We start from the raw sequence: 60,948 nt of genomic DNA, 5'->3' as shown, positions 1-60,948 counted from the left end.
AGTTGGTCGTTTGACATTGTAAGCTCCTAGCGAGCAGAGACCTGGCTTTGTCTACGTTTGCCTCTGCAACCCCTCTCCCCGGTGAGGAGGACAGCATCCTAACCGATGGTGCGCAGGGCGAGCATCTAAGAGCAGAGCCGGCATCCTTGTGAAGCTATTTTCAAATAAAATGTCCTCACCCGGTATTTGAAATGAAATAACGCAACTTCTCCCCCCCCCCTCCACACCCCAGCATCCTGGTTTTTCCAGTCCCCTTGTCCTGCTCTTATCCCATGCTTTTGGAGAAGATTCTCTGCACGTCTTAGGAAAAGACACGCTTTAACCTTTGGGGCCATGGGGGAAATTTGACACCCCCCGTCTTGGGGGTGGGGCGGGGCTGGTTGAAAGCCTGCCTCCTCACAGAGTCAACTTACACCTTTACCGCACCCTACCTCCCTTTCCTACCCCCCAAAAAATGCTGGAAGGAGGGAGGGAGCGATCCACCTAGCACAGTCACAGACCTCTTTTGCTTCCACCCCACAAAAGCAGACGCTTCAGAATCTATGTAAATGTGACGGGGGGTGGAGAAGCAGCGAGCCAGAGGCAATTTTTACAAAAATTGCAAAGAAGAGGGGGAGGAAACAACTTCTGTGAAAGAAAACAACTTCTTGAAAAGTGACAGATCCAGGAGCATAGCTGTTTTTTTAAAATCTCTCTCTCTCCATCTCTCTCTCTCTCCCCACTTTCCGCATTCCCTCTCCAAAGGATTGCTGAGCTGAAGACAGGGACAGAGCCCAGCAGAGCATTATGCACACCAGACACAGCCGCGCCGAGAGACTCCAGATGTGTTTTGCAGTGGCTGAGTGAGTTGCCTTCGAGAAGGCATCTGGGTGACCCTTTTGAGGACCTTTTTTGGGGAGGGGGCAGGGGTTGTCCCCCTTGAAGGGAAGGGTGCAAGCAGGGAAGGCCGAAGGAAGGAGAACCAGCTGAAGGGAAAGCAACTTGTCTGGATTGCCAAAGGGGAAGCGCCGCTTCCGAGGATCCCCACCTGGCCCCAGTGAGTGGCGAGTGGCCGGCTCCAACAGTCCACGGAGAGGAGTCCACCTGCTCGGCTGTCCAAAGGTGGGAGGACCTCCAGGGCTTTGGGAGGAAGCGAGAGGAGAGAGAGAGGAGGGAGGAAGCCTCCTCGGAGGCTCCGGGAAGCACAAAGACTTTTGGGATCTGCATCTGGGTGCCATCTCCAGGCTGCGTCCGATGCCCCTCGAAGCCCCGAGGGCACTCCAAGATGGGCCTTGGTAGCAGAGCTGCCTTGGATTGGCAGAGGCGAATTGGCACAGCTGGAATGAGTTTCCCCTGGGGTGGCAGTCTGGAAGAGGATTGACCCCAGCCAGGGTGCTCTGGGACGCCTGCTGCATTTTGTGGTGTTTTTTTCAAGTTATTATTATTTTGCTTTCCAGAAAAGATGGGCCCTTCGAGGTGATCTGTCTTCACGCACCCCTCTTTGTGTTTCTGGGTTGTTGCTTTCTTCCTTTCTTGTCCGTTCTGGCTTGGTTTTGGTTTTGCAAGCGTGTGTGGCATTATGGGTTTGGTTTCCTTTGGCTGTGGACTTTTTGGAGAGCTGTACTTTTATGGGAAGATTTTTTGACGGATGTGACTTCTGGAGACACTGGGACAGCGGAAGGTAAGAGTGGGGTCTCTCCTCCTTCTTTGGGGGGCAGGGGGTGATATTTGGAAGGGAGATGTGCAAAGTGAGAGGAAAGAGAAGGAGGCATGTACATCCGTGCAACCCCTTTGGCCAGCTTTCGGACACAGGTTGTTGAGATCGCTTTGGGGGGCAAGAAGAAGCCAGACTTCTTGGGGAGATAATTTATAACGGCTGGAGAAAAGACTGGTAGATTTCACCCCTCCCTTTCCAGTGTGCCATCCCAAAATGGATCTATCCATGCCGCAGAATGAGGCAGTCAAATGCTGAGGAAGAAGCATGAATCGGGCTGGAAGGCTGGGCAGGCGCTGGAGGGGGAGACATAGGAGCATAGGGCCATAGCCTGGTGGCAGAGCCCCTGGTTTGCATGCCGGAGGTCCCCGGTTCAATCCCCAATGGCGGCATCTCCAAGGAGGGCTGGGAGAGACTCTCCTGCCTGAAATCCTGGATAGCAGCTGCCAGTCAGTGTGGACAATACTGAGCATGATGGAGCCAATGGTCTGACTCGGTAGAAGGCAGCTTTCGACGACCCGCATTGTAGGGCACTCACCTCCCCAGCCCTTGAGAATTCATGGGGTTTGGTGAAAGCGGCCTGGAAGGCCTTCTGACTTCCTGTGACAAATGCAAAGTTCTCTTCTCATCAGCAACGTGGGCTCAGCTACTTTTGCCTCCGTGGGTGGGAGGCAGTTGGCTTCCGAATGCCAGATGCTGGAAACAGCAGGCGGGGAGAGTTGCTCTTGCGCTCAGGGCCTACCTGGGGGCTTCCATTAATGGGCAGCTGGTTGGCCACAGTGAGGACAGGATATGCTGGACTAGAGGGGGCCCCTTTGGCCGGATCCTGCCTTTGTATTGAGTAAGGCCATCGGCTCATCCAGCTCAATACTGTTTACACTGACTGGCAGTGGCTGTCCAGGATTGGAGCTGGCACAGATTGCAGCAGCTTCTGTGACTCAGGATTGCTCTCTTAATTAATGAAGCAAGTGAAATAGCAGAAGTACCTGTGTACTTGATATTTTCCTGAATCCTTTAAGGGGGAGATAAGTGGAGAAATCCTGTGTCCCAGTAAGCCGAGTACACACTGTGCTTACCCCTCATCTATCCAGGATCAGAGGTTAGTCCAAATTTGTAAAGTTTTGATAGATAGATAGATAGGTATGCCGCTGCACAGTGCATTAATCTACCGAGAAATCAAATCCCCAACTTCAGTTCTGTGTTCAGAAAGCAGGAAGTCTACACTGTCCAAACGTGTGGCATATAGTGGTAGACTCCAGAGGTGGCAGAGAGTACTGCATCAGATTGCCGGTGAGGGCAAACGTGTTGAATGCTTTCGGCCGTGTAAAAGAAAAATAAACTCCCTGCCGGAAGATAACTAGCACCACAAGGAGAAAAGCCATAGCCCTGCCCTCTGTGTGCTGTTGTGATAGATTTCTGCTTGCAGAGCATCTTGTTTGGCTTTTTTTTTCATGTAGGGGAGCATTCATTGAGGACGGGCATCTTCAAAGCCTCTGCAGGCCTCCCTCCATAGGGTTCTTTGAACTAGACTTGGGCTGGACAGAGGCTTTGAATAGAGGACCGTCTTTTCCTAAATTAGGACGTACCACCGCCGGGGTTGAAAAGGAATCCTTTTGTGGTTCTCACCCACCCACCCCAAATCTGGTGAAGACAAGTCAGGTGCTGAAGGAGATTTTCAGTAGGTTAACGGGGAGCAACTGAGGTGCCCAAATCTGCCCCAGTAATGGAGTGCTGGCTGCCGATCAAGACGCAAGGGTCGCTTTTTGCTCTCGGGTGTGGAGAGAGTCCAGTTTTCCTCCCTCGCGCATAGCGCATAGTGAAGCTGAATGTTGCAAGATTCAGGGCAGACAAAGGGAAGTCCTTCTTCATGCAGCGATTGAATTTGCTCCCACCAGAAGCAGTGACGGCCACTGATTTGGATGGCTTTAGAAGAAGATTAGACAAACTCATGGAGGAGAATAAGACTATCGGTGGCTATTAGCCACAATGGCTATGTTCTCCCTCCACTGTTGGAGGCAGTGTGCTTCTGAATACCAGTTCCTGGAAACCACAGGAAGGGAGATTGTCCTTGGGCTCAGATTCTGCTTTGCGGGCTTCCCACAATGGGAATCTGGTTGGCCACTGTGAGAGCAGGATGCTGGGCTAGCATGGGCCCTCTTTAGCCTAATGGAGCAGCCAGGCTCTGCTTATGTAAGGAGCATATGTTAGGAATTGTTTGTGGCATTTATAAGGCATGAGGGTTGGGGCCTGTGGCTGTCCAATGCCTTCTCAAACTGGAGAAGGCGGAACAGCCAGGCCATGCTTGCTGGGATTGATGGGAGTTGTCGTTCGGCAACATCTGAGGAAGCTTAGCAGTCATGGAATAAGAGAAGAGGTCCTCTTGTAGATAAGGAATTGGTTAAGAAGCAGAAAGCAAAGAGTAGGAATAAACGGACAGTTCTCCCAATGGAGGGCTGTAGAAAGTGGAGTCCCTCAAGGATCGGTATTGGGACCTGTACTTTTCAACTTGTTCATTAATGACCTAGAATTAGGAGTGAGCAGTGAAGTGGCCAAGTTTGCTGACGACACTAAATTGTTCAGGGTTGTTAAAACAAAAAGGGATTGCGAAGAGCTCCAAAAAGACCTCTCCAAACTGAGTGAATGGGCGGAAAAATGGCAAATGCAATTCAATATAAACAAGTGTAAAATTATGCATATTGGAGCAAAAAATCTGAATTTCACATATACGCTCATGAGGTCTGAACTGGCGGTGACCGACCAGGAGAGAGACCTCGGGGTTGTAGTGGACAGCACGATGAAAATGTCGACCCAGTGTGCGGCAGCTGTGAAAAAGGCAAATTCCATGCTAGCGATAATTAGGAAAGGTATTGAAAATAAAACAGCCGATATCATAATGCCGTTGTATAAATCTATGGTGCGGCCGCATTTGGAATACTGTGTACAGTTCTGGTCGCCTCATCTCAAAAAGGATATTATAGAGTTGGAAAAGGTTCAGAAGAGGGCAACCAGAATGATCAAGGGGATGGAGCGACTCCCTTACGAGGAAAGGTTGCAGCATTTGGGGCTTTTTAGTTTAGAGAAAAGGTGGGTCAGAGGAGACATGATAGAAGTGTATAAAATTATGCATGGCATTGAGAAAGTGGATAGAGAAAAGTTCTTCTCCCTCTCTCATAATACTAGAACTCGTGGACATTCAAAGAAGCTGAATGTTGGAAGATTCAGGACAGACAAAAGGAAGTACTTCTTTACTCAGCGCATAGTTAAACTATGGAATTTGCTCCCACAAGATGCAGTAATGGCCACCAGCTTGGATGGCTTTAAAAGAAGATTAGACAAATTCATGGAGGACAGGGCTATCAATGGCTACTAGCCATGATGGCTGTGCTCTGCCACCCTAGTCAGAGGCAGCATGCTTCTGAAAACCAGTTGCCGGAAGCCTCAGGAGGGGAGAGTGTTCTTGCACTCGGGTCCTGCTTGCGGGCTTCCCCCAGGCACCTGGTTGGCCACTGTGAGAACAGGATGCTGGACTAGATGGGCCACTGGCCTGATCCAGCAGGCTCTTCTTATGTTCTTATGTTCTTATCTGGAGGGCCAAAGGTTCCCCACGTCTGCTGTAGGTATTTATATGTATAGATGCAAATTTAGACTTTAAAATGCCACAGGGAGGCAAACCAACTGATTCCTTATCCAAGTCATTCCAGATGAAGAGGATGGAGATCAGTTCCTCTTCAATTTATCTTCTCTGAATTAATTTCCAAACAGAACCTGCCTGAGATCAGTTCAATTCCCCATCAATTCCCCTTCCTCAAATCCTATCTAGATCGCCATGTTGATTGAATTTATCCGCCCCAGTAATCGAGATCCTCCTTCATGCAATTTGAACATTTAAAGCACATCCGACGGACACTGGAAGCACACGACTCCCCAGAGCTTCACATTCCCAGCACCCTTAACGAACTACAGCTCCCACGATTCTTTGGGGCAAGTCTTTAGGGATGGAAAGATCTGTCAGTGGTTCTCTCACTTTCTTGATTTTCCAGTGTTAAAATTTCTGCAGCAATTTGTGTTTGTTTTTAAGAAAATCCTCATGAAAATTATCCAGCGTCAGTGTGAATTTTTGTAGGCAGTTTTAATTCATGCACATATTTTTTTGCAAGCGCGTTCTCATCTTATAATGCATTTTTGTATGTTATTTTTATGCACACTTTCCCCTAACAGATGCATTTTTTGTAAACTTTGTTTGCTTGGTTGCAAAATTCTAATAAGTGCGAATTTTGAAGGATGGCTGTTTCGCTTCTCACATTGTTTCAGAAAGTGCCAGTTTGATAGATTCAGCTTCAATTGCAAACTGGATCGAATTTCTCACCCACCTCTACAAGCCATGTGCTTTAAATGTATGGGGTAGACCAGCCCTCAATTTCGCCTGAATTCATTACCTAGCTAGAAACTTTTGTAGTACTTTGGAAAAGACTTAGGCCTTGAAGCTGGAGCTCACTACTTGCAATATCTCAGCCTACATGCACCAAAACCTGTGTGTGGGAGAAAGGGTGCATCCAGCAATTGCGTCATATCACGTGTGCATAACTCCAGTGCTTCACCACCTTATGATGGTCGTGGTGGTAGATCACTGGTGGCGCAAGTTATTTTCTATGCCTTCTGTTGAAGCTCCATGGTGCGGCCACATTGGGAATATTCTGGCGGCTTCTCCTCAAAAAGAATATTGCGGAGCTGGAAAAGTTTCCAAAATGGGCAACCCAAATGATCGAGGGGGACGGAGCCACTCCCCTACATGGACAGGTTGCAGCATTTGGGGCTTTTTAGTTTAGAGAAAAGAGGTGCCATAGAAGTATATAAAACTACGCATGGCACAGTGACAGTGGACAGAGAAGAGTTCTTCTTCTTCTCTCATAGCCCTAGAACTCGTGGACATCCAAAGAAGCAGCGTTTTGGAAGACTGTGGACAGACCAAATGAAAGCGCCTTCTTCACACAACACATAGCGAAACTATGGGATTTTCTCCCACAGGAGCAGCAACAGCCACCAACGTGGATGGTTTTTAAAAGAGGATTAGACAAATTCAAGGAGGAGGATAAGGCTATCGGTGGCTACTAGCCATAATGGCTGTGTCCTGTCTCCACTGTCGGATGCAGGGTACTTCTGAAAAGCCGCTGCTGGAGACCGGAGGAGGGAAGAGTGCTGGTCTTGCGTTCAGGTCCTGCTTGAGGGCTTCCTGTATTTTATTTTATTTATTTAAATATTTCTGTCCTGCTCTTCTACCCTACAGTAGGGCACTCAGGGCAACTTACAATAAAATTGCACACATACATAATAAAATTATACACAATAAAAACACAAAACATTACAGTAAATTAAAACACATAAGGAAGGCAAACCCCCTCTGAATACCTCTTACCATGAAAAAACCCTATTCATAGGGTCGCCATAAGTTGGGATCGACTTGAAGGCAGTCCATTTTCCATTTCCAAAGTACATAAAGTACAATTAAAATACAATACACACACACACACACATATATTCCCATAAAGGGCGTCTGGATGGCCGCTGTGGGAACAGGATGCTGGTGTGGTTGGACCCCCTCTGGCCTGATCCAGCAGGCTCTATTTATGGTCTACCAAGTTTTAATCAATGCATTGCAAAAAAAAAAAAATTAATGCTGTGGTTCCCCCTGCAAAAGTCAAAGGTTCCCCCCGAATTCTGAGGGTGATGACCCCCTTGCAAGGTCACATCTCTCTCTTGTTTGCGTCCTGCTCCTCCCCCAAATATAAATCTCCCCGGCTGCTTGCTCCTCGGAAGCCGCCTGGCGCCGCGGAGTGTATATGTCATATAAATTTTTACTGTATTGCAATTTCAAGTGCCTTCCGGAAAGGCGACGGCCCACTGCCAAGCTGCTGCATGAGAAAACTGTGTCTGGGGAAACGCATTTTATTTTGCAGACCTGCTCCCCTCCCCGCACGCCAAGCAATGACTGCATTCTCCATCAGTGTGCATGCGGTCCTTGAAGGAGAGCCTTTGCGGCCGGGTTGGTTGTTCCCAAACCATGCACTGTAAGGGGAGTCATGAGAAATAAGCCGAATAAGGGAGTTCTCCGGCGGGCCTAAAGTTTGAGGGGGCTGTTTGCTGTCTCTCTGAGTGATTACATGTTCTGGCTTTGCATTTTTCCGCTTAGCCTCTACTTGGGTTGGATAATTCTGCCAGTTTCTGCAGTAGATGAGACCAGAGTGTCTGATCCTTCCTGATACACAGATGCAGTTAGACTCGCAAAAGAACATAAGAAAATAACAAGAGCCTTGCTGGATGAGGCCAAAAGGGGCCCACCTAGTCCAGCATCTTGTGGTCAACCAGATGCCTCTTCAGGAAAACCCGCAAAGCAGGACCTGAGCGCAAGAGCAACTCTCCCCTCCTGCTGCTTCCAGCCACTGGTATTTAGAAGTATGCTGCCTCTGATTGTGGAGGCAGAGCACAGCCACATGGTTAGTAGCCACTGACAGCCTTATCCTCCTCCATGAATGTGTCTAATCCTCTTTTAAAGCCATCCAAGTTGGTGGCCATTGCTGCCGCCTCCTAGGAGAGCGAATTCCGTAGTCTAGCTGTGCGCTGTGTCAAGAGGCGTCTTTCTTTCGTCTGTCCTTAATCTTCCAACTTTCAGCTTCCAACTTCTGGTGAAGTTCCCCAAGCCCTAGTGGAACGAGAGAGGGAGGAAAGAAGCTTTCTCTATCCACTCCATGCCGTGCATAATTTTATACCCTTCTGTCATGCCACCTTCGACTCGCCCCAAATGCTGCAACCTTTCCTCATAGGGGAGTCGCTCCGTCCCCTTAATCCTTTTGGTTGCCTTTCTCTGCACTTTTCCCAACTCTACGATATCCTGCCCTTTGGGGAGGGCAGTGACTGTTCTGTTCTTGACTGTTTTGACTCCGCAAGAATCATGATTCATTCAAACAGACAAAACCCAGCAACCGACCAACAAACTCTCCAGACTTGGGCTCCCCTGAGGGCAGGTAACGGTGACACCGTCTGGAAGTAAGCTTTTTACAGTGCAATCCAAACCCAAGATCCGCCAGGATGCAAGAGTTTGGATTCAGCGGCTCCTGGGATTTCCTGGCTGATCCGGGGCTCTGCTGGTGTAAATACCTCAGCCCGGATGAGCTGGAGATACGCTGGCCTAAGTCTGTTGAAACTAGTCTACTGTATGAAGGTAAAATTTGCACTTGTTGCTCCTCCCACTTGAATCTCTGGCCCCTCCCATCATTGGCATGTGGGTCCCAGAGGGTTGCCCTGCAGGGAATGCGGCTCTCGGTCTGGTTAGCCTGAGTGACTGACTGGCACAAGGTCACTGGTCCTCAGTAATCTGGGCATAAGGGCTAGAAACTTGCTCTCTTTTTTTTTAAGTAAAGCAAGCTGAGATGCTCAGGAAGTTGAGTTCTGGAGCCAATGACGCTGTCTGTGATTTTGCAATGCTCCGGGAGAATCACAGTTTTTCTAAACGCAGCCTTGAATTGGACCGATTTCCTGCTCTGTTAGGCATGATGGAATTGGGGAGGCTGGTGGTAGGTCCTCTTTCCCTGTTCCTGAAATTCAACCGCTTCCTTTGGATTCTCTCTGGTGCCCCTTTTTTCCCCAGGTGCTTGTAAAGATTTCATGATGCTATCTCTCCCCCGCCCCCCAAGCTGGAAGAGAATTTTGGAGGGGGAAATCGTGCAAGCATAGACTCTGCATTGGCTTTCTATTTTGTTTCTAGGATATAGTCTTTTAATCTCAGCCTCCTCAGCTAAGCACGAGGGAGGATTTCCTTGGTGGCCCGAGCTCTGACAGTGCGGAAGAGACTGCCTCAGGATGCACTCTCCTTCTCGGGGAGGGAAGGATGGGGACAGCATTTGATTCAGTTCATATTTAGAGGCAAGCCTACCTAACTGGCACTTTCCAAAACAGTACACCAAGTGAAACTCAGCCATCCAAACTCAGCCGTTCAAAATTTGCCTTTCTCTGAATTTTGCAATGCGGTTCTCCAGCTCAGGAGTGTCTACAAAAATGCCTATACTGGGATAAAGTCTATTAGTGAAAAGAATATACAAAGTGCACTACATTAGGGGGAATTGCTTTGCAACTATGTATAGATCAGGCAAAATAAATGACAGTTCAAGGAATTCTGGTCTAGACAGGCCCTTTAGGACTCTCTTATGTACTTATTGTCATATGCCTTCAAGTCAATTACGACTTGTGGCGACCCTATGAATCTTACGTATTCATAGGGTTTTCATGGTAAGAGGTCTTCAGAGGTGGTTTACCATTGCCTCCCTCTAAGCCGACGGCAGCGGGTATTCTCCGGCGGTCTCCCATCCAAGAGCTAATCAGGCCTGACCCTGCTGAGCTTCCGAGAGCAGATGGGATCGGGAGTGTTCAGGGCAGTATGGCCGTAGGCATTCCACTATTACTCCACTTTGAATTCATGGCTTCCCTCAGAGAATCCTGGGAAGTGTAGTTTGTGAAGGGTGCTAAGAGTTGTCAGGAGACTCCCTATGCCCCTGGGTCGAGGGGAGGTTATCTGTGCACAGCCTTAGAAAACATCCACAATATAGCACCAGCCTGGGCCCCCCGTCAGTATAACACAACTTCCTATGTTCCTATTTAAATTGGCTCTTTATTCAGCACCATAAGGACTAGCGTCATACTTTATCTTTAGGAGAAGCGATGCAGCTCAATGGCAAAGCACCTGCTTTCCATGCTGAAGGTCCCAGGTTCACTTTGCAAGACCCCCCCCCGAAGCAGGTCTTGGAAAGACCCCAGGCAGCCACTGCCCATGGCGGGCAGGCATTTCTGGAGGAAACAGACCAACAACCTGACTCATAAGAACATCACAACAGCCCTACACAGCTGGATCAGGACAAAAGGGGGCCCATCTAGTCCAGCCTCGTGTTCTCACACTGGCCAACCAGATGCCCATTAAGGGAAGCCCCGACACTGAAATAAATCCAGTTGGTTGCATAGGCTCCACACCGTCCCTTCACCTCTCTCCCATTCTGTGGCAAAGGATCCGTTGGGCCAAACTGGCTTTGTGGCTGTCCTAGGATAACGTGCCTGGGATGGCGCATCTCTGAAGTCTGAGGCCCTGTTGCTTGAACCTGTGTTCCGTTGCGTCTGCAGCTGGAGATTGTCCAGAGCAGTGGAATCTTCCACGGGATAAAGGAAACTATTTGAAGCATCCCTGCTTCGCTTCTCTGAACACCTCCAGCTGGGGCAGTCGGCTGGATTTAAAGTGATCTGGTCCCTTTTGCCACCCATGAAAAGAACGCTTGCACTTTCCGAGCGGCAGGGAGCATGAAAATGTGTTTTGTTTCAACGTTGCGTTTGGAAGTGGGAAGAGCGTTTTTCCTCCTGCGCGTTAAAAATAAATAAATCCCAAGGCTTGTGGCTTTTTGGTAACTTTTTCACTCTGGTCTGTGGGCGGCCCCGTTCCTGCAGAGAGCAAGCCAAAAGGCTTTGGGGGGAGGAGGAGGAGGCAGCCCTGCCTCCATTGTGGGGGTGGGGTGGGGGGGTCCAGCTTGTTAAATGTTGCATGTGTAGCTTTTTGTTCATATATGGTAGCTTGGGAGAAAGAAGAGTCTAAGAACAGAAAGCACTCATTAATTTCGCCTGTCCTCTGCTAAAACTGGGGACTGGGTCACAGATCAAGTGTACGAGACAGGCAGGGGTCGATCACAATAGTGCAATTAAATCATTTTAGACTCTGATTTTACGGGAGCTTCATTCTTTAGATGCTTGTATGCATCAGGCCCCATTTACTGCACTATACATATAAAGTAGCATAATGCCACATTTTTTTAAATTATCATCATCATCATCATCCCTCTCTTCCTCCCAGAAATGACCTACAGCAGCAAACAAAAACACTAAAAACATCTTACAAATCTTAAAAACGAAACAACTTTCAAAACATCTTAAAAGCATCTTTAAAGACATCGTTAAAAATAAATCTTTGAAACATCCTTTGCAAAAAAATCTAAAAACAATTCCAACCCAGATGCAGGCTAGGATACAGTCTCTACTTAAAAGGCTTGTTGAAAGAGGATGGTGCCTGTCTAATATTGAAAGTATTTAATACTTTCGATACTTCCCCCCAAACATCCTGGGAACCATAATTAGTTAGAGACTCAGAAGTAAGCTCCATTGGATTCAATGGGACTTACTCCCAGGTAAGTGTCTATTGGATTGCAGTCTTAGGGCCCATCCATACCTAACCACAGAATCTGTGTTTTCGATATTTGGTTGGTGGCCTCGAGACGCATACATGTCCTATTTGTGATCAGATTATTGCAAAAACCTGATTTTCAAGTATCCATACATGTGGGCTTTTTTTAAAACTCTAAATTGCTATAGCATTGGCCACTCCCCTAAGTCCACCCCTTTTCAGTGATTGGTCCATAACGGTTGTTTGCTTTTTGCACGCTTTTTCAGAACAGCACAGAAATGTATATCTTTTTTTTAATTCCCACGCCTGCACTGATCTGTGAATGTGCTATTGGGTGGGAAGGAGACAGGGGCTTGGCATATGAGGGAGGAACACCCATGGACCACCTATTGCAAGAAGTCCGCAGCATTGCATCTGAGCGCATGGACGTTAATGTGATTGATTATCGATTCAGGAAAGCATATTGATTTTCCGGTGGTATTTCTAATGCGGATTTGTGAACGTGAAAATCCTTACTAGCTTGCAACGTCATATGGACAATGGTGAATTAATGAGGACGGAAAGCTATAAACATTGCAGATTATACAGTCGTATGGACGGGCCCCCAGTTAAGGCAAGATGTTGAACAAAGCAGAGGGAGGAGGAATTTAAAAAAGCTCACAAAAGCACAAACATTAGAGTGCTGTTGGAACCATGAAGTGAGCTTGTAGACTTAGTTTCAAGATGGCAGGTGGAGAGGTGGACCCGGTTCATCCGAGGACTACGGGTAGCAGATTGTATACTTGGAATTCTGGGATAAAGAATCGAGGATATTTTTTCTTTTTACATTGCATACGTTCCCGTAGTTTTATTTTTTGGCCCTGACCGGTTTGAAACCGAGATACGTTTGTTGTGTAGACATGCCTTGGGATGGAGGCAAAGGGAAATCCCCGGAGGGATGAGCTGCTAGCTTGCCGTCTCTCTACCTTTCCGCCTGGGTGAGTCAGCTTGATGTGCCTGACAGCATTTCCTCTCCCTGTCTCTTGAGCAATCCCCCTGGCACGCTCACGACCTGCGGGCATTAATCCGAGAGCTCTTCTCGGCAGCCAGCAATGTCCACCCGCTGCACATTGGGACACAGATCAGTCCCGGGCACTGAGACAGTGACCCACAGGGCGTCATCGCTTGCATGCATCAGGGACAGGGGGCAGCTCAGTGTTTCTGGCAAACCATACCAGAGACAGCAGGAGAATCAACCCTGTCTGTGACTTGTTGGCACTGCTTTCCGTCCGTCTGCACAGGGGACACAATTTGGGCTGCGCAGAAGTCAAGTAGGTAAGTAGGTGAAAAGAGTTTGTGTCCAGCGGGTTCATTAAAAAAGAACAGCCACCCCCGTTCTCGCCAGGGTGACTCGCTCTTAAAAGAGAGAGAGGTCAGGAAGACAAGAAAAGAAACGGAGGGGTGCAAGAACTCTCCTCTCTGTTCTAGAAGCCCCTAAACGTTTGAGGCTGGCTGCTAAGGAAGGAAAGGTCTGTCCATTGGGGTTTCCCGTTTTTCTCCCTCTTCAGTGCAGTTCTCTGCAGCAATGTGCAATTTTTTTAAAAAAGCAATCTTCATGAAAATTCTTCAGCATTTGTAGTGCGAATTTCTCTGAATAAGCACATCTTCGCCTGCCGCTTTGACCAGCGTGCAAGCAACCTCTTCTAACGGAATGCATTTGTGCATGTTGTTTTTCAATAATATATGCACGAATATATTTATTTTCATGAATGTTTCCCCCACCCCTGAATATATACACTTTTGTAAACATTGGTTGGTGGGAGAACTCTATCTTTACCGGATGGTCCGTAGCTCACCGGCAGAGCACCGGCCTTGCATGTAGGAGGTGTCAGGAACAGCATGGAAAGACTCCTGCGAAGCCTTGGCCGGGGGTTGATGATGGTGATGATGATGATTAATTAGATTTATTAGTCGCATGACACCTGAAGCGACTTGCGCCATGCTTCTGAAACCCAGTTGCTGGAAACCTCAGGAGGGGAGAGTTGCTGTTGCACTCGGGTCCTGCTTGTGGGCTTCCCATAATGGGCATCTGGTTGGCCACTGTGAGACCAGGATGCTGGTCGGGATGGGCCAGTGGCTCTTATGTTCTTAATCTCTTGGTAGGTTTGGGAATTCCCCTAGCCTGAAGTGCTGGAGAGTTGTGGCCAATCAGTGTCAGCAGTACTGAGCCACATGCACCAATGGCTGGACTCAGTGTTTTCACAATAAACATCAGAAGAGCCTTGCAGCTGGATCTAGCCCAGTAGCCTGTTCTCACAGTGGCCAAACAGATGCCCATTATGGGAAGCCCACAAGGAGGACCTCGGTGCAAGAGCAAATAAACACCTCATGTCCTTCTGTAAGGTTCCAAGTCCATTGATGGCACCATGCCGATAAGATATCAAGGGACAACTGGGGTTGAGGGAGCCCCAGGCAAAGGCGAGCCCCCATACCCTCTCTCTCTCTCCGATGAGACATTTGCAGGGCCTCCCTTATCCCACCCGGGAAGGCGGCTGCCGTACAAAGCGCAGCGGCTTCCTTGCCTTTTTAACAATGTTGTTCTTGGCTGGGGACTTTATGAGGCCTCTTGGGTTATTTGTTAGAAAACTCTTGTCGACTCCTGACCTGGCCCTATAAATGAGAGAAGTCATTTGAAAAGAGAGGGGGGTCAGGGCAGAGGAATCGCAGCCCATCTGTGCACTCTCGCCTCCATGCCAAAAAGAGAGAGAGAAAACCGCTTTTGGGGAGCCGTGTGTTGGTGTGAGTACGATCTGTGGGGGTTTTCCCCTGAAAGCAGGGCTCATTCCCCCCATCCCCCATTGAGTCCATCTTAAGTTCTACTCTGAGTAGACCCATTGAAATGAATGGGCTCCAGTTGGTCACCTCCATCAGTATTGCGGGTTCTATTCTGAACAGGACTAATATTAGAAGCAGACCCTGATCTTCATTGGAGAGGACCATGGATTCTTACATATAAAGGGTTTTCTTCCCTATTTTTAAGCTGGCCAGGTAGAGCAAAGAAGGACAGTACCCCCCCCTTTAAAAAGCTCAGTGGCAGAGCATCTGCCTTGCATGTAGAAGGCCCCAGATTCGATCCCCGATGGCTTTCTCGGTTCCTCATCAATCAGCCCTTTATTCAGAGCCATGAGGACAGGAGCCTTGCTTAATGCTTTTAGGGGAAGGCCAATAAGCTCAGGGGCAGAGCACTCTCTCTGCGTGCAGAACGTCCCAAATTCAGTCCCCAGTGGCATCTTCAGATAGGGCTGCCGGTCAGTGTAGACACTCCTGAGCTGGATGGACTGTGGGTCTGACTCAGCAGAAGACATGCTCCTAAAAAGGGATGAAAGGATGTCATAATATCATGGAATTATAGAGGTGGAAGGGACCTCAGAAGTCAGCTATCCCAACTTCCTGCACGATGCAGGATCTTGCCGTTGCATTCCTGGCCACAGGGAAGCCACCCAACCTCTGCAAAGGAGAGGTCACCGCCTCCGGCTGTCGAAAGCCTTTAGCCGTTCGGATGCTTGTGCAAATATTCTGCTGAAACCACCCACTTCCACCTACTGGTTCTAGCCTGGCTCTCTGGAGAAACGGAGAATGATTCTGTCCCATCTTCAGTCTTGCAGCCCTTCAGATATTGGATGGCTGCTGTCACGTTTCACCTTAATTTGCTCTTCTCCAGGCTAAAGATACCTAGCATTTTTAAAATGTCCCTCTTAGGAATTGGTTTCTGGACCCTTTCGCCATCCTGGTTGCTCTCCTTGGGACACACTCCTGCGTTTGTCAGTGCCTGCCTGGAGAGAGGGTGTCCAGAACTGGTTGCTCCAGACGCAGCTGATCGCTGGCAGAGTAAAACAGGACGATGAGTTGTCATTTGGGAAGGAAGGATCGGTCCTTTTCAGTTTTCAAGCCTCATGAAAATTCATCAGCAATTTAGTGTGAATTTCTAGTTTTGGTGTCCTGAGCACATTTTGCAAGCAATTTATCCTAGCATGATGCATTGCTATATGATATTTTCACAAATATATTCATTTCTATGGATACTTTCCCATAATATATGCATTTTTTGTAAACACTGGTGGAAGGACTGCATTGCAAAATCCTGAAAAGTGCCAATTTTGGAGAGTGGCTGTGTTTCAGCCCTGATATTATTTTAGAAAGTGCGAATGTGATGGATTTGGTTTTCAGGGCAAACTGAACCTCTATCTCTCAGCCTGGTCTACTTCACCCCTTTGCTGTTAGGGAGATCCCGCACTCTGCCTTGAGCTTCTTGGAGAGAAAGCAGTGATCCAAGTGGAATAAACAAACATTATTTCTAACATTAATTTTGGAATCTGAATGAATTCTGGGTTGAGCTTGGCATAGCTTTCAGTTCCCTGTTCAGAAGCAACATCCCAGGTCCCAAGGACAAATAATAATGGATACCATTTGCTATCATGCCCGGCTGGCGTCTGAGAGTCACCTGGTGGTCTTATGTACGGACAACAACTGTAGCTAAGCGGCAGAGGCATTTGCTTTGCATGCAGGAAGCCCCAAGTTCAAACCCCGGCATCTGCAGGTAAGACGGGGAATGTTCCCTGTCTGAAACTCTGGAGAAGGGCTGTCAGTCAGAATAGGCAATACTGAGCCAGCTGTATAAGGCAGATTCCTATGTTCATGAAACAAATACCTACAGCAGGGCTGAGGAACACCCAAGAGGGTCTGTAGAGAAGGAGGCTGTCTTTTCAGATATTTGGGGTCTGTGTTATTTATTGAGTGACTTAAATTGGGCCCAGGAACAGAGTGGCAAGCAATATAGGGGGGGATGAAAATGGAAATGGGCTGCCTTCAAGCCAATCCCGACTTATGGCTACTCTGTGAATAGGGATTTCATGGTCAGCGGTATTCAGAGGGGGTTTACCATTGCCTCCCTCTGAGGCTAGTCCTCCCCAGCTGGCTAGGGCCTGCTCAGCTTGCCACAGCTGCACAAGCCATCCCCTTCCTTGTCCGCAACTGCCAGCTGGGGGGCAACTGGGCCCCTTGGGAGTATGCAGCTTGCCCACGGCTGTACAGGTGGCAGGGCATGTAACCCCTGAGCCACTCCCTGTGGGGTGATCTTTAGCCTGGCCCTTGACACCCAGGAGATATGAGCGGGGATTTGAACTCACAGGCTCTGGACTCCCAGCCAGGCTCTCCTCCCCACTGTGCTATGCCAGCTGTACATAGAGGGGATATGAGATCTAAATGCCGATAATCTGGCCGCTGTCTTCTGGACCGGTTGATGTTTCTGAGTTGCCTTCAAGGGCAGCCCCACGTCAAACACATTGCAATGCAAGAAGGACCAACAGCTTTTGACGCTCAGCGCGGTTGCTCGATTGGGTTGTATAATCTCCCAAAGGGCACCCAATGGAGGCCCCTGCTTGCAAGCCTCGTCTTGCTCATCGCCCTGGCATATTTTGCGAGTGTGGACTCTTGCCAGAAAGTTAATGGATTGGTGTTAATTAAGATGAACCCTCGCCCTCTCTAACATCTTTGTTAATGTCTCGGGAAGGTGGGGGAAAAACGTGGCACAAGGATGGAATTTGCAAACAATCGAGTCTTGGAAACTGAGCCAGATTAAATATTGTGGAGGGCCCCCAGGCAGGCATCATTTTGAAAGCATTCAGGGCCCTCCCCGTTTGCTTTAGAGGTGGTTCATTCACTCGGGTTAACAGAATGCTTTGATTGTGCCATCTCCTTCCCTGTCAAAGTCCCTAGAGGAATTACTCTTTCCACCATCCACACAGTCATTACTATCTCATTAATGCCCATTTAGTTATACCTTGAGATGAAGGGGAAATGGGATTCAGTTTCTATTAAAAGGCAAACCTACCCAGTTTGCCGTTTCTGAAACAATATGCACACTGAAGCTCCCCCACTCTTCAAAATGTCTCAGAAAGGATGAAAAAGGAGAAGGCTTCAGCAGTTTAGACAGTGATGGCTCTGCCCCCTTAGTTCCAGTTACCATGGAAGAAGCACTGTCTGATGCCTCTCAGTCCTGCCTCATCACCCAAGCCACCACTTGTTCGAGGAGGAGGAATTGGAGGCTCAGTCAGAGGCAGTGTTAGAGAAGGATGCACCGGCAGATGTGCAGGCACTCGCAGACAGCTCCAGCCTTTCAGCCTGTGTGTAGGAGTGCCCACTTGCTCGCGCCGTCCCGTTCAGAGAAGCCTTCCCCACACAAAAAGAAAGTCCACTCCGAGCCTACTTAAAGGGTCTCAAAGGGTGTGTCCAACTGCAGCAACTACCTCACAGCTTGAGTAGTCCTGCCTAGTTACAAAGATGCAGAGTCCTGTTTAATCTGTAAGCTTGTCTATGAAACACTCTAAGCTGAGATTTCACAGTGAATGAAATGGAGACAAACACACCAGAGAGTCTGAGTGTGAATCCAACGGAGTTGGCCTGGACAAGCAAGCAAGCTCTGATAGCTACCAGCCATGTCTAGGTTGGGGCTTCAATGATTCCTGGATAGAAGCCTTCGGTTCCTTGGGGAAGTTGTTGCAACAACTTCTGTACCCCAGAAGGCTTCTTGGCCTACTGTGCTGTGAACCTGGCATGCCTGTTTGGTGTGTGTGTGTCTGTGTAGATGACCTAGACCTGTGACTGGCCTTTGCGTCTCTCTTGTCGATTTCCTCAAACCTGACCTTGGCCTGTGGCCTGGCCTTGATCTTTGGACTTTCCCGCAAACGGACAACAGAGCGGATTGTCAGGAGGTCAAACCGGAAACTGCTGCCTTTCTAGATTGCTGAAAAAGGAGAGAGCTAGAACTGTGTCCCAAATAAACCATGGAAGATCAGAATTTGGAGCAGGAGTTGGTCCGTCAGCTTCATTTGGGTGGTCTGCTGTGTGGATTTGGGGATTTGAGTGTGCATTTTGAAGGATGGCTGTGTTTTGGTACTCACGTTGTTTTGGGAAGTGTGAATTTGACAGATTTGGCTTGAAATGTGAACGGAATCGAATTCCTTGCCCATCCCTGCATCAAGGACAACACACCGGTGGCTGTTTGTCATACCCTCTTGCTGAAGAGTTGTGCTGAGTTTCTCACTTTCTGAAGAAAGGAGGACTTTGCTTCTACATGGGGGAGATATGGTAGCAGAGGCACGAACAGCTCCAACAGCTGCTGAGTGGGGACGGGATGAATCGCTAGTCCCTGGCGCCTGCATATTTTTGCCTCATTAGTGAAATAAAAAACAGTTCTGAACCCCTCCCCGGGGAAGGAGCAGAAAAACAGAGCTGCCAGGCCTCTTCCCAGAGAGCTGTACAACATTTCTGAGCTTTCTTGCCAACTGCACTTTTTGGGAAGGCCTGGAGTGACAGGTTCTCAGCGCCTCTTGCTGTGTGGCTCTGCCAAACGGGACCTTTGACCTCCCTCGTGACGCCGCTCTTTTGGACCACAGGCATTTATCACAATCATCTAGGGTGTTTTTTTTTTAAAGGGGGGGCATAAACCATCTAATGGGTCATTTCCTCTGTTATAGGAGTGGCTGGCAAGATGTCCTGATGGGTGTCCCACCAAGGATCCATCGAAGTCCAATATCCCGTTTTGCACAATGGCTAAACACAATTCAGCAATAAACCCACAAAAATGTAACTAAACTTATAATGTACTTCAGAGAACAAGCACATCAAAGCAGGACAATGAACAATCTTGCTAAGGAGCAGCTGGTGACAGATCTCCCTTCCAGATATGCTCCAATTAATCCTTAAGCCCTTGGGAAAAGTTTTCCAAACAGTCGTCTTGCGGGAGCGTGTCCAAGTGATTCCTCTTGTTCCCCAGTAGCTGGTCAGAACTCTTTCTGGTGATCGGGTGTTGTTGTGCTTGTTGAGAGGCTGTTCTCTGAAATGCAGACAATTTGATGACAAAAAAATTGGCCCATCGCCCTTTGTTCCCGGGAAAAGACGAGAATTCTTGTCACATCTGAAAAAGACTTAATGGTCGAAAAGGATCTCTGATGTGTACAGAAATGCATATCCTGCATCAAAGAGTACTTAACGATGCATCTGTTGGTGAAAGCAACATGCAAAAAAGGCATTGTGTTAGGGGGAAATTGCTTTTGCAAGAAGGCGGGTGTAAGGAGAATTTTGCCCTAAAAAGCTGATGAATTTTCACAAGGACTTTTTTTTTTTAATTGCACACTGATGTTGACATGAAAAGGACTGAAGTGAAGACTGGCAAAACGGGGACCTGAAATGGCCAGAACGACCCATCCCTTGTGCCACCGTGTTGCCTGTTAGTTTCGCTCCCTTCAGAGGCCGTGTTGCGTCTCTGTGTGCACAGTACCCCCCCTTTCCCCTTGCTGGTTATAAGTATAGGCTGAATAAACATGCTTTCAGGAGCGCATAGGGAGCTGCCGTAGACAGAGTCAGACCATGGTCCGTCTAGCTCAGGATTGGGCACACTGACCGACAGCAGCAGCAGCAACTCTCCCGAATGTCAACAGGGGCCATTCCCAGCCCTCCCTGGAGATGCCCCTGGGGACTGAACCTGGGACCTTCTGCATGCAAGGCAGGGGCTCTGCTGCTGAGTGACGGCTCTTCCTCCTCCCCCAAGCCGGATAGAAGTGTACGTGAAAGGCGGCGGGCTCCAAAGTCCAGCTGTAGCTGTTTGCTGAGAGTCACCTCCTTTGAAACATCTTCTCTGTTTCAAGGAGAGATCATGCCAGCAAAGAGCGAGGGCACCTCTTTGCATCGCTGGGGGGGGGACTGTATCGCTCGGCTCCTCTGAAGATGTAAACCAAGCCCACCCTAATTTCCACCACATGTGAAACTTTGTGGCGACCATGCAGTTCCCTCCATGTTAGCGGGTTTCCCTCAATGGTACTCTCAACCCACTTGGAATGTCAGCAATCCGCTTGCATAGCTGTGGTTCTCTTCTCTCTCTCTCTCCTTCCCTCGGTCTCCCAAGCATGCAGCCAAGATCCAGAAAGACAAGTACCTGAGACAAGATTTCCTCCAGCCAGCCATGCCCTGCTCTAGCAGGCAGTTCTGTTTCCTTCCTCCCCGTCCCAGATCAATTTCCCGCTTTTCTTTTCCAAACGGCGCACAACATTCCGTGTAGGGAGCATTCTGTCAGAAACAGGAGCGGAGATTGCAGATGGTCAGAGACTCATCCTGTGTCTGGCATGGATATCAGTGCAGCGGATGTGATTGTCTATGCTGGTGTTGTTGCTTCGGATCCACTGGCTCCTCTCCCTCCCCCTCCATTTCCACGGTGTTTCCTTTGCGTCTAAATGAATGGCCTTTGCATTGAACTTGAACATCGCGATAATGTTCCTACGTGAAATTGCTCCACAGCATTCAGTGAGATGAAAAGCCTAGTTTTTGTCAGAAGCTGAACTGCAGCGGGTCGGAGACAGCGCTGCATGCATCGAGACAGGTTAGAAGTCAATGCTGCCTTACATCCTTGATTCTGTGGCAACTAACAATGCAGAATTGTCATTAGGGTAGCTTTATTTGTGGGGGATTTATTTTGTCCCCCCATAGGTTTAATTTTTTGGTACTTTTGTAAACCTCGGGGGTTCCCCTAAGCATGCTGATATGCTCCTCTTGTTTCACAGTTTTGTTTCTCATTGAACATATTTGTGTTCCATTTCTGTTGGCACTCACCTAGGAATGGGATACATTGGCTGGTTCCTCTTTGAAAGCATTCCATAGACCTAACAGGCAGTATTGATTCAAGTCTGATTTTTTTTCCTTTCCAAAATATCAATATTATAGGCTTGGCTTGCTTTCTTCCCGCTTGGAGCTTGGATTATTCAAGTGGGAGGTGGGGTGTCGAGAGAGAAAGAGAGAGATGTACTGCTGTGCTGTGAGTAAAATCAATAAAAGAACAATATATTCGAGGGAATATTTGGGGGGGGGAAATCTGGTGTTGAGGGAAAGCCACTGAAGTGCGGAGCAAACAGGATTGCTTTGCAAAGATGAAGAATATGCAGACTGTTGAAAAATCTGGTGCGAAATACAAATTTGGATGAGTTTCTGCCCATCTCTACACTCATCACCTGAGTTTGTAATTAAAGGGAATGGCTTTCCCCCAGAGGAAGTGAAGAAGTACACTGTGTGTGTGTGTGTGTGTTTCTTTGCCTGTGAAACTGAAGAGAGTAAGTTAGCAAAAAGTGAGCTCACATTTTGATGGGATTCTTGCCAGCTAAACAGAACCATCTGGAGACAAAAAAAGGCAACTCTGGTTCTGCTTACGGCCTGGATGGAGGCACACAAGAATAGAACATGAGAGGCAGAGGCAACCTGTTAATAATAATGTTAATTGGGTGCTCCAATGTATATGGTTGATGTCCCAAAATCCTCTCTCCTGGCTGCACGCATTCTGCTGCGCCCTGTTGCTCTCTGAAACGGAGGATTTGGGACCTTGCTATGACAAGAGGAAATCAACAGGGTTCCCTTTACCTGTAACACAGATGCAGTGGCGAGTGGGGAAGCTTCTCCAGTTGGATTTCTGCCTGTAGTGCAAGCATCAGCATGCTTTGATGGATAGCCTCTAGTGAGAACGGGACAATTAGATAACTTCATGTAGAATAAGGCAACCAGTGGCTAGTAGACACAATGGCTACATATTACCTCCAACACTGGAGGGGATATGTCTTTGAACACCAGTTGCTGGGGACCGTGACTCTGCTTCCCAGAGGCAAATGACTGGCTACTCTGAAAACAGAATGCAGGGTTCAGTGGGTCTTTGGGATCTTAAGCTGTTACGAGCTTGGCCACTAAGTGATCAGCCTTCCCTTTTGACATCCTGCACTGACTGCAGTTTCTAGGGCAAGGGGAAAGCCCCACAGAGAGTGCATTGCAGTAATCCAGTCTTGAAGACCTGCATTCTTGTATGTTATTTTCACTAAAATATGCACACGTTACCCTAGCCTGTGCGTTCTTGAAGACATTACTTGGTTGGAGCATGGCACTGTAACATTTGGAGGAGTGTGTGCATTTCAAAGGATGCTGTGCTTGGGTTCATGTGTTGTTTCCAAAAGTGCGGATGAGGCAAGTTCGTCTTTAAATGCAAACTGGATCAGATTTCTCACCCATCTTCAGAGAAAATGTGTGCAACCCCATCCAAAACAAGCTGCACAGGAGCATGAGGTTATATCAAGTAAGGCCATTGCTCTACCTGGCTCAGTGTTGTCTGCGCATGCAAAGCAGGTGTTTCCCCACTGAGCTGCAGATCACAGCTCTCGTTGCCAAATGCCTCTGATGAGCTGTACCTCTGCCTCATCCAGGCTGGGTTTGTTTGCATTCCTGTTAAGATTCCTAAATCCCATCTTAATTATAAGAATGGCGAAAATTAATTCTGGAACTCTGCTGAAGACTTCAATTTCTTTATGTCCATCCCTCCCCTTCCCCCAGCTGACACCAATGTCTAAAAGATCCAAAGTTGCACAAAAAGCGTTCTTGATGTGCTTGCACGGTGTTTTCCTGATGTGCGGATTTTGCACGTGCACCAAATGCCCCACCAAAAGAATCGTTTTTCAAAATACGTTGACAAGAAAACCTCTCCTCTTTGTCCTTAACCCTGTTCCTTATGTTTTCCCTTGCACTGTGGCAAAACCACAACGCAAATGAAATGGTTTAAAATGGCAGAACACATGCAAGCTGGCCGAGAGGAAAAGTTAGAGAAGTCCCAAGCAAACGACATATGCATGAAAGGCAATTTGCCCAAGACTTTTTGTACAGCCAGTCTTGGTTTCCATTTCAAAAAAGCTGTCGGCATTAATTCAGAACGGGCTACTGTTAGGAAGCTGCTGCAGGCTGGCAAAGAGTCACTTCATCTTTGGCCATAAGGAGAATCTCCTGGTGATGTGATAAGGGAACTTCATGGATGCTGGTTTTTGTATTTTGGTGTTATAGTTGAGGAAAAAAGCCTGCTAATAACTTTGAGGATTACAAGGCAGTCTATGGCCCCACATTTAAAGCATCATTATATCACTTTCAAAAGCCATGGCTTACCCCAAAGAATCCTGGGAGCTGTAGTTTGTGAAGCGTGCTGAGAGTTGTTAGGAGATTCCCCTCTTCCTGCTGGCAGAACCACTATTCCCAGAGTCCCCTGGGTAGAGGGATTGATTGTTAAACCTGTCTTTCAAAGTTGGCCTGTGGGGTGGAACCAAAAATGTTCCCCACCCCTGAAATGGAGGCCTTCAAACAGAGGAGTGTCCTATGCAAAAGAGGCCACATGGCTACTGTAGGTGGAACTAGAACGTGATTTCATGGAGTATCAAGGCATCTGAATTTGATTGGCTCTTATGGCTCCAGTCAGGACTGGTGCTGGCAGTGGACCCAATCAGGCACTGGCCAAAGGCCCTGGGCCTCAGAAGGGCCCCTCGTCAGCCAGATCTGGCAATGGCACCACTTACTGCCACATTTTGCACTCCCTGCTGGACGGTTGTTTTATTGGTGGGCATACATCTGTGCTGTTTTGAATGGGAGTAAAGCTTGGCTTCCATTTGCGGTGGCTACCTGCCATTTTAGTTTCCCCAATATGTAATGTCTCAGCCTATAGTTGTATGAAATCTGTAGATCTCATAGATCTAACGGCTGGGAATTGCATTTCAGGGTGGGGATAATTGTGGACAAACCTGTCAATTTGGATTTCTATCAGTTAGCCTTTTTTCCAGTCTTAAATCCAGTTCTTTATATTTGGGCAGCAATTCACTATGTTTTTACACCCCTGCCCAAAAAAATCCCCATGGAAATTCATCAGCATTTTAGTTAAATTTCTCCAAATAAACACATTTTTGTATGCAATTTTGACTGATGTACACATTTCTGCATGCACACTTCCCCTTAATATATGTATTTTTTGTGCACATTGCATGGACAACTGCAGACTGGGAAAGGTGCAAAGTCTGAAGAGCTAGCTGCATTTCAGTTCATATATTCCCTCCCTTTAAATATGAGACAGGCGCCGTCTCTGTTGTCTTTTCGGTGCCTGCTGAAGACCTTCCTCTTTCAACAAGTCTTTGAAGCAGGGACTTTTATCCCTCACTGCATCTGTATTGGAACAGTCTCTTGGAAGTTTCTGAAGATGTTTTTAAAAATGTTTTCTTTTTAAGGCTTTTTTAAAAGGATGTTTAAAGATAATTTTAGTGTTTTATCACTTGTTGTTTGATGCCCTGGGCTCCCTTTGGGAGGAAGGGTGCAATATAAATTTATTATTATTATGACTCCCGCGATCTCCCGGGTTCCCACCCTTGCAAACAGATTATTTCTGGTATCATTTATCACGGAAGTTTGTGCTAAACTTGCACTACATTCCACTAGAATTCCAGAGCTAGCTTGTGCGTCCTGTGAAAGATTAAATATAATGTGCAAATTACCAGGTAAGAAATGGTCAGAATAATGGAATAGTGCAGTGTGAACGCAGCTAAGATCTCTAGGATTGCATCCCACTTCATGCTTCTTCAGAAACAAATTGGAGAATTATCTGTGAATGGCGTCCGGCAACCTCCATAGTGCCTCAAGGTGTCCTTTCAAAACTGTTCTTCCTTTCAGGAATGTTATTCCTGATCATTGTGATTCTTCTCCATAGACCAAGTCATATGAATTCATCCTAATGGGTTGTTACTCCAAGAACTGTAATCCAAAAGCAAAGAGTTTTCAGATTGTCAATAAGGAGTAAATATATTGACCTGCATGACCTTCTTATTTTCATCTGGGTTCCTCTGATTTTGTCTTCATTTTTGGTTGTTGTTACTTAGTTGTATACAGGCCCCCTTTGAACATGTACAGAGGGCATTGTCTTCCTCTGACAGGGATGGAAGGAACTACCAGTCTTACATTCAGTTCTGCACATTTTTGCCCCAATTTGCAAGCCTCACGGAAGTTGTTCAGCATTTTAGTGTGAATTTATCTGAATAAACACATTTTATATGCCGTTTCAACTGAAGTACACATTTCTGCAAGCTGTTTCTCCTCATATAATGCATTTTTGGATGTTATCTCCACCAATACATTCATTTTCATGCACCCTTTCACCCTAATGCATTTCTTGGTAAGCATTTCTTGGTTGAAGAACGGCATTGCAAAATTCAGAGACGAGCGGCTTTTGAAGGATGGCTGGGTTTCGGTTCTCATATTGTTTGGGAAAATGCATAGGAAGAGTCTGCTGGATCGGGGCAAAGGAGGCCATCTAGTCCAGCCTCCTGTTCTCACAGTGGCCCACCAGGTGCCCCACTTAGAAGCAAGCAAGCAGGACTTGAGCGCAACCAACCTGTGGCTGGTTTTCAGAAGCATGCACATCCGACTATGGTGGCAGAGCCCAGCCATCATGGCCCGCAGCCAACAATAGCCTTATCCTCCTTGAATTTGTATAATCCTCTTTTAAAGCCCTCCAAGTTGGTGACCGTCACTGCCTCTTGTTGAAGCGAATTGCACAGTTCAACTCTGCCCTGCATGAAGTCCTTCCTTTTTGTCTGCACTGGATCTCTCGACATTCAGCTTTAATGGACATCCACGCGTTCTAGCATTACGAGAGAGGGAGAAAAACCTCACATGACATAGATTTCATAGGTCCGGCTTGAAATACGAACTGAATCCAATTTCTCACCCGTCCCTATTCTTTGACTATGGAAAGTGCCACAACTCTGGATGGGTGGGCAGCTTCCACACTAGGCCTGGGCAAGGAGCTGTTAGCAGCTTGTTGTTTTTTTCATTTCACAAAAATGAAAAGAAGTGCTGGTTATATACATGTCTAGGAAAGAATGCAGGAGGTCTCTCCCCGCGCCCCCCAGTGATCCTGAGAACCATCACAGGGGGTTCTGAAGTCCCTACAATAACAACTGGCTTCACTTACATTCTGGAGTGGGGTGGAGGTGGAACTGAAAGAATCAGCTTGTTTTGCTTTTATATTACAGACTTTCTCTCTCCCTCCCCCTCCCTCTCTCTCTCCCCCCCCCATTCTGCAGAACTTTCTTTAAGCCTCCTAATCCAAGCCTTCCATAAACATCTTGACAATGTCTCTTTAACAGACAGGCGAGATCTGCGAAGCGTAGCGTCGAAGGGGATAAATTGAAAAAACAGATTCTCTGTGGCTCTCTTCCCCCATCACCACCAATCTGCCGGCCTCCACTGCCAAACTTGGGCTGCTGTTTGGCTGAAATACCCCTCCTTACATTTTATGGGCTTTAAATAAAAAAAAGTGTGTGTGTGTGTGTGTGTGAGTGTGGGGAGTAAGTGAGAGGCCCCTGATCCTTCTGCCTATGGGTACAGAGCTGCCCTCTTCTCCAACATCTCCGTGGCACGTCTGGCTGGCTGGCTGCGTTGCTGCACATGCAAGAGACTTGTGGAGGAACCCTTTTGGGATCTGACATCTGCAGGCCACATGGAGCAGAGCAGCTGGGAGTGGCAAGGTGCAATCAGTCGTTGCGTGGCCTCCAGGTTCCCATACCAGGGAGAAATTGGATCCAATTTGCTTTCAAAGGTGAATCTATCCGATTTGCACTTGGGAACCAAAATGTAGCCACCCTTCAAAATCCGCACTTATTTGAATTTTATAATGCTGTTCACTCCATGGTAAGCAGATATAGGATAGCAGCCTTCATTTCCCTTTAGACTGGCCAAGTCGACTTGGCCCAATCAACTAATAGCTCGACACGTTTACCTGGAAGTAAGTCCCATTGTTGTCAGTGGCACTTACTCCTTGGCAAGTGCGGGACAGGGGTGCAGTCCAAACACGCTGCCTTTTCAGGTCATTCAAGAGGCAGCTGGAGAGCCACCTGTTGGGAATGCTTTCAGTTGAATTCCTGCACTGAGCAGGGGGTTGGACTAGATGGCCTCATAGGCACCTCCCCCATTCCTGTCTGCTCTTCATCCCCCCCTCTCACCAGCTGCTTTGCTTGTTTTCAAAAGATCCACACAACTTCAAGGAATGCTTTTTGAGCATTTCGTGCGGTTTGGCCCTTTCAGTTCTTATAGACACGGAGGTTGGTGAATGGCCGTGCTAGCTAAACAGAGCCTCCACGTTCAGAGGTGGTTTATCTCTCAGTGTGAGATGTTTGGGGAAAACAGGAAGGATGCCACCTTTGGTTGGGGCGTCTGAACTTCTTTCAGGCTTGCCGTCGTTGCAGGGGTGGGTGGGAGAAGGGTGTGGGTTGAGAAGGAGCTTTGACTGGGCACATGAGGATTTTTCTTGTGTTCTTAAATTTTGTTCCACCTGCAAGCGTGCTCCAGAAGCCACTTCCTGACCCAGGTCTGAAGGGAGTCCAGTAAAGTTGGAATTTACAACCCTAATATCACCTCATCCTGGCCTTAATTGACATGCTGCCTCTCTTCCATTTTTTTCCTGAGTCTGGCTGCTATGGATTCTGGTTTAGTTCCCCTTTAGAAGACACTGAGTCCCTTGGTGACCAGGATCGGCCTTCACGCACTCATGCAGCCTTGACCAAATTGGGTAGCGGTTATCATCTTCACCATCTCCTCGCAGAAGGCCCAAACTCAAAGGAGCCCATATTTGGCTTCTTTTTTTTGCTCTGTCCCCAATTCCTGTCACCTCTCGGGAGAGTTTGCACAAATAAACTCAGCTCAGTCTTGCTTTTGGCACTGACCAGCTGTTAGGCAGGCGTGCTGTGTCTTGATCCAATGCTGGGAGAGCCACACAATGCCTGGCACGTTGTTAAAAGGCCTTTTTAAAAAAAGAAAGAAAGAAAAAGACTGGATTTCCTACAAGTGTGTGTTTCTCTCAGAGACAGCTTGCTTTAAAACATTGGCTTTTGCGGTAGAAGCGCCATCCAGTTCCGTCCATTGCATTCCACAGAGTTGCAAATGGATCCTGGGAAAAGAAGGCGCTATGTGTAATGGTAGGAATGCAATTTCCGTCCTGTCCTGTGTTCATTCCAGTCAGCGCTGTTTCCATTCCTCCACTGTTCATCTTCTGCTGAAATCTACGTTGCTCACCTCACCATCCGCTCTGGCCAAAACTGAAACAGTTAATTACATATTCCATTTCAATGGAAGGGAAACATCAAAAACAATGCAGAAAATACTTAACATTTGCAGACTAAAAAATAAAAACAGCTATAGCAAATATCGCTCCTATTGGCTTGCATGATTTCCATTCCTGACCTCAGATGAGAATGCAAATTCTGGCAGCTTCCTCTCAAGTTTCTGTATCTGATGGAACTCCCTGATGTTCCCAGTAGCAGATAGGGAGAGAAATTAATCTGATTCCTCATTTTAATGCAAATTCACCCTTCCTGTACTGATATGCGGACTGAAATCCAACTATCCTGCAGTGAACTCTGCACGAAAAATCCTCCGTCGAAGAATCAGGAACAGAGAAAATGGAACAGTGGATTCCGTTGTATATTGGAAACAAGAGTGAGTCATTCTGAAGTCCAGAAATGTGCACGATGAGCGTCCGTGATCTGATGGCTCGTGTCTTGAAGACCATGAATCATCAAGCAACAGCCCTTGAGTCTCTGCGCACCAATTGTGTTCCTTCCAACGGTTGAAGGTCCCTTGCATCTTCACCCTCCTATCGCTCACTGCAACTTCACAGTTTTCAATGGCAAAGGGCTGATTATTTAGTCTGTGTCTAGGCATGACGAAAAGTGGGTGTGAAGTGATGCATCTCAAAGGCGGCGGAGCAGCTAAAGCCAAGACAGCCCATGGAGATCCATCAGCAGTGGCCGTAAGAAATGTCTGCTTCCATCGCTGTGTTCCGTGAGCTGGCTGGCCAAAACTATGTGGCCTCTGGGCATTGTTTCCTTTTGGTCCTCCGCACGTCCATCAGAAGAGCTTAGCTGGATCAGATCAAGGTGGGTACCTCTAGACCAGCAACCGAATACCTCTGGGAAGTCTGCATGCAAGGCCTCTGCTACTAGTCCACCTCCCCTGGCAACCGGTCTTCACAGATAGACACAGATCTTCGCAACACAGCCCTCCTTCGAAATCTGCACTTGTTCACATTTTGCACTGCACTACTCCAACCAACAAATGTTTACAAAAATGCGTACATTAGGGGAGCGTGTGCATGAGTCCATGAGTGAAAAATAACACACAAGAATGCATTATATAACAAGAAACTTGCTTGCAAAAACGTGCACCAGTCAAAGCCACTTGCAAAAAATGTGTTTTATTAGGAGAAAACGCTGGAGAATTTTCATGAGGATTTTAAAAGAGAGAGAGAGACAAATTTGCAAACAGCTGCAGAAATTTGGAGAACTGAATTTCAGATTGGCAAAATGAGGAAGTGAGAGGACCTGAAATGGACAGGTGGATCCATACCGGCTCTGGGCTGGCTCCCACCCACTAATGCCACCACTGCCCTGGCTGAGGGTGGAGCACATCCGCCCCTCCTCTTGTGGATAGAACTGAAAGGCACAGAAGCGGAAATGTATCCAGCGAGTTGGTGCAAGGGCTGGGTGCCAGTTTAATTTGGAGGGGAGTCACGGGATCCTGCCAGAGGGCCCAGGCTGGGTGTACCGTGGCAAAGAGCTGCCCGTTGTGGGGAGGAGAGATGACATCACTCTGGGTGTGGCGTCAGGCACGTGAGGAACACTGCCGCATCTGTCTCTTCTTTCAGCCCCCAAATGCCATCTGGTCTTTCCCCCCCCCTCCTCCAGGAGCGATAATGCAGTTGGCACGAGGAGATCCTTACCCTGCCTTGTCTCTGGGGCATCTCTGAATCATCAGAATAATTGCCGCTTATCGCTCTTTGTTGATGGGAGAGAGTGGCAGGCCTCAGGCAAATGGCGTGTGTGGATGTTTGGTTAGCAACAGGAAGGGCCTTAGATCCCTTAACGTTGTTTGCATCAGGAACATTAGTTTCTGCCAGGGCCAAAGGCAAACATGGCTCTCCAGCAATAAAGCCCCATAACAACCAGCTTCCCTGCTGCCTTGAGGTTGGTTGTTTTCCTAAACTGGTGGTTTTGCTCAAGCTGATTTGCTTTTGAAGTGTGTGAAAGTGAGTAACCAGCGCTGCCCATTTTCAGAAGATCCAGCCCCCATGACTCTGGGTCAGTGAAGGGACAGACAGGTGGGGATGCAGAGATTTATGCAGACAGACAGACAGACAGAAAGACTGGCAGGGAGACAGAGAGGGAGGGAGGGAGGGAGGGAGACAGGCAGAGATATAGACAGGCAGGCAGGCAGGCAGAGAGACGGACAGACAGACAGAGTCACCCACATGATGGGATGCCTTCTTGCTGAGAATGCACACGTGTTCAACATGTGAACTCATCCTCAGAATATACAGACAGGGCATTGTTTTTATCGAACTGAAATGGTGACTCATACAGAGAAACGACGGTCATCTTTCTCCCCAAGTGGGTAACTTAGAACTCACACCAGCCTCCATTGATTGTTTTTAACCGACTGTTTTCTTGTGGGAAGCAACTGTTAATTATGTATTCTGAAATTTCCACAACCGGTTGGCTGTTGGGATCCACAAGATATGCCCTGCAAGAACTGAGCTGCCCATTAAAAAGCAGAAGCCCTTGCAAGACCATAGCATCTCGGTGTGTTTAGATAGGAAGGAAATTTTGATTGGCTGTTTTGCCATGTTCTTTATGCATCTTATTCACAATCCTATTCTCCATGGCAAAAGCACGTCATTAAGGTGCCTGTGATACAGATGAGGAAGACTGAGGCTGAGAGCCACAACTAGGCTTTCAATGAGAAAGTTTATGCCTCAGCAAAGCTTTGGAATAGTGTCTCAGGATGACAGAAATTTGATCTGGTCTGAGGACTTTAGTTCACAAAAACTTGGCATCATCCATTTTTTTCAGCTTTTTCAGGTGCTAACAGGAGTTTTCCTGCAACAGACCGACAGACTCCCACTCTGGGAGAAATTTCCTGTCAATTCTTCGGTGGTTACTTCCTAGCTGATGGAATGGAGATTTAGCTAGGGATTTAGATCAGATTTCCCCCACTTGTATTTTGGGAAGATATTTTATTAGCTTTTATTTATTTTAAGCGTTTTTTAAATCCTCCTCTTCAGCAGACAAGACTTCCAGAGTTGCTTACGCAAGATCACTAAGAATGACAACAAAAAGCGCCAACCCATCTTGTTAAAAAAAGGAAAGATAAAAATAGGCTATTTCTTCATCCAATTTTGTAGGGCAAAAGCCTATTAATGTGCAATTTGCACATAAATAAGCCTACAGGGTAGTTTTTCTAGGCCATTGTCACAAATTGTCCCCCATACAATGTCCCCAAATTTCAGCCAGCTGCCACTTACCATTTTCCTTCTGGAAGCAAAAGAACCAAGTGGAGCATCAAATGTCCCAGAAATGCACCCCATCTTGCTATTTTTTTGAAGAAAACAATGGCCAGGGGCAAGTCAACAAAGAGCAACCTTCTACCACATCTGGGTAAGCGTTTTCCGGCGCTGGGTGTTTGGGTCTTGTCGAGCATGCTTTCTCGGACACTGCAGAGACCCAAATGCTATCTGGGGTCAAGATCTCAGCCCACCATACCTTGGAAATCTCATTGAGGTAGAAAATACACCCCTCACTGTGATTTTTTTCTTTTTGGCGTTGCATGAAAGCATCCCTTTGGCCTTCCAGATGTTGTTGGATTGCAATGCAATTCGCATCATCCCTGATCACAGGCCACGCAGGAGGGCCACTGGTTCTTCACCATTGGTTTATTTTTTTGCAATATTTATTTATTTATTACATTTATATCCTGCCTCTCCTGCAAGGAGTTGAAGGTGGCTTGATCAGACATGGGCCTTCCCTCCTCCTGATTGTATCCTCACAACTCTGTGAGGTAGGTTAGGCTGAGTGACAGTGACTGGCCCAAGGTCACCCAGTGAGCTTCAAGGCTGAGTGGGGATTTGAACCCTGGTCTCCCAGGTCCCAGTCTGACAATCTAACCGCTATACCGCACTTTGTATGCCGGCCAGTAGCAGGCGGCCTCTGAGTGGTCTGCAAATGATGAATCATTAAATAGGCGCCAATCAATGATAGATGAAACAATTTTTAAAATGTTAAAGAATATCAGTCACAGCAATGGACACACGGCATCTCTAGGAGCAGGATCTAAAATACGCGATGGATGAAAGAGTTTATGGAAGGTAGAAGGTGATCCTTTTTAGTGCCAACAGCTGGTGCTTGGAATGAAATAGTTCGGTTTAATGAATTTCACCAAATTACTTCAAGAATCTCTGAATGACACCTAAAAGGAATTCCCAGAGTTGCCAGGCGAACTGAGTGCGAATTAAGCTCTTTTTGGGTAGAACGTTGAACAATTTTTAGCTCATCTTCAAGTTCATTCTCTCACATCTGTTTCTGATGCTTGAGACTTCCAGCTTCATTGTTGGGGAAAATAAATGAAGCCATTCACATTCCATGGTGTGTTTTGATGTTTTTACAGTCTCCTGAAGTCTATTTTATACTTCAGCTTGGAACATTCTAAATGCTGGGGAAGGGGAGGGAAATTGCCGAGGATCCTTTGGATGAACTTGAATCGAACTGTGAACCGAATTTGTTTGTTTTGTAAAGGGACGGACATGAACCGGAATTAGTTCCTGTTGGGACCTGTTGAACTTAAACAAGTTCCCATTTAAAAGTGAGCTTTCCAAGCTCGCCCACCACTAAAAAGGTCCTGCTGCTAATAGCCACTTCTCCTTGGCAGGCCTGTGTTTCTAGGCACCCTGATAGGTTTGTATGAGCATTGCACTCGGAGGGGAGGGGGCATCATCATCATGGTTTATTTGCATGCCACCTTACCATAGTAATTACGCTCAAGGCAGCTTCTCTTATGGAGAAGGAAGACACTCTGCGTGTCCCTTTGTGGTGCAGGGGTGTTAGAGCTGTGTTTGTGTGTGTGTATACAACAGTGCAGAAATAACTGGTCTGTGAGACTGGTAGTTGAAAGAATAAAGAAACGTAAGGTTTATTACTACAAAGAGGCAAAGTCATACATGCCTGCACTTAGGGAGCCACTCTTAACTAATTGAGAACAAAGACAATTAGAGAAGGGAGGGAGGGGAGGAGCAAAGACTGCAAGAACAACAAACACTTCAGAGGAGGAATCAGCAGAGGGAAGACTAGATCGTCTTTCTTTCTATCCCCCCCTCCAGTTCAAGACACTTGTAACATGTGTTGGTGATTTACTCCCAACAAGGGGTAGGTCAAGAATATCCAGGATGGGGGTGAGGCTGGTGTAATAAAGATTGTCATTTTTGCCTGTTTTGCAGACTTTCAATGTTCTGACTTGGTCTAAGATGAAGGTATGGAAGTGGGCAGCCATAGCCTCGATGCTCTTCAGTTCCATGTTGTCCATTTTGGTTTGTAGAGACTTGTTCGCCGGGAGCCAGAAATCCACCTTCTTCTCTTCATCGCTCTTCTCGAGAACCTCCTCGTCTCCCTTGCTGGCTGAAGGTCAGAGACGGCACCCAAGGGCTCTGGAGCGGCGCAGTTCACTGATCTCCCAGTGTAAGCCACTGTATGCTCACTTCCTTCTTCTCTAATAGGAAACATTTAGGCACGAATTTAGACACATTCATGGAGGAGGAGAAGGCTATCAGTGGCTACTAGCCATGATGGCTGTGCTCTGTCTCCATAGTCAGAGCAGGATGCTTCTGAATGCCAGTTGCCGGAAAGCACAGGAGGGGAGAATTGCTCTTGCGCTCAGATCCTGCTTGCAGACTTCCCATCTTGGGCATCTGGTTGGCCACTGTGCAATCAGGATGCTGGACTAGATGGACTGTTGGCCTGATCCAGCAGGGCTCTTCTTAGGCTCTTGTGTTCTTATGTTCTTTTCTGGTGCAGTGGAGGAGCTCAGGGAGCAAGGCAGGTCAGGCGCTTCAGCACCATGGATAGATCCTAGTGAGGAAGTTGCTCCAAGATATTTCAGCACCATGGATAGCTCTTAGTGAGGAAGTTGCTCTGAGGTGTTTAAGCATCATGGATAGCTCCTAGTGAGGAAGTTGCTTGGAGGTATTTAAGCACCATGGATAGCTCCTAGTGAGGAAGTTGCTCCAATACTGCACTAGATGGGCCTCTGGCCTGACCCAGCAGCCAGGCCCTTCTTGTGTTCTCCCTCCATGGTCGGATGCAGGATGGTTCTGAACACCAGTTGCTGGAAACCCCAGGAGGGGAGAGTTGCTCTTGCGCTTGGGTCCTGCTTGCAGGCTTCCCAGAGGAGGCATCTGGTTCGCCACTGTGAGAACAGGATGCTGGACTAGATGGGCCACTGGCCTGACCCAGCAGGATTGTTCTTATGACTGGAACATCACATGGGAGGAGTGGGGTCCAAATACGGCCATCCAGGCCTTTCCATCTGGCCTTTGTGACTCTCTGCAGGCCACACCCCTCACTGACACTGCTTTGCACCCTCCTTGCCTAGCTAAGTATGCGTCCTTGAGCTCTGAGAATGCTTGTCTGGGTGAAGGGTGGAGAGGAGGGGCGTGAGTGTGAGAGGGAGAGTGTAGAAACTAGCAGGGAGGCAGGCAGGGCGGACTGAGCTTGGTGGGCAATGCCCGACTTGCCCTAATGGGCGCAGGCAGCTTGCAAAGACCAGTGGCTGTGTACCTTTTGCTTAAATGCCTCATGTGATACAATATATCTGTAAAACATTGTTAGCCCACCTCTCAAGGCCGTCTGTCCTACAGCTGAACGGCTTCATACTTATTAGAACTCTCTCTCCGTGCTTGTAATGAACTAGTTCTGCTTAATAGCGTTCAGTGAATTAGTTCAAAAACCTCTGAATTGCCCCTGGACATAGTTCCCATAATCGCTGAGTGAATGGAAAGTGAATTAAGTTCATTTTGGGGTAGAGCTCTGGGCAATTTCTAGGTCATCTTCACTGGTTGCTGTGACAACTTCTTAATGCAGTGTAAGCTGATCCATGAAGTGCTCTGAACTGAAATATCTTCATAAACCTATTAAAGAAAAGCACAGCTCCTTGTACGTGACTGACTTTAGGGTGTACAGGCAGGAAAGGGGGTGAATTTAATATTGGGAAAATGAGAAACAGAGAGAACTGACATGGATAGATCTTTCCATCCCTACCCCAAGTATACGAATATTAAGAAGAGCCCTGGTGGGTCAGGCCAGTGGCCCATCTAGTCCAACATCCTGTTCCCACAATGGACAACCAGATGCCTCTTCTGGGAAGCTTGCAAGCAAGACCAGAGCGCAAAAGCAACTCTCCCCTCCTGGAGTTTCCAGCAACTGGTGTTCAGAAGCATCCTGCTCCAATGGTGGCTGTAGAACTTAACAAGAGCCTGGTGGCTGGATCAGGTCAAAGGTCCATCTAGTCCACTACTGAAGCAACTTACTCACTAGGAGCTATCCATGGTGCTGAACCACCCACCCCATGAGCTCCTCCGCTGCACTAGAACCTAAGCACTCTGTTGGATTAGGCCAGTGGCCCATCTAGTCCAATACTGGAGCAACCTGCTCACTAGGAGCTATCCATGGTGCTGAACCAACTACCCTCCTTTGCCCTATGAGCTCCTCCACAGCACCAGAACATGAGCACTCTGCTGGATCAGGCCAAAGGGGGCCCATCTAGTCCAGCATCCTGTTCTCCCAGTGGCCAGCCAGATGCCTCTTCTGGAAAGCCCACAAGCAGGACCTGAGTGCAAGAGCAGCAACTCTCCCCACTTGTGATTCCCACCAGCTAGTAATTCAGCAACTCTCCTCACTTGTGATCCCCAGCTACTGGTATTTAGAGGCCTCTTGCCCCCGACAATGGAGGTAGGACACAGCCATCAAGGTTGGTGGCCTCCTCCTCCTCCGTGTATGTTGTCTAATCCTCTTCTAAAGCCATCCAAGTTGGTTGCCATTGTTGCCTCTTGTGGGAGTGAAACAAGGCTGAAAGCAGATGCAGAACCTGATGGACTCTATGCTTGTGACTATACAATGACTATCAGGCAAGCCCACAATCGTGAGAATTATCAGCAGTTCATAGTCCATATAAGTGGGCCTTCCAGGTTGCGTAAACTGTATATATTGGAATACAACACCCTTCCGAACAGAGATGCAAAACCCAATGCCAAATAGAATAATCAGACAAAAGATTTATGTAATTATACACACAAGTCCCCCCTAATCAACTGTTTGTAGCAGGATGATAATCCCTATGGCAACCTACGATTAAATCCAGATCCATTCTTCCATGCTGGATGCCTCTGGGATTGGTTACATTTGGCGTTTCTTTCTACAAAGCCAAGAGGGTTTATTGGATTTAACTGTATGTTTGTATGGGGATTAGAATCCCCCTAAAGGCAGCTGATTGGGATGGATTTGTGTACATAATTAAGCCAGCCTTTTTATGATGATAGGATGTCTCTGAAGACCAGTTGCCGAGGAACAAAGGAGAGAAGTGGGCTTTTGCTGCAGGGCCAAGTTTGTGAGCTCCCTTTAGGGCCTCAGGCTGCTCTGATGTGGGCTCCCCATGGGCCATCCAAGCAGTCCGCTTGTGGCCATTGGGCTCTTGAAAGATTCGGGGCAGACCAAAGGAAGTACTTCTTCGCATAGTTAAACTGTTCGCTCTCCACAAGAGGCAGCGATGGCCGCCAACTTGGGTGGCTTTAAAAAAGAATTGGACAAATTCATGGTGGAGGACTAGGTGATCAAGACTGGCTACTAGCCATGATGGCTATGCTGTACCTCCGTAGCCAGAGGAGGGATTCTTCCAAATGCCAAATGCCAGAAAACGCAGGAGGAAAGAGTGCTGTTGTGCCTGCTGTAGCCATTGTAATGTGCTGCGCTAGGGGCTGCCTGGTTTTAAATTGCATGAGAATTGCTTCTTTCCTTTCGTCTCTGTTGTGTTTTGTTGTTTGGTTGGTGAACTGCCTGGCAAAATTTGAATAACTGTGGATTTCCAAGGATGGCTGTGAGTTTCGGCTCTCAGATTGTTTTGGAAAGTATGGACTTGATAGATTCAGCTTGAAACTGTATCTGAAAATTGAATGTCTTCCCCAGCCCTAATCCTTGCTTGCAGTATGCAACCCTTGCACATGCACATCACGCCCAAATTCTGTCTTGCACGTTCACAAACCACGCAGTGCCCACTGCTAATCCAATAACGCTCATCCTGCACTTCCTACACAATTGTTTCCCTTTGTGGCTCAGTGGGTAGAGCATCTGTCTTGCATGCAGAAGGCCCCAGGTTCAATTCCCAGGTTAGGGCTGGGAGACACTGCCTCTCTGAACACCTGAAGAACCAACAATAGTCAGTGTGGACAAGATTGACCTGAGTCAGTATAGGTTGGCTTCCTGTTTGTATCAGCTCTTTAGAACCAGGAGGAGTGAGATCTTAGCTCAGGGGCAGAGCACCTTCTTTGCATGCAGAAGGTCCCAGGTTCAGTCTCCAGTGGCATCTCCAGGTAGGGCTGGGACAGACTTCTGCCTGAAACCCTGTGGAGCAGCTGTCAGTTGGTGTAGACAGTTCTCAGCCAGATGGACCCTTGGTCTGACTCCATATAAGGCGGCCTCTGAAGTTCCAGTGATCCTGACATCTCCTACACAATCACCAAACTGCTGTCACCCGTCATGCCTTCCACTCGACTAAAAATGTACTTTGAAAAATGCCAGGAGACAACGAAACCATTCACAGGCAGAACTATACAAAATATTGAAACAAATCCCCACCCTTCAATCACACAGATGCACTAGTGTCCTAGACAGCACTTATTTAACTTATATCTGAATGACGCTCAGTTTCTCCAGAACAATATACCAACATGTGTTTCAATTTTCTAAAAATAAAGCTCTTTATTTATTTATTTTTAAAAATATCCCCAGTAAAACAAGACTGGGTCAGTGACCGCCTCTTTCCTTCACTCAGGCAGAGTTATTTATTTATAATAAATAAATAAATTTATTATTATTGTTGTTGTTATTGTTATTATTGTTATTGTTATTATTACATTTATATACCACCTTTCCTCCAAGGAGCTCATTCCGTATTTCCTGATTTCCATTCATACGCCAGATCTGATTAATTTTCATGATGACATTTTAAAATAAAAATCACAAACTGATATAGAAATGGAAAGATTTAAGAATTTAAGATTGGAAAAATGAAAACCTGGGCGCCAATGAAATGGGAAGAGGGATGGCCAAAAATGTCCAAGTGCCAGGTGACTTTTCTCTTGGAATGCCTTTTGGGCTCTAATTAAAGTTCTTAGTCCTCAGTGCACACTCCCCATTTCTCTGAGATTTGTTTTTGATTCTTTGCCATTCTTCATTCCAGATAGCACGTTGTTTGAGAGCTACACGGAGGGAGAGATCCACCAGCTCATCTCCACACTGATCGAGAGGTACAGCCAGTCCATGAATTCTGGAGGTCATGAGCTGCCACTTTTTGCTAAGGCTGGCAACCGGATGAAGCGGGCAAAAGCCCGCCACAAGCCCTGCTCCCTCAAGGAGCTAGAGGTGACAGTCAGTGAGCTGGGCCTGGGCTACAAGTCAGATGAGACGGTCCTCTTCCGTTACTGCAGTGGCACCTGCGATTCGGCCGTCCGGAACTACGACCTCTCCCTGAAGAATGTGAGGAGCATGAGGAAGATCAAAAAGGAGAAAGTGAGAGCCCGCCCGTGCTGCCGGCCCCTGGCGTATGATGACGACGTCTCCTTCTTGGACACAGGGAACCGATACTACACGGTGAACGAAGTATCGGCCAAGGAATGTGGCTGCGTGTGATGGAGCCAAGGAAGGAGGGGGGAAACCAAGGAGTCTGGTTCTACATCCAGCGGCACCCAGAGGCTGCTGACATGAGGGTAGTTGTCCAAGGGTGAGACAGGAGGAGAGAGGACCACAGAGGCATCCACGCCTGGACCAGCCAAGGAGACCATGGTTTTGAAGCCTACCTCAGTGCTGTCAACCAATGCAAGAGGGCAAAGAAAATCTTGGACCATCCGTGGTGTCTATTTGGGGGCCTCCTTATCTGGTGGGATATTAAAAGGGGTCTGGGTGTGCTTATAGTTCCAGCCTCTTGACACCAGCTCTCGCTGTTCATGCTTTCCTAGTAAGGATTGTGTGTCGCTATCGGGTGCAACAGTGGAAGGAAAGCCATGTGCCCAAACATCCATTGTGTCTCCATGATTGAGAAGGGGTGTTTTCCTGATGCAGGCGGAGCAGCAGGATAAGTGTCGGCAGCCTGTTCATTCCAAACTTTAAACCAAATTAAACTGAGAAAGTGATCTTACTTTGGGATTGATCTTCTGGATATGTTGCCTCACCCAGGAGCAGCCACACAGAGATGAATCTTGACATCTTTATTTCAATGATTCCATGCAGGAACTGGGCACAGGAGTCATTTCCATGCACGCTGCGCTTTCAGAAATGTGCAGGTGAAAAATGGCTGGTGGATTGGGGGTTGCTTTTCTTATACTACAAGAGCACCATCCTCCCCCTATTTTAATGTACATGCACAGTTATAGCAGTGCTGTGTAAATTGTATGTGTATATTTTTATATATATAAGGAATGTAGGCATAGGTTTAAAATATCAACAAATATGTAAAAAAGGCTGCCATTCCTTATAAGGCATTGCATCAACTTCTTAACAGGGTCCGTGTGAATTGGTGTTACCCAGGATTCTCAGAGTTGAAGGACTCAAATATTCTGAATAAAACCGGAGGAACATTTCAGAAAGCTATAACTAGAGATTGGGGAGAAATGCGTTCCAGGTTGCCTTTTAAAGACAAATCTATCAAAGCTACACTTTCTCAAGCAACCTGACAACCAAAACAAAGCCGTCTTTGAAATTCACACTTCTACAAATTTGGCAGTGCAGTTTTCCGACCAATGTTTACAAAAATGCATAGATTAGGAGAATGTGTGCATAAAAATGAATAAGTTTGTGAAAATAACATGCAAAATTATATCAGGAGAAATTGCTTGCAAAAATGTGTCCGTTAGTCAAAACTGCCTACAGAAAACGTGTTTATGAGGAGAAAATCACACTAAAATGCTGGAGAATTTTCATGAGGATTTAAAAAAAAAATCACAAAAAAAATCACAGACAAAAGGAAGTACTTCTTTACTCAGCGCATAGTTAAACTATGGAATTTGCTCCCACAAGACGCAGTAATGGCCACCAGCTTGGATGGCTTTAAAAGAAGATTAGAGAAATTCATGGAGGACAGGGCTATCAATGGCTACTGGCCGTGATGGCTGTGCTCTGCCACCCTAGTCAGAGGCAGCATGCTTCTGAAAACCAGTTGCTGGAAGCCTCAGGAGGGGAGAGTGTTCTTGCACTCCGGTCCTGCTTGCGTGCTTCCCCCAGGCACCTGGTTGGCCACTATGAGAACAGGATGCTGGACTAGATGGGCCACTGGCCTGATCCAGCAGGCTCTTCTTATGTTCTTATGTTCTTAAATTTGCTGCAGCAACATGGGGAACTAAACGTAAAGTTGGAAAAATGAGAAGCAGTGAGAATCAAAATGGACAGATCCTTCCATCCCTAGCTGAAGCTCAGAAGTAGGCCACCTGTTTGGCATGCAGAAGAGCCCAGATTCAATTCCTAGCATCTTCACTTATGGCTGGGGTCACCTCTTCCTGTCTGAAACCCTGCCAGTTGCTGTCACCGACAATGAGCTATATGGACCCGACTCAGCTGAGGACACCTTCCTCTGCTGTTGGTTAAATCAGCCCTTTGCTCAGAACCATGAGGACTGGAATCTTACCTTAATTTGTCATCCAACAAGATCTGAAGGGCGCTAGGTCAGGGGAAGGCTACAGAAGGCAATCCCGCATGAGATGAACTGACAGCTTGACTCACTGTTAAGCTGCTTTCTGGGCTTTGTCACAGAAACCATGATGGTTAAAAACTAGTTTTAATTTGTAACATAGCTGTGCCTTGCTAAGTGAGGCCTGTGCCGTCTCTACTGAAGAAGGAACTAGGTATTCAGCAACAAGGCGGACACTTCCAAATGCCTTTTGCTTCTGATGAGGGCTGGGGAGGAGATATTTGATTCAGTTTGCATTTTAAGGCAGGTTTGCACTTTCCGAAACCCAGCCATCCTGTGAAATCTGCCCTTCTCTGAATTTTGCAGTGCAGTTTTTCCAAGCAAAGGGTTCAACAGTGTATATCCTAGGGTGCACATCAGTGCCTATCTCCATGAAAATAACATATAGAACACATTATTTTGGGGAGACTGCTTTGCAAAAATGTCTGCATAGGCAAGGGTACATAGAAAAATGATTATATTTGGCCGCATCTGGCAAAGATACTAACTACTGCTTTGCACATCAGCTGCCAACACAGAGCTGGGAACCTCCAATCTGATGCTGACCTGATTGCCCCAGAGGCTCGGGAAGATTTGTGCGCAAGTCCATGAGGACTAGTTGCTTGTGCATAGGAAAATGCCCCTCTCATAACAAATAGGACCCTTTGTTCTGTTTGCATGGTACAAGGTCTGCCCTGGGCCCTGGTTGGACAGTGGGCAGCTGTCCTGATCAAAAGGATGCCCCAGGCTTGTGCACATTCCAGCTCTTTTGCTCACGCCTGGGACAGACAGCAGAACGTTTTGGATAGTCCTTCTGTTTAGCATTTTCTCAGCCCAGGAAGGAAGCCAAAGAAGAGAGAGTGAGTGAGTGAGCAGAAATGCTCTTGCAGGAGATAAATGAAGTTGACTTGGCCACAGCAGAAGTCCGAAAGCTCATTAATTTCCTCCCAGAATAAACAAGGGTGGCAGTGCTGTAAAACGCTGCCTGTGTTGATTCCAAAGTGGCGAGCTTGCATGCGCTAGCTCCACCGTTGCTTCTCCATGAGTAACAATGCATGCACAGGACTTCAGGCCGCACCACATGGCAAGGTGCAAGCCCAGCCTATGCAGTAGGCATGAGCTATGGCCCTTGCCCTAAAAACATAGCAAGATTCCAGTCCATATGCTCCTCGAGAGCTGATTTAAATAAGAAACTGCCACATACAGAGTCCAACCGTTGGCTCGTCGAGCGCTGTCTCTTCTACGCTGACCGGCAGCAGCTCTCGGGGATTTCAAGCACTACTGGCGGCCCATTTCCCTCTCTCCCAGAATCTATTTTTTCCTGAGTCACTTTTGCTCAGGGCCCCCCCTCTCTCCCCCCATTCAGTCTGCCAGCACATTGCTCTATCAAGGGCGGGCTGTTTTAAAGATGCTCCTTTGTCACAAAGTTGTCCCACCCACCCCCCGGCCAGCTCCCCCTCCTCCCCGATCCGTGCTCTTATCTGCAACGGACAATTTCGTTGGCAACGCATTTTCCAAAGAGGATAGAAAGAGGGAGGGGGCATGAGATGGGTTGGAGGGGGTGGTGGTATGGAAACATCTGTACACAAAAATGCTCTCCCTCCATCCTTACCATCTATCCAGGTTAGTTTTTTAAAAAAAATAAATGTAAATTAAATAAATCATTGTCCAGGCTTGGTTCGATAAGAGCCTTGGCACAGAGATTTGCAAGAGAGCGACCGTGTCACAAAGGGCCTTTTCCAGATTCTCGTGTTTTCTTTGTCTCGGGCGCCCCGGACACGTCCAAATGACATCAGCCAGCAAAGTGCTTCCATTGTTGGCAAATCAGTTTCCCCCACACCCGGCACTGAGGTCCACAGCACACGCCAGGATTGCATCCGTGTGTTACGTGAACCCAATGGCTGTTTGTTTCCAGGAAAAAAACAGTCCTTGGGAAAGGCCAGTTTTGGAGAAATGATGCAGTGGGGAGGGGTCATTTTCCTCTTCATATCTGGACCTCTGGTTGTGGTGGTTTTGACAGCCAGTGTGGTGCACAACAGAGGGAGAGATCAAAGTTTCCCCCCCCCCCAGACACCCACCAGCTTGTACTCCCCTGTGGATCATTTTCTCTTGGGGACTAGGCTCTCCTTCCTGACTACATTCCAGACCCCACACCTTCTCTTCAGCCCCACACCTGCAGATGAGTCATCATAGGCAGCAGCCACCAGCCATCAAAAGCCATCAATGAGCATTTGGTGGTCATGTAAGAAATTTCTTTTAAAAAATTTACAAAAAGTTTCCTGGTATAATGCATTATTTCACTCGGATCTGGAGGAAGGACCATAGTTCAGCAGCTGAGCACACACTTCGGATGCAACCCCCCCACACACAAAAGTAGATGGGCAAGCCACCTCCTTCCTGTGTTCCTAAGTAATTTTGAGAAAGGGTTCTCCTGAGCTAGGCACCAGCGCTACCCATTGATTTACCATGAGAGGTTGATGCAATTTCACTGTATATTATGATGAACTCTATTTATTCAAAGTAACTTATCATATATTTATTTTGGTACTATAAAGTGCATTCTACCTAATGCGGTGAGGGCTTTTCCATTTTCTCTCTCCCTCCCTCCCCCCGCCACCCTCCTAATTTATTGTGCAAAAGAGTGCCAATATTTGCTTGATTTTTTGGCTAGTTTTTTTACCATTTATGTCTCGACAAAAAGCATATGTTAAAAAAAAAGACAACGTAAACACTTTAAAAAACAAGTTTCCAAGATGTTTCCAAGATGTGTCTGTGTGGGGAATGATTAAAAAAGAACAACTGAACTAAAGCAAATGGTATTGCGTGTTGATTCGGCATCCATGTGGAAATATAATCGTGTTCCTGCCCACTCATATTTATTCATTAAGATCTAGAGCGATTCATTAAGATCTAGAGCGATCTGTAGCTAGGAAGCTTTCTCACAATCAGCACTGTTGCTGTACTGCTGCAGTTCAGTTACCGCCAAATACTATGCTATTCATCTCGCTCTCTACTATTTCATGCAATTCACGCAATCGTTTACACAATTTAGGTTACAAATCTAAGGTAACGACTGACGCACTTGCTTCCACACCCTTTGTTTCAAAGCAAAGGAAGCACAAATTAAATGGGTGGAGGTGGAGTCATCAGTCGCATACTGTTTGCAGAGTGAAAACAACATGAACTGGGAATACCTATTGGTACTTGCTGGAGTGATTTCTGTTTCAGACGTGAGACGAATAAGCGAATACCATTCATTTCCACTGCTGTTTCTGTTTCCATTGGAATTTTCTGACATTGTCCTGGCTTACTGTCTCAAAGGGCCATGTCAGAGGCCCTTGCTTTCAAATAACAGAGAGAGCTTCATTCAAGAGGACTCGATAAAGGTTCAGCAGTAGTCTTGGGTTATAGGGGGAAGCAAGGCAAGTGTCTAAGAGCAGGGTCTGGAGTACAAGACTGGGGGTAGCAATGAAGACGTCCCGACAAGGGGCCACGCCCTTCACATCCGGATGAACCGGCAATTCTGGGAACTCTTTTTAGCTGCAATTCAGGGATTTTCAAACTAATTCAGTGAACTTCGTTAAACCGAACGACTTCATCCCAAGCTCTGCATAAATCTCATGCCACATTCAGGATTGGCAGGGCCTCAAGTCACACCGCCCCAAAATGCAATGAGGTACAGACAGAGCTTGGAAAAGTTACTTTTTTGAACTACAACTCCCATCAGCCCAATCCAGTGGCCATGCTGGCTGGGGCTGATGGGAGTTGTCGATTGGGCTGATGGGAGTTGTAGTTCAAAAAAGTAACTTTTCCAAGCTCTGGACACACCCGTGATGATTTCAAAACCTGAGGACTAGAAGTTTGGATTCCATATGAGTTGTGTCAGAGGGCCCGGGAAATCAGACTCCCTGGAAAAGATTTGAAGGTCTTTTCTTTCCTTGAAGAAAAGTGGCTTTAGACAGCCCTGAAGATTTATATCGTTTGGGGGGAATGGAAAAATGTTCAGTTTACATTGCATCTCCTTGTGCCACCCAGACTTCTGACAGACGCATGAGCGGAGGGAGGCAGGGAGAGCCAAGCTCTTTCACATCCCAAAGCCACACACTCTGTAAATATTTTATTAAACATCTTCAGAGTCTCATAAATCTTATTTCCTTGCAACAGGAAACTTCTGCCAGGTCAGCCACAGAAATAACAACAAGACAGGCTGGGGGGAGAGACGTTATGGGTTGGCAATGGCCATTTTGGAAGAGGTTATCTGGAAGGTTTGGCTTGTAGAAGACAGAGTCTTGGGGGGGGAGGGCTGGCTGAAAAGGGTGAAATATGCAGGAAAAATCATGGAATAGGACTGGAGGAGAAATTTGATTCAGTTTGAATCTATCAAATTTGCACTTTCCAAAAAAGGTTTTGGGAACCAAAACACAGCCATCCTTCGAAATTCACCCTTCTCCAAATTTTGCAATGCAGTTATCCAGCCAAGCCATGTTTACAACAATGAATCTATTGGTGAAAGCTGTGCATAAAAACCAACTATGTCCATAAAAATAACATGCCCCCAATGCATTGTGTTAGGAGGAATTGCTTGCAGAAATGTATGCTTTAACCAAAAGTGTACACCAAAATGTGCTTCTCTGGAGAAATTCACACTAAAATGCTGACAAAATTCCATGAGGATTAAAAATAAATAAATCTCAAAATGTTGTAGAAACATGTGGAACTGAAACATTGTGTAAGTTGCTTGGGGACTTTTGGGTATCAAGAGACTAATTTATTGTTGTTGTTGGTTGTTGTTGTTGCAGGAATCCAACTCAAAGCATCCCTGACAGGTGGCTGTCCAGCTGCCTCTTGAAGGCATCCAGTGTTGGAGAGCCCACCACCTCCCTAGGTCGTTGGTGCCATTGTCGTACCACTCTAACAGTTAGGAAGTTTTTCCTGATGTTCAGCTGAAATCTGGCTTCCTGCAACTTGAGCCCATTGTTCCATCTCCTGGACTCTGGGACGATCAAGAAGAGATCCTGGCCCTCCTCTGTGTGGCAGCCTTTCGAGGACTTGAAGAGTGCAATCATATGGACACGTTTCTCCCGGGAATCATTCCTAGAAAATATGGGTGAATGAGGAGGAGTGTTAAACATCGGCTGCAATTAGGGATGTTGGAGAATCCCTTCCTAAATGGAAATGGGAGTGGAAATTGCTGCAAATTCGCTTGTTTGTCAGAGACCACGAACGGACGTCACGCAAGCGAACATTTTATTTTTATTTATTTATTTATTTTATTAAGCTTATATACCGCCCGACTAGCAACAGCTCTCTGGGCGGTGAACATTAAAAATACAATAAAAATAACACAATACAGTATATCACAATACAAAACTGTACACAAAACTGTACAGTCTAAAATCAAAATGTAATCAAATCAAAATCAAAACATGAGTGTTATTTGCCATTGGGTTTTTTCCTGTCCGCAAATGTTAATGTAAATAATCACATTCTTTTCTGCATCTTTTTGACATTTCCCTTCCCTTGAAATTGATTGTGTTCGTTCCAGCCAGGGCGGATAGCAAGACAGACAATGTCGGGGGTCAGGTTTCAGCAGAAGTTGAACCATAGCGAGAGGGAAACAGCCCTGAGTGCGCCACTCACAGGACAGGATGGAATGACTGTCTCCTTGCAGTTGGGAGTAGGCCCCATTTAAGTTAGTGGCACTTATCTCTGAGTAAATACACACCTCATGTCCTCTTGGGACGTCAGCCATCTCCTACCTCCTGCTGCTCTGCCTTACACACACATACACACATACTTCTACACACACACACTGTTTTTCCACCCTGGGGGAAAGCACACAATTCACCTCCGTTCCAGAGTAAATGAACCTCCTTCAATAAATACTGTCGGTTAGAAAGGCAAAAACTATTACAGGATCTGTAAAGAAGCCAGACCAGTCAATGCAAAGGACGTTTTAAACGTGGCCAGAAAAGCCGCCATGGACGGGAGTGGTGTGCATGTCTATTTTTCAGCACCCGCTAAAAGAACTGCTGATGAAGCCCTTGGAAGCCCATGGCGGCCGGACGTGGGACACGGCTCAGGGTGTTTCCAGAAACCTTGCTGACAGTGTCAGGGGGAACGTGGGTGTATATATGCATTCATTCATTCATTAGATTTATATCCTGCCCTTCCTCCTAGTAGGAGCCCATATGTGGGCATATGTGGGTCATTAAGTCGACAGAGGGCTCGCCGCAAGTGGGAGGGTCATGCTCTGAACCACTTTTTAAAAAATGATGAATAATTTTAAGTGTCACCTGACAGTCTCAATGAAGTCACCGCTGGAAGAGCTGATTCACGTTCCCCGCAAGGCCCCCTGGGGCTGCTGAGGTTGCTGCGGTTCTGGCAGGGTCAGCTCCAAATATCTGAGCACTCGATATTGCTAGTAGTGGACCATTGGCCTCCCAATGTGGTTGCTGGGCTCCAGGTCCATCAACCCCGGCCAGCATGAACAATGGTTAGAGACCATGGGAGTGGTTCTCCCGCAACGTTTGGAGGGCCACAGGTGCCTCGCCCCTGCCCAAGATGGAAAATCAAAATGGCTGCCTTCTAGAGCTGCCGCCACACATTTCACCAAGGCCAAAATTAGGAGTGAATGTTTGGGATCTTCTTTGGAGGATGCATCCAGAGCAAGCTACCTTGTAGCAAATTGGACCATTGGTCCATCTAGCTCAGTGTTGTGTACATCGGGGGGGGTTCAAACTGGGGTCCACGGACTACCAGTGGTCCCCAAGCATCATTTAGGCGGCCCACAGAGTGTCTTGCAACCAGAAATCTATGGAGACCAGATTGCAATACAATCCATCCCTCCTCCCAGGGAACTCTGGGGGTTATAGCTCTGTGGGAGGAATGGGGGGTCTCCTGACAACTCTCAGCACCTTTCACAAATGACACTTCCCAGGATTCTTTGGGGGAAGATGCCAAGTCTGTTTAAAGTGGAACAATAGCGCTTTCAAGGGGTGAGGTGAACGTGGCCTTGGAGTCCAGCAATGAGAGATTTATATCCAGCTCACCAAGAGAAACCGTCTTGTAGCTCAGACCATGTCAAGAGTTTGGCTTTTGAGGAGGAGTATTGAAGCTTTTGTGGTGTTTATTTATTTATTGTACTTATTGTACTTATATACCGCCCCGTAGCCGAAGCTCTCTGGGCAGTTTACAGTAACTCAAAACATTAAAACAAATATACAAATTTAAAAACACATCTTTGGGTTTGGAGTCCCCATCCGTCCGCCTCTTGAGTTGCCTCCGGTCCTGATATGGGGGCTAATTATTGAAAAAAGCCTTCTTTGGGGAAAACCATGACTGTTTTGAAGTAGTATGATACCGCTTTAAATTAAGGTGTGGATGAGGCCTGAATAAAACTGCCGTGGGTGCCAGCACAAAATGGCTGCCATGGGCAACAACAACAGAAAGAAGAGGCGAGGGTTCTCCGCATTGGTGAGTACCATGACAGAAAAGCAACACACACATACATAGGCACCATCCTAGAATGTATGTATGTATTTTATAGAAAGATCTCAAGACCAGTTGGTGGCTGATGCCATTTTGGAGAATGAATAAATCCAAAATCCTTCCCCAACTGATTTTCAGAATATCACTTTGGATCCGGAGTTTTAACTCTTCAGTTGAATCTGTTTTATCTATTTTTCTCTGTGCCCTTTTTGGTGTCCCTAGGTGCGTCCGTGCAGCAGCCCTTCGTTTAGAGTCAGGTATGTCCTCCCTTGAATCTGCTGCTTGGATTGTTGCCTTTAGATACTGGCTTAAACAAGTCTACGCATCTCCATCCCTAGATTATTTATCCTTTCTTTGGATCGATGCCTATCCAAACTCCTGGAATACAACATTCCAACTTAAGCTAACAAGTTTGGGTTTTTCTATGGAGTTTCTCGCCTCCCTTGATTCGGAATCGGCTAGACGCTCCATCGAAACCCGCATCAATGATATAGATTTTCAAACTGCTCTCCCGATGGCTGCCAAGACTTGCTCCCCCACAAACTTAGGTTTAAGATTCACATTTCCTTTATTTGCCCGGTATCTAGAGTTTTTAGTTATTCCTAAATACCGCCAAGCTTTTTCCAAGGCCAGGTTTAATTGCTTATTCCCTAAACTCCTCGAAGGTCGCTACCAGGGCATCCCCTTTGAACGCAGACTTTGCCCCTGTAGCTTTGCGACCATTGAATCTTTGTCTCACGTTCTTTTTGACTGCCCCTTTTATACTATTGAACATTCTAGATATTTAGAATCAGTAATTAAGAAATTTCCAGGCAAGCCCCCAGACTCATTGTTGAAATCCCTGATGTCAGGTTCCGACAAATCCCTTACTCTTATGGTTGCTAAATTTATCAATGCTGCTCAAATCATTCGCCAGATATTTAATCATATTGTAACTTACCCTTGACCATGTACTTTGTTATCCTATTTTAGTCAACGACATTGTTTTCTTTTATTTGTACCTAATCTATTCTGTACCATCTGTACTATGGGTCTGTGACCGCAATAAAGATACGATACGATAAGATACATTTTGGAGAATGAATTGCGTTGTAACAGCTTAATTGTCATGCCTTCCATCCCAGGAACTCTGGGAATTGTAATCCTTCAGTGGGGCTACGGAGAGACTACAGTTCCCACAGTTCCCAGAGCCTTTGTGGTGGGTGAGTTCACCAGGGCAATTCCATGCATGTCCAGCTACTGCTATGTGAACATCTCCAAGTTGCCATGCATTGTCCTGGCACAAAACAGAGTGTTTCCAGCACAGCCTTCCTCAATCATGTGGACTAGAGTCTTAATTTAATTTTGAAAAATAACAACAGCCTGAAAACACCGAAGAGGTAAGATTACAGCAGGTCTGAATGGACCTTAATTCTAGTGCCAGGGCGAGCTTCTTATACTGTGCTTGCAACCAGTGGTGGTGGGTGGCTCCATGTCAGTGGGGCAGTGGAATCCGCTCCAGGTTTTAATTTGAACTTTCAAGGAACTGTCAAAGGTGCTGAAACCCATAGTCTCAGCACTTTGGACAGCTCCTCGAAAGTTTGGATTAAAACCTGGAGAGGATCCCACTGACATGGGGCCACCACCGGTTGCAACAGTTTCTCTTCCTAAACTTTCTAGGGATATTTTAAGCTTGCCAACAAACTGACCCCAAAGAGGCCAGCTGGTGCGGGAAACACAACCCACTGCCTTGCCATGGATTGCCAACTCACTTATACCACTTGCTCAGCTCTGGCACGGTCTGGTAATAGATTGGTTTTTTTTGCAATGCCAGGCACGCTTTGCAAAAATGAAGGTTCCAGAATGTGAGTCCGACAGGCTTCAGCCAAGACCTCCAGAGGAAGTAGCTGTGATACCGTGTTGTGTTCCTGTCTAGTTCTTTTAAGAAGTTAGCAAGCTCTTCTGCGGTCGGGAAGTCGTCAATGTGAATGAAAGAGCTAGGGGGCAAATAACGCTCGTAGTTCTTCCGGGGCGGCCCGCAGACCACCGGGACAGCCCCAGAGAGCAGTGAATTCTTCCACAACTTCTCTGTGATGTAGTCCTCATGAATGGAGTTCTCAAAGGCGAGGTAGAACTTGTACTGGGATAGAACGGACAAGTGCTGATCCCTGGATAGCGGCAGGCGGCCATGTCCAAACACGTCCACGTGGATGTGCTTCTTCAGCTCCTCGTAGTATCTCACTCGGCGGGACCCTGGGTTCCAGTTGCTCACAACCCAGGCCACCAGCTTGGATTTGGGTGGAATGGTGACATTTTCGGGCTGGGCAAGGACTTCCAGCCACCCATAAGGGGTGAAGATATCTGAGTCTCTCCGGTAGGACATGGTGAGGTTGAAGCGCCCGTCCATGAAGCCCAGGTTGGGGGAGTGGCTGGGAGACTCCAGATTGAACCAGATCCAGCACTGGAAGGGCGGCCGTGGGTCTTGAGGGAGCCTCTTGGGACTACTGCATGCATCTCGGTGGTGCACAATCACTGCATCAGCCTTTGAGTACCAGCTACGGTTGGCTGTGATGTGGCAGTCAGGGATCCCCAGGAGTTTGGAGCATTTTTGAATGTCAAAACGGGCTCCAAAGGGCCAGGCCCATAGCAGGAGGGTGAGGTTGGAGGGTTCCTTCTCTGCCAGCCTGCTGTTTCGGAACCATTCCGATGGCTTCTGCGTGATGTCTCTGGTGGTCTCTGGTTCTGGCTTTGTGAAGTTTCGGACATAGGTGAGGTTGGAGGGTTCCTTCTCTGCCAGCCTGCTGTTTCGGAACCATTCCAATGGCTTCTGTGTGATGTCTCTGGTGGTCTCTGGTTCTGGCTTTGTGAAGTTTCGGACATAGGTGAAGACGATAGAGCTGAACACAATCTGGAAGAGTAGGAAGGAGAGGAGTTTCCGGCAAGTTGTGGTGTTCACCTGCACGTTTGAATCCATGGACTAGCCTGGGAAGGGAAGAGAAGACCATAAAGCACACATGAGAGTTTAGCTCATCTCAAAGAAGGGAAAGTTGCGCTCAAAGGGCCCATGGAAAGCATGGGGCACATCAAGAGGTCAGGAAAGTGACGGCTGTGATGTCCTTCCCTGGCTCTCCCTGTCAGGTTCCCACCTGCTTGTGGCTACTGCCTTTCCCTAGGCACCACCAGGGACACCACCAGTCAGGATCGTCGTTTATATGTTTTCTCCACTCTGCTCTAGCACAGATCTCACTAGATCCCACTGCTAGGCAGCACCACCAGTCACGTCCTGTAACCAATACTCCCAGAGACTTTGCCTAAGTCTCTCTATAGCTTGTTACTTTGTGACTGTGTGCCTATGCTGTTCCCAACCCCCTTGTATCTTTACATATAAAGCATACAACTCTGGGTTGCTCTGGACACGTGACTTCTTACAATATCTCCCTTCACCACTGCCACCATTAAATACAGTTTCTGTTCAGCCTTGGTAATTACCTTGCCCTCCCTTCTGGTCTGTATATTCCCCCAGCCAAGGATCAGGCCTTTGGTAAACCACATAAGTACTTATTTACTAACAACAGGAAATAACAAGATTACTTTAGGAATGTTTCACAAGCATATGGTTTCATATATGGTTACTCTTTATGTTCCTGTTCATATATATGCTCTTTAAATATCAGCCAAATACAATCCAAACTTCCCTCAGAACTCTGCCAACCAACCCTCACCAAACAACCTCACTCCAACCAACTCAACCACTTCTCCCCCTCATCACTCACAAACCTCCATTTATACCTTCAGCCAGCCAGCCACTCAGCCAATCATCATCCATGTACTTCCCCTTTCTCTCTCAGTCAATTACCATACATCACCTAATAGACCCCCACTTACCATATTTACAGGTGCTTAACCTACAGGAACATCACAATGGCCAAGTTCTCCCAAAAGAAGAATCAAATGCTGGCGAGGAAGCATGAGGGTAGGGAGAGAAATTAGATCCTGTTTGCATTTAAAACCAAATCTGTCAACCTTGCCCTTTCCAAAACATTATGAGAACTGACACGCTACCATCCTTCAAAAATTCACCCTGCTCCAAATTTTGTGATGCAGTTCTGCAACCAATGCTTACAAAGCGGATATATTATGGGGAAAGTGTGCATTAAAAAAATCAATATATTAGTGAAGATAACACAAAAAAATGCATTATACTAGGGAAAATTGCTTGCAAAAGCTTGTACGTTCAGCATTATAGTGCAGATTTCTCCTAACAAGCTCAGTTTTGTATGCGGTTTTGACTTATGCAACACATTCTTGCAAGCAATTTCTCCTAATAAAAATGTATTTTGTATGTTATTTTCACTAAAAAGATATTATGCACATTTCCCTCTAACACATGCATTTTCTAAAAATATTGCTTGGTTGGCAAACTGCATTGCAAAATTCAGAGAAGTGTGTATTTCAAAGGATGGCTGTGTTTTGGCTCTCATATCGTCTCAGGGAGTGCAAATTTGACAGATTCAGCTGTAAAAGGGAACTGAATCCAATTTTTCTCCCTTCGCTACTACACAGCCACAATGCATTTATGAATCTGCCTTGAATCCAATTTTTCTCCCTTCGCTACTACACAGCCACAATGCATTTATGAATCTGCCTTAGGTCTGTAACTAACAAGTACAGAAATGAAGCACTTTAAGGATATTTACAAGGATGCAACAAAGAGTTACCTGCCCAAAGGTGGAGACCCTAGCCAAAAAGGAGGTGTTTTAATACAGTTTGGGCGGTTTCTTCTAAGTATAGAAACTGAGTGTGTTCTACCTTTATATAATTTGTGCACATGCTATCTTTGGTGTTGCTTGTCGTTTAAGTGCTTAACAATGTGTCTTATCTCCAGCCCCGATTTTTCAAACTGTACACTATCAGCCTTCCAACTGTGTAAAGTTTTTTGCAGTTCCACATTTTGTGTCCAGCCTTGCCTTCCAACAACTCTGTGATGAAGATAAAGCTCAGGAAGTGCCCCTCCAAAAGGTCATCCAGGGAGCTTTGTGGGTGAGCTGGCAACTGAGAGATGAGCAACCTGTGGCCCTCTGGATGTTGTTGTTGGACCCCATTTTCCATCAGCTCCTGGAAGCATGGCCAATGGGCAGGGATGATGGGAGCATCGTCTAGAAGGCCGCAGATGATTAACCTCAGTGGTTAATCCATCCCTGGCTGCCCCGTCTTACCTAATTCAGATGTCAAAGAGAAATTGTGCTAGGTGTGGTCAGCACAGATCCCTCCCGTTTGTCTCTCATGGCAGGTCAATCCCTTTGATGAAAACCTTCCTGTGATGATCAAGCTCAGTTTCGGGGTAGCATGAAGTGACAACTGATCTTTACTTCATTTGCATATGATTCAAAAATGCACATGATTCACCATACATCAGATCAACTCCCTCTGGTACATTAGGGCGTGGCACGGCCTATCCTTTGTCAAGAGTAGGAGTAGGTCAATATGTCAGTTTTAGTTTCTCATTTTTTCAAACAGGTCCTTCATTTGTCTAACTCCCTTCTAAAGCCATCCAAGCAGAGGGACAATATTTCCTGTTTCTCAGGATTGGTGACTGTTCTGGCAAGTGCTTCATTTTTCCAACTTTAATATCAGTTCTGCATCAGTCTGTGGTTTATTTGTTAGCTGTCATGAAAATCCACCAGCATTTTAGTGTGACTTTCTCCTGATATACACATATGAGCATGCAATTTTGCTCAACATGCACATTTTTGCAACACAATTTCCTCTAATCGTTTTGCATGTTTTTGCTAATATATGCCTTTTAATGCACACTTTTCCTAGCATATGCATTTTTTGGACACGTTCCTTGGCTGGAGAACTGCATTGCGAACTTCAGAGAAGCACAAATTTGAAAGGGATGATTTAAACAGGAGCATAAGGGCAGCCCATTGGTTCACAAAAAGCATGTAAAGCAAATGGCTTCTTCCAAAGAATCCCTGGGACCTGTAGCTCCGTGAGGGGGTAAACTACAGTTCCTAGGATTCTTTGGAGGAGGGCGCCATGAGTGGTTAAAATGTATGGTGTGGTTGTGAGTTAGTGCGTGTCAGTGGTCAATGGTGGCTGGTGCCCATTGGTACCGCTGGGGGGTATAAGGCAGGAGGCCAACAGTAGGTGGAGCCAGAGCCAATGATAGGCAGAGCCAACTCATTCCAGTTTTGTCCCCATCTCCTCCTCCCTGCTGAGCTCCACAAGGGGCAACACTGAGCTGGACGAGAAGGAGGCTGTTAGGCAGTGATGCCACTCTCTCGACTGGCTGTAAGTCAGAAGGCAAGTGAGGGCTGGCTGAAAGCCGACCAAGGTTGGCCGTGTCGTGTCTTAGTAGCCGCAAGGGACTAGCCTCCATTGCTAGCATTTGGGGGGAGAGGCCAGGGGTCGAAGCTGGGACATTTTGCATGCAAGGCTCATACTCTATGCTTGAATGGCAACTCTTCTCCATGTACCATCAGTGTGTCCTAGTGCAGTCAAACCTTCTAGACTTTGCATTGGTAGAAAACAACCAAGCGCCTCCCCACCCCTGGTTTGCTCAGTTACTTGATGCAACCTATCTTTTCAAAGCTCAGGCACCTTGCTTGTGAAGCTATATAGGGCAGGGATGATTTTATTCATTGGCTAAAACCACTGAAACCAGCACAGGCTAGTTGCTCTGACAACAAAAGGGGAGCCCACGGCTGGGACACCGGCCTCCTATCTCAGGGTTCTAGAAACTTAGCGTTGCGTCCAGTGATAGCCCTACTCAGAGCAGACCCATTGAAATTAACTAGATTAGGTCCATTATTTCTCAAAGGTCTACTCTAAGTAGGACCAACATTGGCTACCACCATAAGTTTCTGGCATAGCTAATCAGGGATCCTTCTCTTCCCAAGGGCCATCCTGACCAGGGATGGAAAGGATCTGTTGATTTCATTTCTCTCCGTTTCTCTTTTTCCCCCCAGTCTTAAATTCGGTTGAGCACATTTCCCCAGCAAATTTGTGATTTTTTTAAAACCCTCATGGAAATTCTCCAGCATTTCAGTGAGAATTCCTCCTACTTAAACATGTTTTTGTAGGCAGTTCTGACGAATGTACACGTTTGTGCAAGCAATTTCTAGTCATATCATGCATTTTTGTATGTTGTCTTCGCTCACAGAGGTATTTTTATACATGCTTTCATCGAGCATACATTTTAGTAACGTCTTTGGTGAGCGAACGGCATTACAAAATTCTAATAAGTGTGAATTTCGAAGGGTGCCTGTGTGTTTCGGTTCTCATGTTGTTTCAGAAAGATTTGACTTGAGATGTGGACTGAATTGGATTTCCGCCCCATCCCTCCTTATGACTGGCCCCCTCCAACTCAATCCCTCCCTCTCCCCTCCTTTGCAGAGCCCTTAACCCTCCCCTCCTCCATCTGATGCAAAGTCTGAACCGATGCGAACCACCTCACTGGATAAACTAAACAAATACAATGGCATGGCTCTATTAAGCCTATGAGATTAATGCCTACTATGGGTCACGTCATATGGAAATGGTATCTTTCAAGAAGGAAGCAAACAAGATATGGGTTGGGAGGAGAGGAGGGGATGGGTTCTAACTTTTTATTTACCTATTGTACTTCCGAAAACATCAGTAAAACACAAGTCAAATAAGCAATAAATGTTCTATTGGTGGTTAGGTGGTACTTCCTGCTATATGATTGCAGCGACAGGGAAAGTGATGTCGCGTGTGCATTTGTGGGGACCGTTAGCTGCTAAACGTAGCCTCCGTTTTCAGCAGAGGTCTGTCTTCAGTTCTCAGAAGACAACGAGGGGAAGGCTCTTGCTTGCGTGCTTCCCTGAAGCATCTGGCTAGCCATTCCGCCCAAAACTCCTTGACTTTGATGGGTTTTGGTACAGCAAATCATGTTCTTTGGCATCTTCCTTTTTAGGCTTCTTACTGTACAGCACAAATGTGTTTGCAATTCAATTTTCTTGTACAGTTTCAATAAATGGAGCACATCATACAGTTGCTGATGGGAGTTGTAGTTCAAAAAAGTAACTTTTCCAAGCTCTGCCTGTTCCCTCTTCTCTTGTTTTGGTGACATGCAAGGGGTCACAGTATCCTTGTTGCAAGAGAGGATTCTCTGGCCACTGTTCTGCCAAATAATGGTTCTGCTCGTAAAGATCCAAGAGCTGCAGGACCAAGTATACGTAAGGCTTCCTGCCAAAACTCTATTAAAATGGAGAAGTGAGCTTCCTTGCATGTTGGCATGGGGGCTCCTGAAAGCAATCATGCTCAAACATCCTCCCCTCCCAACCCTTATCCAAATAGTGGCATGTTTTCTATCATTTGGTTATAAAGAGTGCCCATCCTAGGAAACTGGCTGAAGGCCCAGGAAGCTACCGCCTAGCCAAAGCTAAACAGGTTGGGTCTGGTCAGTGCCTGGATGCGTGGCTGCCTGGGAACCACAGATATGGAGCTTTAGATTCCACGATGGAAGGAAGTCTGGATCTAAATGTCAGAAAATAAATCATGAGCCCACTACCGCTTTTGCTGATCAGGAAAAAAAACACCTCTTCTCGTTTGCCTGGAAATTCCCACCCCAAGACCACCTTATTCTTTTGGGAGTCAGCCACCTGTCCTGCTCTGCAACACAGCAAGCCTCAATGTCTGTGTAAGGCAAGGCAGGATTCACCCCATGGTCTACCAACACAGAGCTCTGAAGTTGCTCCAGCGAGGAACAAGCTGCAACTGGGTCCTTATACAGCAGGAACAGGTGCACCCTGATGTTTAGCCCCAGCTGTGGTTCCAGAGTTCCCTGGGAAGAGGGATTGGTAGTTAAACTCCTCTGGGAATTATAGCTCTATGAGGAGAAGAGGGTCTCCTAACGACTCTCAGTGCCCTGAACAAAATGTGGAAAGTGACACACAAGAATGGGGCCTTTTCAGTGGCAGCCCCGTTTGTGGAATGCTCTCCCCAAGGAGGTACACCTGGCGCCATCATTATCCATCTTGAGGAGCCAGACATTTGGTTCTTAATTTTGGAAAGCTTTTGAAGGGCTTCTTCAAGCTGTGCAGCTTTCCTAAGAAGGGCTGCTCCACTGCCTTATGTACTGTTTTTGTTTTTAACTTTTTAATATATTTTCCAATCTTTTATTTAAAATTTTTTTTTTGTTAACTGTAGGTTGCTTTGAGTGCGCGCGTGTGTGTAGAAAAACGACTAACAAATTTACCGAGTGAAATAATAAACAGATAAATAAATAAATGACCGCTCCCGTGATTCTTTGGGGGTGGGAAGCTGTGCCTGTTTAAAATAGTGTGATATTGCTTTAAATGTGCAGTGCAGATGGGGCCTTCGTTAGCTTTTCTCTGGTGCCTTTGAACTCTTTTCTCTTCCCAGAGCATAAGGAAGGAAAGGTTTAATAACTTCTATTACTCCTCTTCAGTTTTCAGGTCTCATTACTTCCTCCTGCTCTCTCAGAAGCGAAAGCAATCTACCATACGGATTCACTCAGTGTTCATTCTTTATCCCTTGGTCACCCCTTCCCTTCTCTGGGACAGCTTTCACAACTATTTTATTATACTTTAAGAAAAGGATATTTGGGGGAGAGAGGTCTGATCTTGTCTCCATGACTGAGTACCTTACATGGGTGCTCCACTACACCTTAGCTAAATGATCCAAATATTATGAGACCTTCTTAACAAAACCCCTTCCACAAATATTTAATAAAATCATAACAGAAGCGAAATTCCCTAAAACAGGGGAGGAAGCCAACATTATAATCATCCCATAACCAGGAAAGGATCCCTATGAAACCAGAATTATGCAGGCCACAGGAGCACACAGTGGGCAATGGTTCCCATAAGCACATCAGAGCTAAATTCTACCAGCCCCAATCATTCATTTTCTGGAAGGGCATATTCCCTGAATGTGGAGCAGTAGTTTGCATGAAGACATGTTTCCCAGCCAAAGAATGAGAGATACATTTGATTCAGTCTGCATTTAAAAACAAACTTCCCTAATTCACACTTCAGTTTCACAATGCAGCTCTCCAGCCAAATAACACGTACTTAAATGCATATATTAGTGAAAATACGCCCTCCGTGGCGCAGAGTGATAAGCGGTGGTAATGCAGCCAAAAGCTCTGCTCACGGCTGGAGTTCGATTCCAACGCAAGGAGGAACTCAAATCTCCAGTAAAAGGGGTCAAGGTCCACTCAGCCTTCCATCCATCCGTGGTCGGTAAAATGAGTACCTGGCGTACGCTGGGGGGTAAAGAAAGGCCGGGAACGGAACTGGCAATCCCACCCCATATATACGGTCTGTCTTGTAAACGTTGCAAGACGTCACCCTAAGAGTCGGAAACGACTCGCACTACAAGTGCGGGGACACCTTTAGCTTAGTGAAAATAATGAACAACAAAAAAAGTCATTCTATTAGGGGAAATTGCTTCTCAGAAAAGTGTAGATTAGGTAAACATCAATTACAAAAATGTGTCTGTTCTGAGAAATCCGCACTAAAATACTGATGAATTTTCAGGTTTGTTTTTTTTAAAATTACAAACTGATGTGGCAATGTGGGAAATGAACTCAAAATTGGAAATGGACAGATTTGCCTGTTCTTAATCTCAGGCCACAATGGTAACATCCTAGCTATCTGACACCCAGAGCTTGGAAAAGTTACTTTTTTGAACTACAACTCCCATCAGCCCAATCCAGTGGCCATGCTGGCTGGGGCTGATGGGAGTTGTAGTTTTAAAAAAGGAACTTTTCCAAGCTCGACTGACACCCATCTCCTAACCTTTTTCACCCACTGATGAAAGAGCACTTGGCCGTGAACTAGCAATTATTTTTAACAAAGAAGTGATTAGTCATCAGCTGTAGCAGAATGAACACCTGAAGACAAATTTTATATTGCTCCAACTGGTTTGGCAGAGGACCACGCAGGTCTAGCGGCGATTGAACCTGGGACCTTCAGTATGCAAAGCTGAAGTTCTACCACAAAGTTATGAGGCCTCCTGCCATGCCCACCCCACTCCCCTCCAGCCTCTCTCTCGGAAGCTGATAAAAAGTGTCTCACCTCCAGCTTTGATCACCAAATACTCCGGGGAAACGTCTTAGCTTCTACCTGCAGGGCAACCGATGTGGCATTTGGCTAGCAGGCGGAGAAAAAAGAGCTCAGAATTTTATGCGGTTGCAAGATGATTGATCGCTGTGAATAAGGGCTCAGGGCTGGGGAAGGTGTGTTCTTTTCTGCTTCGCCCTTTGTCCTAAGGAGGGTTGTGTCTTTCCCCACCCCTTTCAACTGGGGTTTGTGCTAGCTCTCGAAACATCTCCACAAGAATGCCTCGTGGACTTGGCCATGAGCCCACATAGGTGTGACCTAACATGTCGCACTGAAGCAGAGAGAGGTTCCATAAAGCAGTCATTATCAAGGATTTTCCTTGCGGCCTTGACGGACAGGGCGAACCCACTCTGATGCTTCTGACCTGTCTTTTACCAGTCTGAGAAACAATCAGATAGCCCTTGTCAGGGTCATCTATCACACAGCCAGGGGGAAACTGGATCTTTTGTTTGGACAAGGAGCGGATGGGGCAAGGAGTAAGGGCGCATGCAACTCGCACTAGACACTCACGCACCTTGCCCATGCACCCGGAGTTGTACCTTTCAAGTGCGCGCCCTTTGTTTACTTATTTGGCCAAATGGTTTAGTCCATGTCTCAGATCCCAACTGCACAAGACATTCAACGCGGAAACATACTGCTTTCAGCAGTCATGGCTTCCTCCCAAAGACTCCTGGGAATGCTAGTTTGGGAAGGGTGCCAAGAGTTGCTGGGAGACACCCCGCCTCACAGAGCTCCAATTGTCAGAGTTGTTTTAACAGTCAACCCCTCTTCTAAGGGAGGCTTTGGGA

The 60,948-nt window shown here is 46.8% G+C and overlaps 2 protein-coding genes and 1 pseudogene across 2 annotated transcripts; 1 reads left to right on the top strand and 2 right to left on the bottom strand.

Moving 5' to 3' along the window:
• Nucleotides 1-814: 814 nt before the first annotated feature.
• On the top strand, nucleotides 815-40,980 carry NRTN (neurturin). Its single transcript, XM_061601098.1, has 4 exons — nucleotides 815-1,101; nucleotides 1,437-1,660; nucleotides 34,087-34,324; nucleotides 39,096-40,980. Exons 3-4 carry the CDS (start codon nucleotides 34,114-34,116, stop codon nucleotides 39,542-39,544), a joined length of 660 nt encoding a protein of 219 aa, XP_061457082.1. The 5' UTR covers nucleotides 815-1,101; nucleotides 1,437-1,660; nucleotides 34,087-34,113; the 3' UTR covers nucleotides 39,545-40,980.
• On the bottom strand, nucleotides 10,015-10,133 carry LOC133373040 (5S ribosomal RNA; annotated as a pseudogene).
• A 9,731-nt stretch (nucleotides 40,981-50,711) lies between the features above and the next one.
• On the bottom strand, nucleotides 50,712-52,017 carry LOC133372754 (3-galactosyl-N-acetylglucosaminide 4-alpha-L-fucosyltransferase FUT3-like). The gene has a single exon (XM_061601814.1). It carries the CDS (start codon nucleotides 52,015-52,017, stop codon nucleotides 50,812-50,814), a length of 1,206 nt encoding a protein of 401 aa, XP_061457798.1. The 3' UTR covers nucleotides 50,712-50,811.
• Between the last annotated feature and the right edge of the window lie 8,931 nt (nucleotides 52,018-60,948).

The sequence above is a fragment of the Rhineura floridana genome, chromosome 18, assembly GCF_030035675.1.
Source record: "Rhineura floridana isolate rRhiFlo1 chromosome 18, rRhiFlo1.hap2, whole genome shotgun sequence".
Taxonomy (NCBI): domain Eukaryota; kingdom Metazoa; phylum Chordata; class Lepidosauria; order Squamata; family Rhineuridae; genus Rhineura; species Rhineura floridana.
Note: the sequence above shows the minus strand (reverse complement) of the source record. Positions and strands in the feature narration are given on the sequence as shown.

Coding starts and splice junctions, on each gene's coding strand:
- LOC133372754 (XM_061601814.1), bottom strand. CDS start 52,017: ATGGATTCAAACGTGCAGGTGAACACCACAACTTGCCGGAAACTCCTC.
- NRTN (XM_061601098.1), top strand. CDS start 34,114: ATGAAGGTATGGAAGTGGGCAGCCATAGCCTCGATGCTCTTCAGTTCC. Junction 34,325..39,095: donor CAGTTCACTGATCTCCCAGT/GTAAGCCACTGT, acceptor TCTTCATTCCAG/ATAGCACGTTGTTTGAGAGC.